This window comes from Salvelinus alpinus, chromosome 22 (genome assembly GCF_045679555.1).
Source record: "Salvelinus alpinus chromosome 22, SLU_Salpinus.1, whole genome shotgun sequence".
In the NCBI taxonomy this organism is placed as follows: domain Eukaryota; kingdom Metazoa; phylum Chordata; class Actinopteri; order Salmoniformes; family Salmonidae; genus Salvelinus; species Salvelinus alpinus.
In genome coordinates, this window is record NC_092107.1 from 20,650,348 (window position 1) to 20,721,793 (window position 71,446).

Genomic DNA, 71,446 nt, shown 5'->3' on the forward strand with positions numbered 1-71,446 from the left:
GTCCAGTGTGCGCTCTAACACTGAGTGAAACGCTCTTAATTTACAAACGTCCAGAGCGAATTTACGAATGCACCCTAAGCCAACCCGGTCTATTTTGCCACATAGTTGCGCACGTCAACCAACCTGTCTATAACGTCATCGAAATGTATTAATGAACATTGAAACTACCCCCCCAAAAATTATACAAAAATAAAACAAATGACCACAAAATTGAATAATACACTTTAATCAAATATCTTTTTCATCAAATGTTATACTGGAATGTTATGATTCCCTTTCTTTACAGTTAAATGTCCCATCTAGCCATCTTCAAAACCCATTATCCAACCAACCACATTGAAATTCCAGGAATACAAACAAAACATAAAAACAAAAATGAAACCACTACATGTTGTTCTTATGATGAAGTGGACTTTAAAGGAGAGCATTCGCCCATCATGGGAGTAAATGACTGACTGGAGTCATGAGAGGGAGGTGGTGTCACTGGCAGCAGAATCACCCTTGCAATAGGACCAAAGCATTCCTTCTATTGATGTTGGTTTGATGACTGAAGGCAGAAGACAGAACTGATATGGACCACAGTATACTGATCGGATCTCCCTTTTTAACAACAGAAGTTTGTAAATAGTATTGAGCTTTTAAAGAACTCCTATAGCCACAAATGCAGTGGTTAGCCTTGTGAATTGGCTGTTTTCATGGTTTGTCTTTGTCTGGTTTTCAATAACTATGCCTATGTTGGGAAGAGATGAACTTGAGATGAGTAGAATTTTGAAAAGGGGGAAAGAAAATGCCAAAAACCATTTACAGTGCTGATGTTTACTGCATTTCTTGGTATGTTTACAGAACACAAAAGGACAAGTTAAAACGCAATGAGAGAACAGGTTAATGTCAACTGCTAGAGGACTAGCTGGACAGATCTACGCAACCATATTGGATGCTTACTCTTTTCAATCTTAAGTGTCTTAATACCACAGTCAACACCTGAAGCTACATATTGAGATCAACCAATCTAATAATAAAAAATTAAAAACTGCCTTTAGTGGGTAAACAGGCGGCATTAAAATTGGTTTCTGGTGAACCTGTAGTTATGATTAAAAAACAAACATGAAAGACCACTTGAGTAGTCCTGCTTTCTTAAATCTGGTCCAATGTTTAATGTTCAATGTATAAAAGACTAAATGGCTCTGCTAGAGGATGCATGATTCTTTGGGGTTGGGGATGACTAATTTCTCAACCTCAAAAGTAGGGCGATGAACCAGCTGAATACTGACCAGCTCCTCAGCCACCAGGGTCATGTTCATTAGGCACCAAACGGAAGAAAACTGACTGAATCAGGGAGGGACTACCTGGACTTGTAGAATTAGAAAGGCTCACTTTAGTTTTCCGCAAACGAGAAAGGATACGTTCTTGTTGCAAAACGGTGGGATTTTTTCTCTCCCTGTCGTGCGTCCTAACGAACACGTCCCTGATGCTTGTTTGTAGCTAGTACCGTCCCCCCCACCACCACCACTTAATCAAGAGCACCACCCATCTCCCTCCTCTGCTGCCAATTTAGTCATGGTTTGACTTCCCGCCTCTCCTCGGGCAGACAACAGCATGTTTCACTGCCTGTTAAATTTAATTATATATATATATATACACACACACAGTAGATTTTTCTCTCCCATACAAACATAAATACACCAATACTGCGCTCCGCCGCCAGAGGGGCTTTTGAAGAGTTGAGTCCTGTTGATGTGTAGTCTCAAATGTTACACAGGCGGGCAAGTATTTATTTTGTCTTCTCCGGAGCTTTGACGTAGATTTTTTACAGGATCTCGTATTTGTCGACGAGGAACGAAGTTTCTAAAGAGAATTTTACTGGTGCGTCTCCTTCTACGTGAGTCACTTTGGCAACCTGAGGGAATAGGAGAAAAAGGCAATGTGATGAATGAAATTTTAGGACCACTATTGTTTTCACTATATATTTTACCTCTTGGGGATGTTATTCGAAAACATAATGTTAACTTTCACTGCTATGCGGATGACACACAGCTGTACATTTCAATGAAACATGGCGAAGCCCCAAAATTGCCCTCGCTAGAAGCCTGTGTTTCAGACATAAGGAAGTGGATGGCTGAAAACGTTCTACTTTTAAACTCGGACAAAACAGAGATGCTTGTTCTAGGTCCCAAGAAACAAAGAGATCTTCTGTTAAATCTGACAATTAATCTTGATGGTTGTAAAGTCGTCTCAAATAAAACTGTGAAGGACCTCGGCGTTACTCTTGACCCTGATCTCTCTTTTGACGAACATATCAAGACTGTTTCAAGGACAGCTTTTTTCCATCTACGTAACATTGCAAAAATCAGAAACTTTCTGTCCAAAAATGCAGAAAAATTAATCCATGCATTTGTTACTTCTAGGTTAGACTACTGCAATGCTCTACTTTCCGGCTACCCGGATAAAGCACTAAATAAACTTCAGTTAGTGCTAAATACGGCTGCTAGAATCCTGACTAGAACCAAGAATTTTGATCATATTACTCCAGTGCTAGCTTCCCTACACTGGCTTCCTGTTAAGGCAAGGGCTGATTTCAAGGTTTTACTGTTAACCTATAAAGCGTTACATGGGCTTGCTCCTACCTATCTTTCCGAGTTGGTCCTGCCGTACATACCTACACGTACGCTACGGTCACAAGACGCAGGCCTCCTAATTGTCCCTAGAATTTCTAAGCAAACAGCTGGAGGCAGGGCTTTCTCCTATAGATCTCCATTTTTATGGAACGGTCAGCCTACCCATGTGAGAGACGCAGACTCGGTCTCAACCTTTAAGTCTTTACTGAAGACTTATCTCTTCAGTAGGTCATATGATTGAGTGTAGTCTGGCCCAGGAGTGTGAAGGTGAACGGAAAGGCTCTGGAGCAACGAACTGCCCTTGCTGTCTCTGCCTGGCCGGTACCCCTCTCTCCACTGGGATTCTCTGCCTCTAACCCTATTACAGGGGCTGAGTCACTGGCTTACTGGTGCTCTTTCATGCCGTCCCTAGGAGGGGTGCGTCACTTGAGTGGGTTGAGTTACTGACGTGATCTTCCTGTCTGGGTTGGCGCCCCCCCTTGGTTTGTGCTGTGGTGGAGATCTTTGTGGGCTATACTCGGCCTTGTAAGTTGGTGGTTGAAGATATCCCTCTAGTGGTGCGGGGGCTGTGCTTTGGCAAAGTGGGTGGGGTTATATCCTTCCTGTTTGGCCCTGTCCGGGGGTATCATCGGATGGGGCCACAGTGTCTCCTGACCCCTCCTGTCTCAGCCTCCAGTATTTATGCTGCAGTAGTTTGTGTCGGGGGGCTAGGGTCAGTTGGTTATATCTGGAGTACTTCTCCTGTCTTATCCAGTGTCCTGTGTGAATTTAAGTATGCTCTCTCTAATTCTCTCCTTCTCTCTCTCGGAGGACCTGAGCCCTAGGACCATACGTCAGGACTACCGGGCATGATGACTCCTTGCTGTCCCCAGTCCACCTGGCCTTGCTGCTATTCCAGTTTCAACTGTTCTGCCTGCGGTTATGGAACCCCTACCTGTCCCAGACCTGCTGTTTTCAACTCTTAATGATCGGCTATGAAAAGCCAACTGACATTTATTCCTGATTACTATTTGACCATGCTTGTCACTTATGAACATTTTGAACATCTTGGCCATGTTCTGTTATAATCTCCACCCGGCACAGAAGCCAGAAGAGGACTGGCCACCCCTCATAGCCTGGTTCCTCTCTAGGTTTCTTCCTAGGTTTTGGCCTTTCTAGGGAGTTTTTCCTAGCCACCGTGCTTCTACACCTGCATTGCTTGCTGTTTGGGGTTTTAGGCTGGGTTTCTGTACAGCACTTCGAGATATTAGCTGATGTACGAAGGGCTATATAAAATAAACTTGATTTGATTTGAAATGCAGGGATAGCAATGTCAGCAAGAGCATTGTGTTCCATCAATGACTGTAGGCCTAAATGTGCATAGTTAGTAAGCGTCAATGTAAAAAGGGGGAACTTGCCTGTATGTCGCAGTAATTGCGTATGGATACGAAGGACACGTTGACAGGGAAGAAGTCGTTGGGTTGCCCGGCGATACTGAACTCCAGGCTGCCGCTTTTGTTTTTGGCATCTATGACGGGTAGGCTCCACTCTAGAACATTCCGTCTGCTGTCGTGCTTATACTCCCCATCCACATCTCCTACCACAGGTGCCCCAACTCCAGACCTACAACCAGGAAATACACCCATGTACTGTGAACAACGCAACCATCAACTTTGGGCTGTCTCTTTTGAGCTGTCTCTAACTCAATGATCGGCTATGAAAAGCCAACTGACATTTACACCTGAGGTGCTGACCTGTTGCACCCTCTACAACCACTGTGATTATTATTATCTGACCCTGCTGGTCATCTATGAACATTTGAACATCATAGCCATGTTCTGTTATAATCTCCACCCGGGAACAGCCAGAAGAGGACTGGCCACCCCTCAAGAGCCTGATTCCTCTCTAGGTTTCGGCCTTTCTAGGGAGTTTTTCCTAGCCACCGTGCTTCTACACCTGCATTGCTTGCCGTTTGGGGTTTTAGGCTGGGTTTCTGTACAGCACTTTGACATCGGCTGATGTAAAAAGGGCTTTATAAATACATGTGATTGATTGGTTTACCGGACACAAATGAAGCATAGTCTTAGACTAAAGAACACCTCAATGGAGGAACTATATTGCACATGCTTCTTAGTCCAGGGCTAGGCTTAAATCTGTCTCTGGGAAACCAAACAATAGAGAACCCAGCAGGGTTGTTATACAGTCGCAACACAATACAATAAAATACAATTAACATTTTATCACCCATGTACTCACGGTATAGGGATAGCAATAACTACATCGTTGAGTTCAAGGCTCTCCTCCTGCAGTTCATATTCAATGTTCACGTCGCAGCCAGTAGCACTCTCTGAAGGCCAGCAGTTTACTACAGACAAAACAAAGGTGCGATGACATTTAAAAATGTACTATAGTTAGCATAAAATAAATCATACTACAATAACTGCAGATCACAGATGGTGCCGGCAGGATGACAGGTTGAATGAGACTCACTGGTTAGAGGTATGAGGGCCTCATCTGTGCTTTGGAGTCTCCACTTCAGCACCCCCACATCGTTGTTGAGGGGGAAAGACTTCTCGGGGTTCTTCAGACCAATCACAGAGTCTGAAGTGAAGAGCTTCTTATCCACATTGGGATGTGTCTAAATACCAGGGGAGATGCAATCAATTTCAACACAGTGGACAAACATTATATATCTGATATGGGATGAATTGTTAAATAAATCTAATACATTGGGCCGTGTTCAGTAGGAGCACACAGGGAGAAACATTTTAAAATGGAATGGTGCTGGGGTTACTAGTCAAATAAGAACACTGGATTTTTCACAACCTTGTAACCTAATGAACACAACCCATGAGCCTTTACAAAAGGTCATGGGTCAGTCTGGATTGGAACAACTCACCTGCAGTTGTACTCCCTTCTTGTCGTAGTTGTTGACCATCAGGCGGATGCGGCCGACCTTGTCGTCGGTCACTCTCAGGGTGATCATGCCCAGGAGCTCCATGTTCTGTAGACCTCCGTCACGTCCACAGGTCAGACTGATCTTCTCCTCAACTCTCATGTGGACACTGAGGGAAAACATACATACACAGGTGTCATTAAGGTTAAGATTGAGGTTTTATCGTCACACACGGGAATTATGTCAATAGTAAAGCGCAGACATTGATTGCAAGATAAAGACCGATGCACAGCCTTGGCTTACTATCAAAAATGAACATTTGAAGAACAGGAACAATGTACCTCTCCACATTAACTGGTGGCGGTAGGACATTGGATGCAAGCGAAGGCATTTTCCCTGTGTTGGACATGATGGTTTCCCCCTCCCCCCTGAGCTTGTCCACAAAGTTGTCCACCTCTTTCCCCCTGGCGCCCAGCTTGAGGGCTTTGCTGGATCCGGTTGGCCTGTGGGAAACACATGATTGTCAGTACCAGCCTCTATCTGTGGCCCAGAGTTTTTCCTGGTCAGGTCACGTTCAGGGTGGGAAATTAACACCCGCCAAATGCGGGTAGAAGGGCAATAACGTATTTCACCGGCCACGTTGACGGATGGTTACACACAGCATTTGGTAACAGTTTTTTTCAATCCAAAGCCAAAATGTAGAAGGTCGAATTCACGAAAGGCTACTAAAGTGTGACTTTATTCTCATGTTTGTCTAGTTACATAGTTTTGTTCACATGCTAGGTTGTTTTCAATATTAGTTTGAGTTTGCTGCAACTGTCTGCTGCTAGTGCAGAGATTCTCAATCATCCCTGACAAACAGAGTGCCGTTGCCATAGTAATGGCCCACCCCTTAAAGGGGCAGCTGAACATTTGTCTCACCGAATGAATCAAATATTTCAGGTTACATTGTTTGAGCATGGAACACTCCAAAATCATTTTCATAAACTTTTAGTCACTCATAATTTAAATTGTGCTCCTCAATTTATTTATGTTCTCATAAATATACGTACTCCTTGTAAAAAAATGACACTGTTAAGAGGCCTGAACTAATAATAATAATAATAAATAAGTCGTATTACTTAGCATTTTGTACAGGGCAGGCACTTTGTTGATTCTTAAAATGTTTAATTGTAGAACTGTTTATCTGTTTTACTATTCTAACTAAAGGATTGATTTGAACATATATTGGATAAAAGACTTGGGTCACAAAAATGAAATTGAATGGAGCAATATACCACATTACTTCTTTCTAGTAATACATTTCTTGTTTTAGAAACATTACAAAGCATACTCATCCGTCATGTGATTTTTGGTGTAATTATGCCCAAAAAATATTTGGTCTGGTAAAAAAAGAAACTGAGTGGCTAGTAGATTCTCATCTACCTGCCAGTGGCTGTTGGACCAAAACCAAAAAGTTAATTTCCAACCCTGGTCATGTTATCAGGAAAAACTCTGGGGCCTATCTGCCAAACACAATTATACACACAATCAAATTCAACACCTAAATTCCATAATTTGCGTACCTGACTGAGACGGGAGCCATCTTGGGTTTCTCGGGTTCGATGATGGTGTCTGTGATGATCGACCCCGAGGACATGCTGCTCATCCCGGCGCTGCCAAACCCGCCGAAAGCCGGCACCTTCTTCCCAGAGCGCTCGGCATCTCGCCTGATCTGCTGCAGCTCTTTGGCCTTTCGCCGCATCTCTGCCTTGGCCTCTCGCTCCTGGGTCTGTGGGGCCGAGCAGAGGAGGAGGAACGTTCAAATCATGGCTACTATAAGCTAAAGCCACACACAAACGCCCTCTGGATGTTATGGGCACTTTAGCTACAAGTGTCTCACCTCTCTGACTGCCCGGAACACCTTCTCCTCATGAGAGTCCATCTCGGTGAAGGTGCGGATCTGGGCCAGGTTGACATTCTCCCTGTAGCCCAGGGCCACGATCTCATCGAAGGCGAATATCAGGTCGAAACAGTGGTCTGAGATCTCCCCTTCCTCCAGCACACGGCAGTACTCCGGGATCTGAAAAGAGAAAAAACACAATTGAACTCTTCAATATCAAACCAACAGTAATACGTTTATAGTGGGATATGATCCCATTTGAAGTTATTGGTGGGATGGATGAATTCTGAACTCGTAAGCAGCAGTGGGCTGTTATAGCATTGGGTAAACCCCTGTGCTGCTCCCAGCCTGTCGTGTGTGTGTGTGTGTGTGTGTGTGTGTGGGTCCTAAGTACTATGACCGCAAAATGAACAATTTCCATTGTCTCTGTGTAATGGATAAATAAAGATGTATTGGATCGGATCATACCACGCGCGAGAAGAGCCGTAGTGTCTCCAGGTCTTCCAGGATGTTGCTGTTCTTGGTGGTGACCAGCACCATGTAGAGCTTCTCCAACGGCTGGTAGACGTAGCGCACGCTCTCCGTCTCCACAAACGTGTGCTGCTTGCCCATGCCCATGAGCTTGGGGAAGGCGGCCAGAAGGCCCTCGACACGCGTTCGGGTCATCTCCACAAACTGCCGTGACACGATTGCTTTGCCTGCCTTGGTGCACACCGCCGCTGCCAAAAGCACCTGCAGGGAGGATAGAGAGAATCGCAAACATACGTTCATAAGTGGGATGTCTTCATTAATGATGACAGAGTGATAGACAGGGTCACCATAAGTGGTACAAATCTGTTGGCCAAGCAAGGTAGTTATGTGCCAATTTACTCAGATTCCGACACTACCAATACTTTTGTTTACACTGAACTGACTGGGTTCAGAAACCAATCATGGTTACATTAAGACACCGTGGAGCCGGCACGAGATATGGGTCGGAAAACGTGGGGTTAGGATATGTCACTGCTCTGGCTCCTAGCTAGCATGAGGACAAAAGGACAGTTGTCAGGGAAAAATTGCAGTATTTAAAATTTCTCAATGTATCAGTGTGGAAAGGTAGAATTTGGAGTACAGTGGCATATTCCATCCCTACATTGAGGTACGTTTTCCAACCAATATCTCACGCCAGCTCCATGGTGTCATAATGTAACCATGATTGTGTTCTGACCCCAAGTGCAGCTCAGTGTAAACATGTATAAAGATTGGGTCGGGAATATGCTGGCTACAATTTACTACAGGTGACAAAATAAAGTATTTTTCAGTCACTTACCATCCCAGAATATCAGGACCAAGGCAACGCATTGATCCAAGCGACTTCATTTACTAGATTACCGAGTGCAAATCAATGACAATGTCATACAGCCACGATCCATTGGTTGACATTTATTGATAACTAGCTAGCTAGTTAACTAGCCTAGCAAGGCCAAGTATTTAACGTTACCAGCAAACATAACTTAGCACAGTTAACAGACAGCCAACAGTAGCAGACAACCTGTACAATGCAAAGATCTATCTAGATTGTTAAATTGTAGCTAGCTACCTAGTTAGCTGGGTAAACGTACTTAACGTTAGTTAGCCAGCTAGCGTTAGCTAACACTAAGAACTAGCTGATATTTGTAGTACGTTAGCTAGTTAACGTTAACTTAACTACATAATGTCGTTACATTAAATAGTTGTTAAATAATAGTAGCATTAACGTTATATAGTTAACTTAGCTAATAAAGTTGACTGGCTTTGTGGTTGTCTGGCAAGTGAAGTTTGATTTGCTTTTCATTTAATTGTGCCAAGGGGCTAACGTTAGCACGCTAATGTTTGTTATGATCAAACTAAAGCAGAAAGGAGATAAAGCCTTGACATGTGACACTGTGCTCACCATTTTTAGTTTCTCTTTAGGAAAACGATCTTCAATCCCCGATGGTGTTTGCTCAGTCGAGTTCCAGTATATCGAAAGCGCCTTTAGAAAGAAAATATAGTTGAATAGCTAGTTAAGCTGTGTGTTGCTATTGCTTCAATATGGCAGCCGGGCAGAGCCACGTCTCCAACCAGATGAGTTGCTTCCTTGATAAACCACTAGCCCGTCAAAAGTTGCGCGCTGTGTGCTTGAACCATAGAGATAGATAGAGGACTCTTCTTTGAGATTTAGTTGACGGATCGCATCCAACTTTTAGGCGCATACACTGCCACCTACTGTACTGATGTGTGAGGCCATTCACGGCCTACCTACATTAATTAAATTATTTGATGTGGCAATACAAATTTGGGGGAAAGGAAAATTGCCCTACCAACTATTAGCACTATCTAAAAAACACCAACCCATTTCACTATTTAACCATATCTAGTCTTACTCCAGACCAATAGTCTGAGAGGACATAACACTACCACTCAACATCCCCTGCAGCTGTTCTGCAGCTGTAAATCCTTGTAATCCCAAGTACTTCTCTGCCACCACAACCTCGATTTTCTGTGACTTTCAATCGATGTCTGCAGTACAATTGACAACCATCGCTATAAAATGCCAAAAAGCCCACCTTAATGAAGCACATATTATTCCCATTGCTCTCTCTTTTGGTCTCTGCCTACTCACAGGGATGCTCTCAGGATCCCCCACCCTGTACCCATCTTCCTCTACGACTCTATTCACTGTTTCGGCATACAACACTTTCTGTAGTACTCTAACCATGGCAACTTCAATCTGCCTTTCTCTCACAGGACACCACTGATCTCCAGCCCCATGGGCACCCACAACTAACACACATAACTTTCTCCACCAATACCACACATTCCTTCGTCTCATGCTCGCCGGCACACTTCTCACACCTAGGCATCTCCCTCCTACACACTGCTGCAACATGCCCATAAACTGTATCAAACTGTATCAAAAACTCAGCATGACAGACAATGTCTTCTCCGCTTCCCCATGCTCTCCACTGGATCTATATCTCACCAAATGGCGGGCGTCACAGACATCGGGAATCTTCAATTTCAATTGATCCTCCTCAACACTTAATGTAACCCTCATTATCACTCCTTTCAACAGCATCCTCCTCTGAAGAGCAAATCAAGTCAAATGTTTGTCCCTAACTCCGTTTTCTGAGGCGCCCACTCCCTCTGGGCGGACGAAACACAATAAATCATCACGAGTCCACTCCAAGTTACCTTCACCAACCACTTCTCCACCCAACCTGACACCACATATGGATCAGCCAAAATGCAAGGATCCATTCTCTCTATAAATCTCACTCCCACTGGACCAGAATCAACCTTATCATCCTCGGGACGAAGCCAGAACTCCGCGGTTCTCACCGCAGATACTTTATCCTCTCTCTTGACAGGTTCCATCTCTGAACTACTGGAGCACATATCCCTTTTTTTTGCACTTGACGCCAACCTCCCACACCACACCACTTCCCTCTACACTTAACTCCTTAAAGCAGTCATCACTGCACCTGCCACCACAGTTAATTCAGCCATGCCTTTCTAAAGTCTTCGAAAGCCAAGTTAATAAGCAGATCACTGACCATTTCGATTCCCACCGTACCTTCTCCGCTGTGCAATCCGGTTTCCGAGCTGGTCACGGGTGCACCTCAGCCACGCTCAAGGTACTAAACGATATCATAAACGCCATCGATAAAAGATTGTACTGTGCAGCCGTCTTCATCGACCTGGCCAAGGCTTTCGACTCTGTCAATCACCGTATTCTTATCGGCAGACTCAACAGCCTTGGTTTCTCAAATGACTGCCTCGCCTGGTTCACCAACTACTTCTCAGATAGAGTGCAGTGTGTCAAATCGGAGGGGCTGTTGTCCGGACCTCTGGCAGTCTCTATGGGGCTACCACAGGGTTCAATTCTCGGGCCGACTCTTTTCTCTGTATATATATCAACGATGTTGCTCTTGCTGCGGGTGATTCCCTGATCCACCTCTACGCAGACGACACCATTCTGTATACATCTGGCCCTTCTTTGGACACTGTGTTAACAAACCTCCAAACGAGCTTCAATGCCATACAACACACCTTCTGTGGCTTCCAACTGCTCTTAAACGCTAGTAAAACTAAATGCATACTTTTCAACCGTTTGCTGCCCGCACCTGCCCGCCCGACTAGCATCACTACTCTGGACGGTTCTGACCTAGAATATGTGGGCAACTACAAATACCTAGGTGTTTGGCTAGACTGTAAACTCTCCTTCCAGACTCACTCTTTTGCACACCAGTATCTCTACTTGCACATCATCATCTGCTAAATTGTAATTCTTCACTACTATGGCCTATTTATTGCCTTTTGCACACACTAGATATAGACTTTATTTTTTTCCCTACTGTGTCATTGTCTTGTTTATTGTGTTATTGGCTTGTTTATTGTTTATTCCTTGTGTAACTGTGTTGTTGTCTGTGTCACACTGCTTTGCTTTATCTTGGTCATGTCGCAGTTGTAAATGAGAACTTGTTCTCAACTAACCTACCTGGTTAAATAAAGGTGAAATAAAAAATAATAAAAATAATAATAATTAAACATCTCCAATCCATAATTAAATCTAGAATCGGCTTCCTATTCGCAACAAAGCCTCATTCACTCACGCCGCCAAACATACCCTAGTAAAACTGACTATCCCACGATCCTCGACTTCGGCGATGTCATTTACGAAATAGCCTCCAACACTCTACTCAGCAAACTGGATGCAGTCTATCACAGTGCCATCCGTTTTGTCACCAAAGCCCCATATACCACCCACCACTGCGACCTGTATGCTCTAATCGGCTGGCCCTCGCTACATATTCGTCGCCAGACCCACTGGCTCCAGGTCATTTATAAGTCTTTGCTAGGTAAAGCTCCGCCTTATCTCAGCTCACTGGTCACGATAACAACACCCACCCGTAGCACGCGCTCCAGCAGGTATATCTCACTGGTCATCCCCAAAGCCAACACCTCTTTGGCCGCCTGTCCTTCCAGTTCTCTGCTGCCAAAGACCGGAACGAATTGCCAAAAATCGCTGAAGCTGGAGACTTATATTTCCCTCACTAACTTTAACCATCAGCTATCCGAGGAGCTAACCGATCGCTACAGCTGTACATAGCCCATCTGTAAATAGCCCATCCAATCTACCTACCTCATCCCCATATTGTTTTTATTTACTTTTCTGCACACCAGTATTTCTACTTGCACATCTATCCCTCCAGTGTTAATTTGCTAAATTGTAATTACTTGCTACTATGGCCTATTTATTGCCTTACCTCCTCACGCCATTTGCACACACTGTATATAGACTTCATTTTTTTCTATTGTTATTGACTGTACGCTTGTTTATTCCATGTGTAACTCTGTGTTGTTGTTTGTGTCGCACTGCTTTGCTTTATCTTGGCCAGGTCACAGTTGTAAATGAGAACTTGTTCTCAACTAGCCTACCTGGTTAAATAAAGGTGAAATACAATAAAATAAAAATCCTCTCTCTCGTCACATTCAATTTCCTCCTCAAGCTCTTCCAAAAGTTCTATGAGATCCTCCATTCCATACTCACTCAAAACATATTCCACTTTTCTCCTTTTCAACCATCTTCTCCTTCACCAGATCTTCTAGAAGGCTTGTGCAGTCCCCCATTCCATATTTGTTCATAACATGTTCACTTTCTTCCTCATTTTCTTGTCTGCCATCTATCCCTCCCTGCCTTAGTTAAAGGACTCATCTTTGTATCTGTGCCCTTATAGCATCTGTGATAGCATGGAAAGGGAATACCTAGTCAGTTGCATTCAACCGAAATGGGTCTTCCACATTTAACCCGACCACTCTGAATTGGAGAGGTGCGAGGGGCTGCCTTAATCGACGTCCAGGGCAGTGCTCCATTTTAAAGTAGTCAATGTTCTTCTTCTTTAGTGGCTGATTGCCCCCAATTTATAGGAATCCCTATTCAGTTGACTACTTTTAAATGGTGAAAGCCCTCAATGGCAAAGTCCATGCTAAAACGGGTAATATCCATGATGAGTCCTCTATCTATCTCTATGGCTTGAACAAGTTCTGGTACAGAGAAAAACAACTAGACGTTGGTTAGGTAGATACTCTGACATTTAGGAGAAGAGGATCAGGCTTGGCCCTTCATTTATAGCTCAATGACAAGGGTCTAGTAGCTAGAAGACAGTGGTCAGCTGCGCACATGTTACTTAAAAATTGTCAATGTACAAAAAATGCCATTGTTACTAAGTTAGCTCATTTTGCTAGTGAAATATACTTTAAATCGATAAAACACAATAATAAAATCAACAAATTGGGCTGTTTTCAAAAGGTTACTGTGTGACCAAGAACACATTTGCAAGTAGTTTTTTTAGATGTTCGTGAACGCAGCCAAAGCACACGGAAGTGAAATGACATTCTGTGGAGTGACGTCAGAAGGGCACCGGCAGTCAGCAGAATTTACCCTAGTTACAAATGCCCTTTTCGTCCCTGATTACAAGGAATTATCTATAGTCTCATGGGTTGAACGTCGGGAATAACTGTCACTGACAAAGACAATACTCGCTGATCATTACTGCAACACTGAGATGTCGGGAGAGACGAGTTCACAGGTGAGAGACTTGGCTAGTTAGCTAGCACTCTACATAGCATAACGTTCATACCTCATTGATAACATTTGGCGGAGTGAGGCATGCGCCATTTTTACAGCCAACCCGGACCGCGCTGATTGGTTTACTCACGCGCCCTCCTGTACATCGGAGCTCTACCATTGGAGGATACATCTCATATATCAAATAATTGACATTACAAATAACGTCTGCCTCGACAGTCACCATCAGCTGCTACACCCATTGAACATATAGATTATAAACTAATGTTATGTTTTAGTTTTCCCTTTCTAATGGCAGATTGACCGTTCCCGTAGTAAAAATGATGTGTGTTAATTCATTAAACTAGCCCTACGTAACAGCATAATATGATGTTGCTGTCTGTCAGAGCTTCTATGGCTGCTGTACAATGCCTACAACCAATGTTGCCTGTGTAGTAGCCCCGAGATTGCCGCACAGAAATATCAACCCACAGCGAGAACGAGATTGAACTTCACTCAATTTTCTAAAGAGCAGTGGTCGATCTCTAAGGCATTCATATTCGATCACAGTGGCGGATTTAGGTATAGGCGACATGGGCGGCCGCCCAGGGCGGCACGGGGGAAAAAATCGGAATGGTGACATTTGCGCGATCGGTTTTCTATCGCTCATTTACACGTCAATGATATCATGTCACCAAGTGGGACTGTGGGTCAATTAACCTTGTCGGAGTGGGCGCCCTGATTCTAGTTTGTGAGCTAGGCAGGCGACTGCCTGGAATCTATCAAATAGCGCACCTCTAACTTTGTACAGTACTAATACAATTAGTAAAATCAGTCACACTACGAAATGCTAACAAATAAACCACAATTCATTCATAATACTGTGAATATATAGTTTCACAGACATAAAGCCTTGTGTTCTATTTTTTTTCCTCCCGTCTGGGCTACTGGCGGTAGTTGTACACGATTCAGCTGCCCCTGCGCGACAGGTTGGCGAACTGTTGCCATTTTGAACCATTTCACATGACTGAAGGTACAAACGCTGCCTTCCCGGAGGACCCAGAGAGTAAATCATGTGCACTATAGGTTTACTGGTGGCCAATCGGATGGCTCAGATCACCTTGTCCTGCATTAATGTAGCAGGCACAATAAATCTACAGCCAAATTGATGCTGAGATTTCAAAACGTTTAAAACCATGACTAGAGAGACTGTCAACGAATACAGCAAAGAGCTGCTGTTTTTATGAGTGAGTTCATGTTTAAGTTCTTAGCACTGACAACACTTTGTATTCAATACTTTTATAAGCAATTTCCACTCAGCGCTGCAACAAGCACTGCATCAGTAATGAATGATTAGGAAAGTGGATCTATAGGCTTGCATTGTTGTTATTATTAGCGGCTTGGGTCTTTTTTAATATCGAGGAATAAATCACTTTCTCTGTTCATGGAAGTAGCAACATGAATTTGTGCATGAAGCAGAAATAATGTGGTGCAACTCGAGTTTCGCCATCAGCTGGTAGACGGTGTCCCTTTTTGGTCAGTGTCAGTGGAGGAAAGGGAGAGCATAGGGCTGTTGAGGCTGACCCTCAGTCTACCACTCTCGCCCTCCATTGAGACTGGAGGTCGACTGATTATGATTTTTCAACGCCGATACCGATACCTATTATTGGAGGACCAAAAAAAGCCGATACCGATTAATCGGCCGATTTATATATATTTGTAATAATGACAATTACAACAATACTGAATGAACAATGAACACTTTTATTTTAACTTAATTTAATACATAAATAAAATCTATTTAGTGTCAAATAAATAATGAAACATGTTCAATTTGGTTTAAATAATGAAAAAACACAGTGTTGGAGAAGAAAGTAAAAGTGCAATATGTGCCATGTAAAAAAAAAGCTAACATTTAAGTTCCTTGCTCATGTAACAGTATAGCTTCCGTCCCTCTCCTCGCCCCTACCTGGGCTCGAACCAGGGACCCTCTGCACACATCGACAACAGCCACCCTCAAAGCGTCGTTACCCATCGCTCCACAAATCCGTGGCCCTTGCAGAGCAAGGGGAACAACTACTTCAAGGTCTCAGAACGAGTGAGGTCACCAATTGAAACGCTATTAGCGCGCACCCCGGTAACTAGCTAGCCATTTTACATCGGTTACACTCAGAACATGAGAACATATGAAAGCTGGTGGTTCCTTTTAACATGAGTCTTCAATATTCCCAGTTAAGAAGTTTTAGGTTGTAGTTATTATAGGAATTATGACGCGTCGACTATTTCTCTCTATACCATTTGTATTTTATATACCTTTGACTATTGGATGTTCTTATAGGCACTTTAGTATTGCCAGCCTAATCTCGGGAGTTGATAGGCTTGAAGTCATAAACAGCGCTGTGCTTCAAGCATTGCTAAGAGTTGCTGGCAAACGCAGTAAAGTGCTGTTTGAATGAATGCTTACGAGCCTGCTGCTGCCTACCACCGCTCAGTCAGACTGCTCTATCAAATATCAAATCATAGACTTAATTATAATAAACAGACAGAAATACGAGTCTTTGGTCATTAATATGGTCAAATCCGGAAACTATCATTTTGAAAACAACGTTTATTCTTTCAGTGAAATACGGAACCGTTCCGTATCTTATCAAACGGGTGGCATCCATAAGTCTAAATGTTGCTGTTACATTGCACAACCTTCAATGTTATGTCATAAATATGTAAAATTCTGGCAAATTAATTACGGTCTTTGTTAGGAAGAAATGGTCTTCACACAGTTCGCAACGAGCCAGGCTGCCAAAACTGCTGCATCTTGCACTGAACGCAAGAGAAGTGACACAATTTCCCTAGTTAATATTGCCTGCTAACATGCAATTATTTTAACTAAATATGCAGGTTTAAAAAAATATATACTTCTGTGTATTTATTTTAAGGAAAGCATTGATGTTTATGGTTAGGTACATTTGTGCAACGATTGTTCTTTTTTGCAAATGTGCTTTTGATTCGATGATAAATTAACAGGCACTGCTTTGATTATATGCAACGCAGGACAAGCTAGTAATAGTATCAACCATGTGTAGTTAATTAGTGATTATTTTTATTTTACCAGGCAAGTCAGTTAAGAACAAATTCTTATTTTCAATGATGGCCTAGATGGGTTAACTGCAGATTTGTACCTTGTCAGCTCAGGGATTCGAACTTGCAACCTTTTGGTTACTAGTCCAACGCTCTAACCACTAGGCTACGCTGCCGCCCCCATGTTAAGATTGATTGTTTTTTATAAGATAAGTTTAATGCTAGCTAGCAACTTACCTTGGCTCCTTGCAGCCACAAGGTCCTTTTGATGCTGCACTCGCGTAACGGGTGGTCAGCCTGCCACACAGTCTCTTCGTGGATTACAATGTAATCGGCCATAATCGGTGTCCAAAAAGGCAGATTACCAATTGTTATGAAAACTTGAAATCGGCCCTAATTAATCGGCCACGCCGATCGGTCGACCACTAGTTGAGACTGACCATCAGATGCTCACTCAGTTGTGCCTCACAAGTAATACAACAACGGATCTATTACCGGTGTGATCATATAGCCTACCTCAAATTTTGAAGTATAATTTTAAGAAATGGCCTGAACAACAATGCATTAGCAGGGAAATTTAAACACAGCCAATATGCAGTGAAAATGTATTGTGCCATATAGCTTACTGCACAAACCTCATTGCTACAGAACTGTTTTTAATTGGTTAATGTTGCACAGGCGTATGTTTTTTACTCAGAAAGTGATCTTGAATCAGAAAAGGTTGTTGACCACTGTTCAAGAGTTTTCCCTGTTAACCCTATCAATGTTTCCCTTCACTGTGGCAATTGGGATTGAATCAACGCAATGTTAGCCACTTTCAATGCAACATACCGAAACAAAACGAACTATGCAAGAGATTTTGTTGTAGGCAGAATGCATAGGATTCTATTAAATTGACAAACACTACTCAGCCCAAATTCTACACAGACCGGTATGGCATAAACAATTAGAGCTGCAGTAGGCCTATATGCAAATAGACCGTTGCCATATATGGATCTGTGCCATTTACTTTGAACTGGACTGTGTTTACAGCATGAGCGGTTCTGAGTAGATGCCTTGTTTTGAGATCAAAGCGAGAGCTGCGTGTAGCCACGTGTGCACATTTTGTTCATATCCTTTGCTAGTTAGTGAGTTATTAGCCCAGTTATAGATCATTTGTAGTCAGCAATAGGGGAGTGATTGCTTCCTACAAAAGCACAGACATCTTTGAAAAGCGAGTCAGGTAGGGAGCTTTTTTTTTACTTAAAGGGGCAGTGTTGTATTTTGAGACAGGCTTGAATAAGCTAAGTAGCCAATAGGCAGAGGGTAGCTTAATTTGTCTGATCCCCTGTAATAATGGTATGGGAATAATAATGCATTTTATTTTGTAAAGTGGTTTCTTGCATCAAACAATACAACATTTTCAGTCACCTCCTTGTCTGAAGGGCAAGTGGATAAACAGGTTAATATCAAGCCCTGCATGTTTTCTTTTAAAGTCTCATGGAATGTAGGCCTACACTGAACATCACACATTGCTACTGTAGGCTGAATGATAGAACAGCTATTTCCATGTGAAAATGTTATGGGATGCATTTTCTCCATTGTTTTTGATAGTAGGCCACTCTGGCAGGCCTACATTATGATCAAATAGCCACAGTAGCCTACATGGCCACTGTTAAACTGTAACTTAAGGCAAGTACAGCCTCAGTGTTCACAGTAAACGTGTGCTGGAAGTTGCACAGAATTTTCACAACAAGAAGACCTAAAATTTGCTCAGTGCCTAATTTGTTTTTGAGGGAACTTTGCCTACAACATCCAGTGCGTCAACTCTTGCCTTGTCCTATAGAACCTAAAGGTTGTCAGCTTTTAATGGGATCAGATTTAAACAGAAAAATCGATCCTTTTTATATCGGTGCTTTCCGGATACAGTTGAAGTCGGAAGTTTACGTACACTTAGGTTGGAGTCATTCAAACTCGTTTTTCAATCCATTCCACAGATTATTTCACCTATAATTCACTGTATCACAATTCCAGTGGGTCAGAAGTTTACATACACTAAGTTGACTGTGCCTTTAAACAGCTTGGAAAATTCCAGGAAATGATGTCATGGCTTTAGAAGAGTCTGATAGGTTAATTGACATCATTTGAGTCAATTGGAGGTGTACCTGTGGATGTATTTCAAGGCCTACCTTCAAACTCAGTGCTTTTTTGCTTGACATCATGGGGAAATCAAAAAAAGAAATCAGCCAAGCGACGCACAATTGGCCTAGCGTCGTCCGGGTTAGGGAGGGTTTGGCCGGTAGGGTTATCGCGCACCAGAGACTCTTGTGGCGGGCCGGGCGCAGTGCGCGCTAACCAAGGTAGCCAGGTGCACGGTGTTTCCGCCGACACATTGGTGCGGCTGGCTTCCGGGTTGGAGGCGCGCTGTGTTAAGAAGCAGTGCGGCTTGGTTGGGTTGTGTTTCGGAGGACGCATGGCTTTCGACCTTCGTCTCTCCCGAGCCCGTACGGGAGTTGTAGCGATGAGACAAGATAGTAATTACTAACAATTGGATACCACGAAATTGGGGAGAAAAGGGGGTAAAAAAGAAGAAAGAAAAAAGATATCAGCCAAGACCTCAGAAAAAAATTTGTAGACCTCCACAAGTCTGGTTCATCCTTGGGAGCAATTTCCAAACACCTGAAGGTACCACGGTCATCTGTTCAAACAATAGTATGCAAGTATACACACCATGGGACCACGCAGCCGTCATACCGCTCAGGAAGGAGACGCGTTCTGTCTCCTAGAGATTAACGTACTTTGATGCGAAAAGTGCAAATCAATCCCAGAACAACAGCAAAGGACCTTATGAAGATGCTGGAGGAAACAGGTGCAAAAGTATCTATATCCATAGTAAAACAAGTCCTATATTGACATAACCTTAAAGGCTGCTCAGCAAGGAAGAAGTCACTGCTCCAAAACCGCCATAAAAAAGCCAGACTACGGTTTGAAACTGCACATGGGGACAAAGATCGAACTTTTTGGAGAAATGCCCTCTGGTCTGATGAAACAAAAAATAACTGTTTAGCCATAATGACCAAATCAAAAATCAAAGTTTATTTGTCACGTGCGCCGAATACAGCAGGTGTACCTTACAGTGAAATGCTTACTTACAAGCTCTAACCAACAGTGCAATTTCTAAGTTAAAAAAAGGTATTAGTTGAACAATAGATAAGTAAAGAAATAAAAACGACAGTAAAAAAGACAGTGAAAAAGAACAATAGCGTGGCTATATACAATAGCGAGGCTACAACAGTAGCGAGGCTATATACAGGCACCGGTTAGTCGGGCTGACTGAGGTAGTATGTACATGTAGGTATGGTTAAAGTGACTATGCATATATGATAAACAGAGAGTAGCAGTAGCGTAAAAGAGGGGTTGGCGGGTGGTGGGTTGCGGGACACAATGCAGATAGCCCGGGTAGACAATGTGTGAGGGCACCGGTTGGTCAGGCTAAATTAGGTAGTATGTACATGAATGTATAATTAAAGTGACAATGCATATATGATAAACAGATAGTAGCAGCAGCGTAAAAGCGGGGTTGGGGGGGGGCACACAATGCAAATAGTTTGGGTAGCCATTTGATGACCTGTTCGGGAGTCTTATGGCTTGGGGGTAAAAACTGTTGAGAAGCTTTTTTGTCCTAGACTTGGCACTCCGGTACTGCTTGCCATGCGGTAGTAGAGAGAACAGTCTATGACTGACCATCGTTATATTACGAGGAAAAAGGGGGAGGCTTGTAAGCCGAAGAACACCATCCCAACCGTGAAGCACGGGGGTGGCAGCATCATGTTGTGGGGGTGCTTTGCTGCAGGAGGGACTGGTGTACTTCACAAAATAGATGGCATCATGAGGGAGGAAAATTATGTGGATATATTGAAGCAACATCTCAAGACATCAGTCAGGAAGTTAAAGCTTGGTCGTAAATGGGTCTTCCAAATGGACAATGATCCCAAGCATACTTCCAAAGTTGTGGTGAAATGGCTTAAGGGCAACAAAGTCAAGGTATTGGAGTGGCCATCACAAAGCCCTGACCTCAATCCCATAGAACATTTTTGTGGGCAGAACTGAAAAAGTGTGTGCGAGCAAGGAGGCCTACAATTCTGACCCAGTTACACCAGCTCTGTCAGGAGGAATGGGCCAAAATTCACCCAACTTATTGTGGGAAGCTTGTGGAAGGCTACCCGAAACGTTTGACCCAAGTTAAACAATTTAAAGGCAATGCTACCAAATACTAATTGAGTGTATGTATACTTCTGACCCACTGGGAATGTGATGAAAGAACTAAAAGCTGAAATAAATAATTCTCTCTACTATTATTCTGACATTTCACATTCTTAAAATAAAGTGGTGATCCTAACTGACTTAAGACAGGGAATTTTTACTAGGATTAAATGTCAGGAATTGTGGAAAAACTGAGTTTAAATGTATTTGGCTAAGGTGTATGTAAACTTCCGACTTCAACTGTACATACATGTCTATTTCATGACCATTTGGAAAATGCCTATACAAATGATCTTACAAAAGCCCATCGCTACCCCTCCCTGCTCATAATAACTGACACAAAGAATCGACACGCTTGACTTATCAGCTAGGACCAGGGAAATGGGGGTGTAGGAAGTTGAGGCATGGTTCAGTATCTCTAGTGCTAGGCTATATGACTTGCCACTGCTCCCCACATAGACACAGCAGGCTTTCACAGCTCTACAGACGACACAAAGTGCTGCTCTGCGTGTAGAAGCTAAGGTTTACTGAGAACTATGGAGGGACCTTATAAGTACGTCAGGGTAAGAGGAAAGCAATTCAAACAGAGTTTATGTTTATTTTATGATATGAAGCAGTTATATGTGGCGTACAGTGGAAGGAGTTGGGACAATACGAAGGGATAACTGCCATGAACTGCAACTACATGTAGAAGTTTAAAAACTCTATTGGAAAAATGGCTGTTGCAATGTATTGCTTGTGTTTTTCCAACAGGAGGGTAATGGGAAAGTTAGCCGGGTCATAAGAATTGGAACCCGAAAGAGCCAGGTAAGATACCTTTGGTGGTTGAGCGGAACTAAATTGCATGTCATTTTAGATTTCGGGTAATGCCATTTTTCACTTTTAACAATTTTTCCTGGTGTCAGTGAAACTACTGTGGAGTTAAACTTTGGAATGACAAAACAGCTTTTGAATAGGGTAACGCAGAGCGTGGCAACTCTTTATCAGATAAGCTTCCCTTCTCTGTTCCCTCAGATACAGCAGTCAGGGATGTCTGCTCCTCCTGCAACAGAGATAGACCGTTTACTGCTCCAATACCGTCTAGCCTTTTAGTACAGCTTGTTGTGTTCACGTCCCAGTGATTTGATAACGCACGGCTGAACATTTGCTTCTTGAATAGCCTATGATATTCAGTGTTATCCAAGTAGTCAACTAGCTAGAAACCAACCATCCAAAATGCACGCACACAAGTTGTCATCCGAATTGAATTGATTTCTGTTAATTTATTGACCTCAGCTGGCTCGTATTCAGACGGACAGCGTTGCAGAGAAGCTTAAGGGACTGTACCCTGATGTCCACTTAGAAATAGGTGAGTCCAGATGAACGGCAATACACTCTTAGAAAAAAAGGTGCTATCTAGAACCTATAAGGGTTCTTCGGCTGTCCCCATAGGAGAACCCTTTGAAGAATCCTTTTTGCTTCCAGGTAGAACCCTTTGGTTCCGGGTAGAACCCTTTTGGGTTCCAAGTACAGAGGATTTTACTTGGTACCCTAAAGAGTTCTACTTGGAACCCAACATGGTTTTACCTGGAACCAAAAAGGGTTCTCCTATGTCGACAGCTGGGGATCAAACCTTTGGAACCCTTTTTTCCCGAAGAGTGTAGGAAAAAAAGTTTGTTTACAGTGTATATAGTTAACTGCCAAAATAATGGAAAGATTTGAGTAAATGAAGGACACAAAATACATTGAAAGCAGGTGCCTCCACACAGATGTATTTCCTGAGTTAATTAAGCAATTAACATCCCATCATGCTTAGGGCAGGCCATTATTTAGGCAATTATTTTGGCTACCATGGCTATTTCCCCATAGGATGGCAAGGGCATGAGTGGTCACTGCATGGTTTGATGAGCATGAAAATGATGTAAACCATATGCCATGGCCGTCTCACTCACCAGATCTCATCCCAATCTAAGAGTTATGGGAGATTCTGGAGCGGCACTTGAGACAGCGTTTTCCACCACCGTCAACAAAACCCCAAATGGTGGAATAATAGGTGTTGCATCCCTCCAATAGAGTTCCAGACACTTGTAGAATATATGCCAAGGTGCATTGAAGCTGTTCTGGCTCCTGCTGGCCCAACGCCCTATGAAGACATTTTATGTTAGTGTTTCCTTTATTTTGGCAGTTACATGTATGTTCTGTTACTTGTCGTGCTGTAATCTTCCTTTGACTATGGAGATGCATCACAATAAGATGTGTACAATACAGTAATTAAACGACTATATCACTTTGTATATGTCCTTGTCTTTTTGTGTCAGTTGGCATGACAACTACAGGGGACAAAATCCTTGACATAGCGTTATCAAAGGTAAATCTGTTTATAAACTAAAGCGTGCCTCATCAGAACTAAATTATTGGCCAAATTGTTAATTTTACTTGACTCAGTAGTGTGTGAAAAACACTAAGTTCAGAGCTAAAAATGTAATGGGGTTAACAGTTAGTAACCAATATGCTTTCTAAATGCAGATTGGAGAGAAGAGCCTTTTCACCAAAGAACTGGAGACTGCTCTGGAGAGGAACGAGTAAGTCTAATTTTGTCTTCTGGATCCACACAACCAACTCCTCATTTTCAAAGTTAAAGAAAAACTATAGAAAATGTTTCAAATGAATAAAAAAAGTTGTTGATGTATTGATTGCGGATGTCTTCACCTTTGATAGTCATCACAGCTGTAAATCATTTTTAATAAGATTCTACCAACTTTGCACAACTCTTAGGGCAACATTTATTCATAGTTTTTTGTCAAAATGGCTCAAGCTCAGTAAGTTTGGGTGGGAGTCATTGATGGACAGCAATATTCAAACCTTGTCTCTGATTTGCAAGCAAATTCAAGTCAGGACTGAGGCTCGACCACTCATGAACAATCGACACCTCTTGAAAAGCCGTTCACTAGGCACTGTACATTCAAACTGTAGGCTACATTACTATTAGCCTTAATGTGGAAAGCCACTACTGTCGAGGTACTTTCTTTATTACAATGTAATGGCATACATTTTGAGTAGCTTCAAAATGTCATTCATGTCTTCAAGACTTTGATTTGTGCAGGTGTTTAATGTCCAGTTTTTTTTTTACCTCAGTCTTTGCTCTGAAGTGTTGCAAAACAAATGACTCTGTTGTGCTGTGTCTCCTATAGAGTAGACTTGGTGGTCCACTCTTTGAAAGACTTGCCCACGACTCTGCCTCCTGGCTTTACCATAGGAGCAGTGCTAAAGTAAGTCGACACAATAGTGCCTCTGTAAGGATCCACAGGGAATCAAACGCACTGTCCTCATTCATCTGGGCCCCTTTTTTGTTGGTGTTCAAACCTACTGATTTGGTGTGAAACACTATCAGTTTTCCTCACATATTGTAATATATTTAAAGATCTTTCTTTCAATGTTTTTAGAGGTTCCTACACACAGATTTTATTACAAATATAGATTTGAAATGATGAACTAGCTAGCCTAGCTATGTGTATATACATTTAGTTTGAATACTCCAAGCGCGCCAGTGTGTGTACCTTTTTGAACATCTACTATTGAAGTAGGATTCTCTTCACCACTACTGTGGAATGAAGTAGCCTCCGATATTTTCATGGTAAATAGTTTTTTTCCCCTTCCTGTTCTTTTAAGGCGCGAGAACCCCCATGATGCAGTGGTCTTGCATCCCAAAAACATGGGGAAATCACTTGACACCCTGCCTGACAAGAGGTACGAAACAGTTGAATTTTATGACATTGTTTGAAGATTCTTTTCCTATCGGTTTTAAAGAAGGAGTGGCTTGACATTGATATCGATGGGTGTTTTTCATAGTGTGATAGGCACAAGTTCCCTACGCCGGGCTGCTCAGCTAAAGAAAAGATTCCCCCACCTGGAGTTTAAAGATATTGTATCCTTTCTCTCAGTGCTACGTTCACTCACTGCCACTCTCACAGTATAGCGAAGGATTAAAACAGGATCTTCATTTCAAATCTGATGCACATCATATCAGTAATGAGCACCATCTATAGAGGGTTGTGAGTTTGTTTCCTTAGTGCGTTTTTTCCCAGCGAGGAAACCTCAACACGAGGTTGAAGAAGCTGGATGAAAAGGACGACTTCTCGGCCATTATACTGGCTGCAGCTGGGCTCCGTCGCATGGGCTGGGATAGCCGAGTCAGCCAGGTACAGTTGAAGTCAAAAATGTACATACACCTTAGCCAAATACATTTCAACTCAGTTTTTCACAATTCCTGACATTTTAATCCTAGTAAAAATTCCCTGTCTTAGGTCAGTTAGGATCACCACTTTTTTTTAAGAATGTGAAATATCAGAATAATAGTAGAGAGAAGGATTTATTTTAGCTTTTATTTCTTTCATCACATTCCCAGTGGGTCAGTAGTTTACATACACTCAGTTAGTATTCTGTAGCATTGCCTTTAAATTGTTTAACTTGGGTCAAACGTTTCGGGTAGCCTTCCACAAGCTTCCAACAATAATTTGGGTGAATTTTGGCCCATTATTCCTGACAGAGCTGGTGTAACTGAGTCAGGTTTGTAGGCCTCCTTGCTCACACACGCTTTTTCAATTCTGCCCACAAATGTTCTACAGGATTGAGGTCAGGGCTTTGTGATGGCCACCCCAATACCTTGACTTTGTTGTCCTTAAGCCATTTTGCCACAACTTTGGAAGTATGCTTGGGGTCATTGTCCATTTGGAAGACCCATTTGCGACCAAGCTTTAACTTCCTGACTGATGTCTTGAGATGTTGCTTCAATATATCCACATAATTTTCCTCCCTCATGATGCCATCTATTTTGTGAAGTGCACCAGTCCCTCCTGCAGCAAAGCAGCCCCACAACATGATGCTGCCACCCCCATGCTTCACGGTTGGGATGGTGTTCTTCGGCTTGCAAGCATCCCCCTTTTTCCTCCAAACATAACAATGGTCATTATGGCCAAACACTTATATTTTTGTTTCATCAGACCAGAGGACATTTTTCCAAAAAGTATGATCTTTGTCCCCATATTCAGTTGCAAACCCTAGTCTGGCTTTTTTATGGCGGTTTTGGAGCAGTGGCTTCTTCCTTGCTGAGTGGCCTTTCAGGTTATGTCGATATAGGACTCGTTTTACTGTGGATATAGATACTTTTGTACCTGTTTCCTCCAGCATCTTCACAAGGTCCTTTGCTGTTGTTCTGGGATTGATTTGCACTTTTCGCACCAAAGTACATTAATCTCTAGGAGACAGAACGCGTCTCCTTCCTGAGCGGTATGATGGCTTCGTGGTCCCATGGTGTTTATACTTGCGTACTATTGTTTGTACAGTATGAACGTGGTACCTTCAGGCGTTTGGAAATTGCTACCACGGGTGATCCAGACTTGTGGAGGTCTACACCTCCAATTGACTCAAATGATGTCAATTAGCTTATCAGAAGCTTCTAAAGCCATTACATCATTTTCTGGAATTTTCCAAGCTGTTTAAAGGCACAGTCAACTTAGTGTATGTAAACTTCTGATCCACTGGAATTGTGATACAGTGAATTATAAGTGATATAATCTGTCTGTAAACAATTGTGGGAAAAATGACTTGTGTCATGCACAAAGTAGATGTCCTAACCGACTTACCAAAACTATAGTTTGTTATCAAGAAATGTGTGGAGTGGTTGAAAAACGAGTTTTAATGACTCAAACCTAAAGTGTATGTAAACTTTGGACTTCAACTGTAGCTACCTCCAACACTCCACATCACAACACCTTGTCCATACCATAGAGATAAATCATGATTCATCTTAATTAATCAAGATTCAATAGTATGTGGTTTTTAGACTATGTAAGCCTATATATAGCCTATAACTAGGGCACTGAGATTTTCCAAGTGGTCACATGTTCATGGAAAACATCCTGGCCCTACATAATGTATCCGCCTACCTAAAATATTGGGCAGTTACCTTTAATTTGTGTCTTTGCATTTGCAGATCCTGGGCCCTGAGGACTGTATGTATGCTGTTGGACAGGTAGGTAGATTTATTTTATGACGGAGAAATGGGCAACTTAACTCTTTAACTCTCATACCTGCGGTCCTTATTCCATTGTGTAATAACAAAAAAAACGCCTAACTGTAGTTAAAACGGAATATTTTACCCTGAGGGTCCATTGCTTGGCTGTGTTCCAGGGGGCTCTTGCCATCGAGGTGCGGGCCAGAGACAAGGACATCCTGGAGATGGTGTCTGTTCTGCACGACCCCAACACGGTCCTGCGCTGTATAGCAGAGCGAGCCTTCCTCAGACGACTGGCAAGTCTCACTCTGTCTCCTAGATGTTTTATTATAGTGTGTCCTGTGTATCTGTGAATTGTTGGCTGCTAGTGCATTGTCAATGCTTCTTAATATAAATACTCATAAAGGACCAGTTTCCCAGACACAGATTAGCCTAGTCCTGGACTAAAAAGCATGCTCAATGGAGAATCACCATTCAAAGGGCTTTTTAGTCTAGGACGAGGCTTAATCTATGTCTGGGAAACCGGCCATTTAAGGTACAATTGCAAGTGAAAGAAGAAGAATTGACATAAAAAAATAAAAGTAATGTTAGGCTTTATAACTATGTCACATAAACAGTACTTAAAGGGGCAATCCGGAGTTGAAACAATCACAAAGCGTTTACCCCACCTCTATTTTGGTAAAAAGCTGAGGGATGGGCCTGGAGAAATGTAACCACTCACAAATTTGTAGACAGAGCTATTAATGCAAGGACTGACCATCCACAATATAAAAATGATAGTTTTCAGCCTGTTTGGAGGCAATAGTGTTTTTTTATTTTTTTTTTATTTTTTTTTTACAGTACATCAGTACAACACTGGGGCCGAGCACCCTGCCATTCAGGACTTCTATACCAGGCGGTGTCATAGGAAGGCCCTAAAAATTCATGCATCCAGCCACCCAAGTCATAAACTGTTCATTCTGCTACCGCTCGGCAAACGGTACCAATGCACCGTGTGGAACCATCAGGACCCTGAACAGCTTCTACCCCCAAGCCAAAAGATTGCTAAATACACTGAACAGAAATATAAACACTATGTAAAGTGTTGGTCCCATGTGTCATGTGCTGAAATAAAAAATCGCAGACATTTTCCATACGCACAAAAAAGCTTATTTCTCTCCATTTTTTGGAACAAATTTGTTTACATCCCTGTTAGTGAGCATTTCTCCTTTGCCAAGATAATTCATCCACCTGACAGGTGTGGCATATCAAGAAGCGTATTAAACAGCAGGATCATTACACAGGTGCACCTTGTGCTGCGGACAATAAAAGGCCACTTTAAAATGTGCAGTTTTGACCTCGACAACGTGACACTTCCGTCTTCTTCACCTGCGGGATCGTCTGAGGATGATGGGAGGGGGAGTATTTCTGTCTGTAATAAAGCCCTTTTGTGGGGAAAAACTCATTCTGATTGGCTGGGCTTGACTCCTCAGTGGGTGGGCATGGCTGCCAAGTGGGTGGGCCTATGCCCTGCAAGGTCCACCCATGGCTGCACCCCTGCCCAGTCATGTAAAATACATGTATTAGGGCCTAATGAATTTATTTCAATTGACTGATATCCTTATATAAACTGTAACTCAGTAAAATCTTTGAAATTGTTGCATGTTACGTTTATATTTTTGTTCAGTATAGTTAGTCCAGGTAGCTATTGGTTAACTATTTAATTATCTGCAGCTTTTGCTACTGTTTATTATCTGTCCCTATGACTAATCACTTTATTCCCAGTTATACCGTATGTACATATCTACCTCAATTACTTCGTACCCCTGCACATCGACTCGGTACTTGTACCCCGTGTATATAGCCAAGTTATCATTACTCATTGTGTATTCATTATATCCTTTTATTATTACGTGTTTTTATTTCTCTATTTCCTTTTTTCTCTGCATTGCTGAGAAGGGCCCGTAATTAAGCATTTCACTGTTAGTCTTCACTTGTTGTTTACGAAGCATGTGAGAAATACCATTTGATTAGATTCATTTAGAAAATGGATGCAGCAACTGCAGATTACCCCCTTTTAACCAAATGTCTATATTTGCTTGCACGTCTCATTATATTTCACACTCCAGTGTAATCACTTTCGCTTCTTGTAGGAGGGGGGTTGCAGTGTACCAGTTGCTGTCCACACTGAAGTCAAGGACTCTCAGGTAAGGGCTTATGACATTTGCTAAAGTGTGTGCGTCGTTGCATATCCATGGTTACGTGCGTGCGTGCCGTTTGTAACTGCTGTGTTCTATTTACCAAAGCTCTACCTGACGGGAGCAGTCTACAGCCTGGATGGTTCAGACAGTCTCAAGGAGACCATGCAGACCAGCATTGCTTCAGACAATAAGGTCAGACTAATGATTTCTCACCCCCCCAGTCAACTCTTCCAATTAAACATATCAGCTCATCAAGGGGCTCCCTTCTCAGGGCATATTTCTTTGGTTTATTTAATCTGTCTTTCCTCTGTGGTAGGTGGAAGAGCAAGTGGATGAGCGGGTCCAGCGTGTTGGCGTAACAGCGAACAACATGCCAGGCCCGGCCCAGGATGCTTCTGAGAAGCTAGGTCTAGACTTGGCCAATCTACTGCTGAGTAAAGGGGCGAAGGAGATCCTTACCGTGGCCAGGCAACTTAACGATGCGCGATAAACTGACTCTGTGCCCCCCGCTGGGTCTGGAGGTGCAACCTGCTCTCACCGGTACTCATGATATAGAATAGCACTGTCAGCACCACCAGACGCGGGTTTGAATAGTATTTGTTTTCGTTCAGTTTGATTGAGCCTGCTTGGAGCGCCAGAACATTAACGCACAGGTAACTGCCAAAATAATGGAAACGCTTGAGTAAATGAAGAATGCAAAGTATATTAAGACGGGTGCTTCCACAGAGGTTTGGTTCCGGAGTTAATTAAGCAATTAGGATCCCATCATGCTTAGGGTCATGTCTAAAAATGCTGGACAGGCCATAGGATCACAATTCCCTCATTCACAGGGCATGAATGTTCACTCAATGGTTTGATGAGCCTGAAAACAGTGTAAGCCAAATGACATGGCTGTCTCAGTCACCAGATCTCAACCCAATTGAACACTTATGGGAGATTCTGAAGCGGAGCCTGAGACAGCGTTTTCCATCAACAAAACACCAAATGATGGAATTACTCATGGAATAATGGCGTTGCATCCTGCTAATAGAGGCGCATTGAAGCTGTTCTGGCTCGTGGTGGCCCAACACCGTATTGAGACACTTTGTGTTTGTGTTCCCTTTATTTTGGCAGTTACCTGTACACACATTGAGGGGCTCCATTCCTCAGTGGGGATTATGCTACCTCTGTCATCAACAGAGCTCTGATAATCTTGTTTGATGAATGATGTGTGTGTGACACATTAGCGTTGTCTGTTAAACAGACCCAGAACATGCAAGCTACAGTGACAAACTCTAGCGTAGGAGTACTATCAGACCAAGTCCAAGGCCACCTGTCTATAACACCAGAGCGTCTATTATTATTATTACTACGTGGCGTATGTATATTTTTCTATTTCACACGATCGATGTCAAGACAATAAGGAAAAAAACTGCATTTAAAATGCAGATGGTAAACAGAACACTGGATGCAGTACAAAAACTAAACTCAATGTTGGATACTTGTGGCATTTTCCTTTCACTGTGTTCACAAGTTTAATGTGTTGAGAGGATTTTTATTGCTTTCTCGTTTTGCTATACCAATTTTAAGAATATAAAGCAGCGTAAAATAACACCCAACAAATGTCATCTGCATACTTCAAAACGGCCTGTATTCATAAAGCGTCTCAGAGTAGGAGAGCTGACCAGGTACTCCCCGGCCATGTAATCTTATTCATTATGGCAAAACTGATCCTAGATCAGCACTCCTATTCTGAGAAGCTTTATGAATACTGGCACCGGTTTGGTATGATCCAGCCTACTCCTCAACAACTTCAGAATTCAGAAGTATTCCATAACCATACCACTAGATATGGCTCCAATGGTAACTATATGAGTTGTGTATTATGAAAGAAATAGAGAAAATCATTGAATGTAATGTCGTAAGCTACCTTTTAGATAGTTTGTGGGTTTTGTTAACAAACCTTATGCTGTCAGATACTATCTGTTTTGTGCCTTACTTTAGTTGTTCTGTCTATGTGGCTGCTGTGTGTACAGCTTTGCTTCCAACCTAATACAACCTTATTACCTTGAATTACACGTATGCCTTTTCCATTTTACCCCTAGAGCCTGCACAGGTTTTCCTGAGTGTCGCCCCATTGTGACCTCTCCAACTTATATTTAGCAGAATGCATTATGTAACATATGTTGCATTATGTAACAGTATGTGGTGTTATGTTGTTTGACTATCGATACTTCAAAGGTGATTGTGCCATATTTCTGTTTGGCAGCTTTCTGCTTTCCGCTGCAGTGCTCGGACGTTTTAAGAAGATGCTGGTCAAATGATACTTGCTATACCATCTATTTATTTATTATTGCAGCAATCATCATGACAGAATGTGGAAATGTAATGCAATCTGGAAGCGTCATGCTTTGCTTTGTCACTTTCATGAATTCTGTGTCATTAAAAAGGAGCCAGCCTCAAATAAAGCCACAAGTTACTCTCTAGCTTTTATTACTCTCTAGTATTTTATTTGATTCGTAGTTTATTATTCAACCAATGTTTGGTAGAGCACCAGTGTTTTCATTTTCTTCGTTCTTCTCGGTCTTATAGGGGCAATCTGCAGGTGCTTCATCCATTTGGGGATTTCTGAATTAATTAAATGTTCCCATTGATTCTTGAAGAATATATCTTAGAAATGCCTCATGAGCTTAGTTCAACTGTCGTACCTTTGTAAACACAGTAAATATAAACAAACATGCTCTAGCGGGGTGCGTATTTGGCGGCAGAGAAGTCAGGTGCAGGAGAGCAGAACTGGGTAATATTTTTATTTTATTTTTTTATTTTACCTTTATTTAACCAGGTAGGCTAGTTGAGAACAAGTTCTCATTTGCAACTGCGACCTGGCCAAGATAAAGCATAGCAGTGTGAACAGACAACAACACAGAGTTACACATGGAGTAAACAATAAACAAGTCAATAACATGGTAGAAAAAAAGAGAATCTATATACAATGTGTGCAAAAGGCATGAGGTAGGCAATAAATCGAATAATTACAATTTAGCAGATTAACACTGGAGTGATAAATCATCAGATGATCATGTGCAAGTAGAGATACATGTGTGCAAAAGAGCAGAAAAGTAAATAAATAAAAGCAGTATTGGGGGTGATGTAGGTAAATTGGGTGGGCTATATACCGATGGACTATGTACAGCTGCAGCGATTGGTTCGCTGCTCGGATAGCAGATGTTTAAAGTTGTTGAGGGAGATAAAAGTCTCCAACTTCAGAGATTTTTGCAATTCGTTCCAGTCGCAGGCAGCAGAGAACTGGAAGGAAAGGCGTCCAAATTAGGTTTTGGCTTTAGGGATGATCAGTGAGATACACCTGCTGGAGCGCGTGCTACGGGTGGGTGTAGCCATCGTGACCAGTGAACTGAGATAAGGCGGCACTTTACCTAGCATAGCCTTGTAGATGACCTGGAGCCAGTGGGTCTGACGACGAACATGTAGCGAGAGCCAGCCGACTAGGGCATACAGGTCGCAGTGGTGGGTCGTATAAGGTGCTTTAGTAACAAAACGGATGGCACTGTGATAAACTGCATCCAGTTTGCTGAGTAGAGTATTGGAAGCTATTTTGTAGATGACATCGCCGAAGTCGAGGATCAGTAGGATAGTCAGTTTTACTAGGGTAAGTTTGGCGGCGTGAGTGAAGGAGGCTTTGTTGCGAAATAGAAAGCCGACTCTAGATTTGATTTTGGATTGGAGATGTTTGATATGAGTCTGGAAGGAGAGTTTGCAGTCTAGCCAGACACCTAGGTACTTATAGATGTCCACATATTCTAGGTTGGAACCGTCCAGGGTGGTGATGCTAGTCGGGCGTGCGGGTGCAGGCAGCGAACGGTTGAAAAGCATGCATTTGGTTTTACTAGCGTTTAAGAGCAGTTGGAGGCCACGGAAGGAGTGTTGTATGGCATTGAAGCTCGTTTGGAGGTTAGATAGCACAGTGTCCAAGGAAGGGCCAGAAGTATACAGAATGGCGTCGTCTGCGTAGAGGTGGATCAGTGAATCGCCCGCAGCAAGAGCAACATCATTGATATATACAGAGAAAAGAGTCGGCCCGAGAATTGAACCCTGTGGTACCCCCATAGAGACTGCCAGAGGACCGGACAACATGCCCTCCGATTTGACACACTGAACTCTGTCTGCAAAGTAGTTGGTGAACCAGGCAAGGCAGTCATTAGAAAAACCGAGGCTACTGAGTCTGCCGATAAGAATATGGTGATTGACAGAGTCGAAAGCCTTGGCCAGGTCGATGAAGACGGCTGCACAGTACTGTCTTTTATCGATGGCGGTTATGATATCGTTTAGTACCTTGAGCGTGGCTGAGGTGCACTCGTGACCGGCTCGGAAACCGGATTGCACAGCGGAGAAGGTACGGTGGGATTCGAGATGGTCAGTGATCTGTTTGTTGACTTGGCTTTCGAAGACCTTAGATAGGCAGGGCAGGATGGATATAGGTCTGTAACAGTTTGGGTCCAGGGTGTCTCCCCCTTTGAAGAGGGGGATGACCGCGGCAGCTTTCCAATCCTTGGGGATCTCAGATGATACGAAGGAGAGGTTGAACAGGCTGGTAATAGGGGGTGCGACAATGGCGGCGGACAGTTTCAGAAATAGGGGGTCCAGATTGTCAAGCCCAGCTGATTTGTATGGGTCCAGGTTTTCCAGCTCTTTCAGAACATCTGCTATCTGGATTTGGGTAAAGGAGAAGCTGGGGAGGCTTGGGCGAGTAGCAGCGGGGGGGGCGGGGCTGTTGGCCAAGGTTGGAGTCGCCAGGAGGAAGGCATGGCCAGCCATTGAGAAATGCTTGTTGAAGTTTTCGATTATCACAGATTTATCGGTGGTGACCGTGTTACCTAGCCTCAGTGCAGTGGGCAGCTGGGAGGAGGTGCTCTTGTTCTCCATGGACTTTACAGTATCCCAGAACTTTTTGGAGTTAGAGCTACAGGATGCAAATTTCTGCTTGAAAAAGCTGGCCTTTGCTTTCCTGACTGACTGCGTGTATTGGTTCCTGACTTCCCTGAACAGTTGCATATCGCGGGGGCTCTTCGATGCTATTGCAGTTCGCCACAGGATGTTTTTGTGCTGGTCGAGGGCAGTCAGGTCTGGAGTGAACCAAGGGCTATATCTGTTCTTAGTTCTGCATTTTTTGAACGGAGCATGCTTGTCTAATATGGTGAGGAAGTAACTTTTAAAGAATGACCAGGCATCCTCAACTGATGGGATGAGGTCAATATCCTTCCAGGGTACCCGGGCCAGGTCGATTAGAAAGGCCTGCTCGCAGAAGTGTTTTAGGGAGCGTTTGACAGTGATGAGGGGTGGTCGTTTGACCGCGGACCCGTAGCGGATACAGGCAATGAGGCAGTGATCGCTGAGATCTTGATTGAAGACAGCAGAGGTGTATTTGGAGGGCAAGTTGGTCAGGAATGTCTATTAGGGTGCCCATGTTTACGGATTTAGGGTTGTACCTGGTGGGTTCCTTGATGATTTGTGTGAGATTGAGGGCATCTAGCTTAGATTGTAGGACTGCCGGGGTGTTAAGCATATCCCAGTTTAGGTCACCTAACAGAACAAACTCTGAAGCTAGATGGGGAGCGATCAATTCACAGATGGTGTCCAGGGCACAGCTGGGAGCTGAGGGGGGTCGGTAGCAGGCGGCAACAGTGAGAGACTTATTTCTGGAGAGATTAATTTTTAAAATTAGAAGTTCGAACTGTTTGGGCATAGACCTGGAAAGTATGACAGAACTTTGCAGGCTATCTCTGCAGTAGATTGCAACTCCTCCCCCTTTGGCAGTTCTATCTTGACGGAAAGTGTTATAGTTGGGTATGGAAATCTCAGAATTTTTGGTGGCCTTCCTAAGCCAGGATTCAGACACGGCAAGGACATCAGGGTTGGCAGAGTGTGCTAAAGCGGTGAGTAAGACAAACTTAGGGAGGAGGCTTCTGATGTTGACATGCATGAGGCCAAGGCTTTTTCGATCACAGAAGTCAACAAATGAGGGTGCCTGGGGACATGCAGGGCCTGGGTTTACCTCCACATCACCCGAGGAACAGAGGAGTAGTAGGATGAGGGTGCGGCTAAAGGCTATCAAAACTGGTCGCCTAGAACGTTGGGGACAAGGAATAAAAGGAGCAGATTTATGGGCGTGGTAGAATAGATTCTGGGCATAATGTGCAGACAGGGGTATGGTGGGGCACAGGTACAGCGGAGGCAAGCCCAGGCACTGGGTGATGATAAGAGAGGTTGTATCTCTGGACATGCTGGTCTCAATGGGTGAGGTCACCGCATGTGTGGGAGGTGGGACAAAGGAGGTATCAGAGGTACGGAGAGTGGAACTACGGGGTCCATTGCAAACCAAAACAATGATAACTAGCCTGAACAACAGTATACAAGGCATATTGATATTTGAGAGAGACATACAGTAAGGCATAAAGTGATTGCAGGTCTTGATTGGGAGAGCTAGCTAAAACAACAGGTGAGATAACAGCAGCTAGTCAGCTAACACAGCAACAGCAGGTAAAAATGGCGACGACTAGGCAGAGAGGGTCGGATTAACTACACACAGAGCCTGAGTTAAAACACAGAGCCGACAGATAAAACACAAATAAACAGAATGGAGTACCGTGAATTAATGGACAGTCCGGCAGGCATCAGCTATGTAGCCAAGTGATCATAGTGTCCAGGGGGCAACCGTAGATGGAGCAGGGAAGCCGGCACTAAGCTAGCACGCGGCGTTTAAAGTTAGTAGCCCGGGGGGTGGTCTGCTCAGACGGAGGGGGTCTGCTCAGACGGAGGCCGGTTGAGGGCACAGCGGATGGGGTATTCGTCTGCAGACCAGACGTGGTCGTGTCGACAGAGAATCCAAGCCGGATGGCGATGGCGAAAGAGAGGTTGTAATTGTAGAATTATGTTTGCTAACTGGTGCTAGCTTCGTGGCAGTGGCGCTAGCTGCGCTAGCTGCAAGCTAGCTGTGAGGATCAGAAGTAGTGGCTCAGGGATTACGGCAGGAATCCGGCGTTGTTGTTGAGAGACAGTCCGATGCTGGTAAATTGGTGAGTAATATCCAGGCTAATAACAGGGCTGGTGTCTGTGCAGAAGGTAAAAGCTGCTAGCAGCGCCTAAAAATGACTAAATAGCTTGTAGCTGATTAGCTGGTTAGCTACTGGGGGTTCTTGTGTTCCAAAGTGTTCCAAAGTTAAAAAATAATAGCGATTCCGTATCACATTGGGTGAGGTAGGTTACCGGAAGGTATAATCGAATTAAAAATCGAAAAGAGATAGAATTCTTTTTTTAAAATATATACAAGAAATACGAAAAATACAAACGTACACGAGAGGACTAAACAAACACGTCTACACTGCTACGCCATCTTGGAATGTTATTGCGTAATAAATAACCGGAGATTTATTAAGCAAAACCAACGGCAACCAGAACAACAAGATAAATGGGCACAAAATAACCCGTCGTGCGCTCACAGGGAACGTGCACAAGCACTACAATAAACAATCCCACACAAAGACATGGGGGGAACAGAGGGTTAAATACACAACAAGTAAATGAGGGAAATTGAAACCAGGTGTGAGGAAAACAAGACAAAACAAATGGAAAATGAAAAGTGGATCGATGATGGCTAGAAGACCGCCGAGCGCCGCTCGAACAAGGAGAGGACCCGACTTCGGCGGAAGTCGTGACACGACTGAATATGGTTAAAATTATAATTGTATTATCATGGTTGGTCAGTCCTTGCATCCATAGCTCTGTCTATGGATTTGAGTGCTTTTTACTGAAACAGGTGGGGCGAACACATAGTTATTGTTTCAACAGCTTTAAAGGGAAAGTTCAGTATTTTACAAATTAATGTTAGATGGTTGGTTCCTCACCCTGAAAGCGACATGGCCTAGCAGAAACTAATCCATGTTTCAGTTTTCTTTAAATAGCCACTACAAATTTCAGCTAAATTAGACCTCCGAAGTGGGAATTCCACAGAAGTGGTCAGGGCTACCACAGCAGGTTCATCCCCTCTGTCCATCAGACAATGGAAATGGTTGTTCATATTGGCAGTTTGAAGTGACTCAAATCATATATAGCTCAGGACCTTAGACTGGTGCAAAGGTTAACCTTCCAACATTGCTTACATCTGCTATGACAGGCTCATTGTCCACCCTCCCTCCCAGAAGCCTGGAAGAGATGAGAGCCAAGCCTATGGGTTCATATCCTCAACCCTGCAGCACACACACATACACACCAATTGATTCATGGACTGCTGAATGTAATTTTTTTTATCTTGCTTTGTTTGCTCTTCTCAGTATTATGTCTATCTCTGATAAGCTACCCAGGAAAGGGTTGAAAACAGCCCATATTAATATATGTAGCCTTAGAAATAAGGTTCATGAAATCAATAACTTGCTAACATCAGATAACATGAATATATTAGCCAATTCTGAGACTCACTTAGATCATTCATTTGATGATACAGCAGTAGCAATACAGGGATATAACATCTATAGAAGAGATAGAAATGCTTATGGGGGAGGTGTTGCTGTATATATTCAGAGCCGTGTCCCTGTAATGCTTAGAGATTATCTTATGTCAAGTGTTATTGAAGAGTTGTGGTCGCAGGTTCACTTGGCACATTGAAGCCTTTTCTTTGGGATTGTTGCTATAGGCCACCAAGTGCTAAAAGTCAGTATCTAAATAATGCGTGTGAAATGCTTGATAGTGTATGTGATGTAAACAGAGAGGTCTACTTTCTTGGGGACCTGAATATTGACTGGTTTTCATCAAGCTGTCCACTGAAGAGGAAGCTTCTCACTGTAACCAGTGCCTGTAATCTAGTTTAGGTTATTAATCAACCTACCAGGGTGTTTACAAACACTACAGGCACAAGAACATCGATCACATTTTACTAATACTGTAGAATACTGTAGTACTGTTTGTTCTAAAGCTATATCCATACCCATTGGATGCAGTGATCACAATATTGTGGCTATATCCAGGAAAGACAAAGTTCCAGGAGCTGAGCCTAAAATAGTGTGTAAGAGATCATACAAAAGATTTTGCTGTGACTCTTGTGTGGATAATGTAAAAAATATTTGTTGGTCTGATGTGATTAATGAGGAGCATCCAGACGCTGCACTTGATGAATTTATGAAATTGCTTCTTCCAATTATTGATAAACATGCACCTGTTAAGAAACTGACTGTTAGAACTGTTAAGACTCCATGGATTGATGAGGAATTGAAAAACTGTATGATTGAAAGAGATGGGGGAAAAGGAGTGGCTAATAAGTCTGGCTGCACATCTGACTGGCTTACTTAATGCAAATTGAGAAATGATGTGACTAAACTCACCAAAAAGAAGAAGAAACGTTATTACGAAGCCAAGATCAATGATATAAAGAATGATGGAAAAAAACTTTGGAGTAATTTAAATTAAATTAGGGGCAGAAAGACAAATTAAACTCCATCTTTCATCCAATCAGATGGCTTATTCATCACAAAACCATTTGATGTTGCCAATTATTTTAATTATTATTTCATTGACAAAGTGGGCAAACTTAGGAAGGAAATGCCCACGACAAACATTGAGCAATTATATTCATGCATAAAGAAAAGCATTGCAAGTTGAATTTTGTAAAGTTAGTGTGGGAGAGGTGGATTTTTTGTTTGTTATCGATCAATAATGACAAACCTCCTGGCATCGACACCTTAGATGGAAAAATACTGAGGATGGTAGCTAACTCTATAGCCACTCCTATCTGTAGTATCTTTAATCTTAGCCTAGAGGAAAGTCTGGAGGGAAGCCAAATTCATTCCACTACCCAAAAGTGGTAAAGCGGCTTTTACTGGTTCTAACAGCAGACCTATAAGCTTTCTGCCAGCTCTTAGGAATCTGTTGGAAAAATCTGTTGGGGTAACTAACTAAATCAGTTAGTTACCCCAACACGCTGTGTGGTCAGAAACGTGCTTTTTGTCACACCCTGATCTGGTTCACCTGTCCTTGTGATTGTCTCCACCCCCTCCAGGTGTCGCTTATTATCCCCGGTGTATATATCTAATAATCCCCAGTTTACAATTGGCTCATTCATCCCCCTCCTCTCCCCTGTAACTATTCCCCAGGTCGTTGCTGCAAATGAGAACGTGTTCTCAGTCAACTTACCTGGTAAAATAATGGTAAAAAAATAAAAAATAAAAAAATAAAAATATCCTTCTGTTTCCTGTCTCTCTGTGCCAGTTCGTCTTGTTTGCCAAGTCAACCAGCGGTTTTCCTTGCTCCTATTTTTCCTAGTCTCTCTTTGCTTCTAGTCCTCCTTGTTTCAACCCTTTCCAGTTCTAACTCCGAACCCGCCTGCCTGACCCCTCTGCCTGTTCTGACTACCAGCCTGCCTATCCCCTTGTATTGTTTTGGACTCGGATCTGGTTTCTGACCCCTGCCTGGCCTGACCTCAAGACCGCCTATTGTCTAGTACTGTTTGGACTCTGACCTGGTTTATGAACTCTCGCCTGTCCCCAACCTGCCTTTGCCTACTCCCTTAGTTATAATAAATAAATATCTGCCTCCTGTGTCTGCATTTGAGTCTCGCTTTATGCCCTTATAGCTTTCCCCATCCTTATGAGCACTTCCACAGTTTACCCTCCTGCTGAACTTTTCTTTCTGCAGACTGAATCCCTGTATGGCTGTTTAATTGTGCGTGCAACTAAACAACCATAGTCAATGTCAGTTCTCACTGGACATAATTCTCAGTAACCTGAACCAGGAGTGGTCAACCAAATGTGTGTGTGTGAATGTGGACATCTTCTTACAATAAACTCCCCTTAACCTGGACATCCACCTTATCTTTGTTCTGACCGGACATTCTGTAGCGGTTGCTACCGGCCTTAAGCCAGCACTTAAGGTTTATTTATTATATTCATGGTCCTTCGATTCTCTACAACCCTACCCCTATTTTTAAATTTATATATACTATTTAGCAGATGCTTTATCCAAAGCAACTTACAGTCATGTGTATGTGAATTTTTCCTTGTGGGAGCCCCCAGCAGGAATTGAACCATACAAGCATACTGAAGCATCGCCATGACGTTCTAATGGGAATTAATGTGGTATTAGTGAATATATTACAGCCTTCATTACATTGTAGACAATATACCTACCAGGCAGCAGTACCAGAAGGAATATGGATATGAGAGCCACCAGATGTCTACAAAGCCCTCTCACATTTCCATTATCAGATTTTGCGCCAGTGTTTGCAACTGGCAAACACTAAGGCCTGCATCATCTTTTTCTTCAGGATCAGCTCGAAATGTAGGCTATGCCTATGCTTCTACTCTCTGGTATTTTTAAACTCTATTTGACCTGTAGACATTCAAACAGAGTGGGTGCACAGGAAATGACACGGGGAAATTACTATGATTGATAAGATTGTGCGGTATATTATAGCCCTTTTATGAACTCCCAAACGTAATATTTAGTTTGTGCAATATCTTTTTTTTTTATGTGTAGCCAAGGTCAGAGGAAAAATATGTTAGGTTGTATGTTCAGTGAAATATTGCTTTAAGTACCAAGTGCATTTTGTAATGCTATTAGTACATTTCTTTCGATCAGTTGATTATTCATCTAAATGGTTTATCAGAAATGGAACAGGAATGTTTTTCCCCTAATGAATCTGTACCCTATCCCATGTTGTTCCTATTGCGTTTACTGTCAGGAACTGCTATACACAGTCAATTATTCATAGTTGATCATTTAACAATTGGGTAACAGCGCAGCTTGTTCTTTTTTCAAATAAAAATATTTGGTCTATCTTAATACCTGGCCATTTGGTAACACTCTATTTTGCATGGGTATATGTCCTGAATAATTATGGGCAGAAAATAACTAACCATAGAAATGAAATGACCATATACTGTATAAGTTAATTTATCAAGATATTTGACCAGAAGTCCCTACAAGAATAGTAAACAAACAAAAATTTGACCAATTTTTTGTGCGGACAAGGTCAAATGCTATTTCTAGAGGGTTTAAGGGTTAGGGTTAGAGTTAGTGTTAGGGTTAGAATTACGTTAAGGGTTAGGGTTAGGAGCTAGGGTTAGTTTTAGGGTTAGGAGCTAGGTTTAGGGTTAAAGATTAGGTTTTTGGGATAAGGTTAGGGTTAAGGTTCGGGTTAGAGTAAGAGTATGGGTTAGGGTTAGGTTTAGGGGTTAGGGAAAATAGGAATTTGAATGGGACTGAATTGTGTGTCCCCACAAGGTTAGCTGAACAAGACTGTGTATGTGTGTTTGTGTGTGTGTTTTCCTACCTTATCAGGAACCCAATGTCCTAACAGTTCACCCAAATGTTCTGACAGTCAGGACTTTTTTCATGTCCTGGATTTGTTTGAATGTTATTTTAAGCTTAAGGGTTAGGTTTTGGGGTGGGGTTAGGGTTTTGGTGGTTAAGGTTAGAGTTAGGGAAAATAGGATTTTTAATGGTCAAACATTTTTACCCAGAAAAAATAAAACAAAGCTGTGTGTGTGTGTACAAGTGTACATGTACAAGTATTAGCACATGCTATTTAATTACCAGAAAATCTACTAAGTTTAAATACCGAGAAAAATTGCGAAACAGGCCGTTCATAAATTCTTTGCTTAATCATGTTGCTCAATTAATTATCGACACAGAGTGCGAACTCAAGACCCACAGAAGACACCCGGAGTAGGCTATAGCGTTGTCGAATCATACAAACTTTGTAACCGCAGTCAAACAAAGGTCAAATTACCAAAGTTGCTCAACTTGCTAGATAACCTCCAACGAATAACAGAATATCTCCTATTCGAGTTGCTGATTACACAGAGAGCAGATCAGCTCATGAATAGCGGGGAGATGAATAGAGGACATTTTTTTAAATATCAAGGTACAGTAGCTTAACCGGGACCAACTCTGTAAAAACAAAATCGATATCTATGCTCAAACCGTTTGTTGATCGATCATACATTCTCTACGGAAGCTCTCACATGTGCAGCAATACGAGACAGCGCAGAGGACAGCGCAGAGAAGCCAGTGGAATGTTATAGCGGTATTTTGACATGCGTAGGCGAGAGACGTGCTTTGATAATGCAACCTATGGATTACCGAATACAGTTAGTAATTTGGGGTTTCAGTGGGATATGAACGATAGGAAAAATAGCCTAGGCTCTATACAAGGCTATATAAAGATACTACCTGAGTCAGTAGATAAATAATGCAATAATGTAGACTAAAACAAGTGTATGCTAAATGTTTCCTTTTCAGTGATACGTAGATGAGCAAACGAATAAATGAGCTACCACTTCCACTTGTCCAGCCAGAGATCAATTAACCAAATATACAGCCAGAGATTCAGTAAAGCAAAAGCACATTGATTATCAGACAAGTCACAGGGTCGGGAGTAGCCTAGGACAGGCTACTTACTACACGAGTGAAGCGCAAAATCCACTTGTAGGCCTATAATATGCTAGCAAAATGTTTTTGATCAGCTAATATATGACCAAACTAAATAAAGATGACCATTAGCACTTCCCCAGCCTAATTATTGCCAAATATCCAAACGGAGATTCAGTGAAAACCAAAAATCTGACATTGATTGATTTATCTATAAGAGTCAACCACGCTTGTCGAAAAGCAGCGCGATGGCGCTGTCCCAATCAAAACCGTGCTGAAATGATAATAGGTGACCAAACACATAGGCCTATATAAACAATAATTAGGCAAAAGGCTCCCATGCGACAACATGTTTGGATAATGTGCCGTTTTATTTTTTGCCAATCTGCTGCTGCGTATGTTGTGTAATTGCATTAGTGCGACATTGGGGGAAAATGTTGTATTTTCCTGGGTTTTGTCATTAAATATTTTCGGGAAATGTATGGACCCGGAAGTAGTCCCGGAACAGTCCCGGGATCCTGGTGTTAACCCCTAGCACATACCACTATTGCTGTAATTCTGTTTCCCATGTAAATATAAATCAGTGAACACACAAATTGTACTCCATAGCTACATGTACTTTACTAACCTATTACACAGTAATTACACACAGAATGTAATGTTACAATAGTTCTGGTATAAACTGCAGCCGGGCATTCTTTGCTGTTCCAAATGTTCTTTTAAAACAACAATAACAGTATTATGTCAGGGTGAAACTCTTTCTATTTCAATTCTAAAAACGGGCTTAACATTACATTCTTAGAAAAAAAGGAGCTATCTAGAACCAAAAAGGGTTATTGGGCTGTTCATATAGGAGAACCCTTTGAAGAACCCCTTTTGTTCCAGGTAGAACCCATTTGGTTCCAGGTAGAACCCTTCTGGGTTCCATGTAAAAACCTTTCCACAGAGGGTTCTACCTGGAACCCAAAAGAGTTCTACCTGGAACCAAAAAGGGTTCCCCTATGGGAATAGCTGGAGAACCCTTTTGGAACCCTTGTTTCTAATAGTGTACTGCAAATGATTGGAATCGTTATCCCTTTCATGACAAATATAATCAATTGCTTTACAGCACTTTTTCAAATAAAACAGTATCAGTCAGGGGCTTCTGAATGTTCACCATTTTGTAAAATTCAGGATGATGCGGTCATTTGGTTCTGGGATGTAACAGCCAATACCTGTGACAACAAGGTCCAAATAGGTCATTTTGTGTTTTACAGTAGATGCACAATTTGTGTGACAAATAGATTGTTGTAAATAACACTTGATTTTGCCCTTAATTCTGTAGAAAGAGAGAGAAATATTCTAAATCATGACTCACCCACATCAGGTCTGATCACAGGTCCATTCGTCCCAGTCTGAACAAGGAGCTCCCAATAAGTGTGCTCAGCATTGTCCCCGGCTACACCATTCACACTCTCCAGGAAAGGACCATAGTTTGGGTCCTCTGTGTAGGTAAACCTGGAAGAACAATGCTCACTGACTACTGACACAATATAAAATAACTGACACCCTTTATCCATTGCAACAGCAAGAAAACCACCATTACTTTTTCACATTGGAAACCGGAAAATCCTGTATCACTCAATGCCATGCAAAAATTGACACACAGAACTACAGAACATTATCTGTAAATTAGAATAGAAAACGATTTCTCAAACTGTAACGTCTGTATTGCATATATGATCTATTCTAGAAATCAATCAGACAATGGAATCTACATTTCTACTCACTTGAAGTCTGCATTGGTCTGCTGCAGTCTCCTCATGGCACCGAGTAGGATCCCTCTGAACACAACGTCAGCACTGTAGGTCTCATTGGGTGCATTGGAGATGCTGTTGACTATCGTCAACTTGATAGGGTTTGGTCCATATGCCTCTGTAATAAAATTGTAATTTAAAATCTCAACTATACTTTATAAGTTATAAAGATAACGTTACAAAGAGGTAAAGTAAGTAAATATATTCCACATTACTTTCAGTCAGGATCCCAGGAACCAGCAACAGCAGAGCTGCGGAGAGAAAAGATGCCGTGGTCATCATACTCATCCTGTATTCAGTTGGAAGATCAGTTGGAAGTGTAGGCCTACAGTACTGCATTCACTCACTGCTTCTTATACACTATTCCTAGACTTGTAGCCACTCATTTATAGTCTGGTTACAGTCTGTTTAGCTGTCATTCCACTCCTTGCCACTCATTGTCATGCTGAACATATGACGCAGAGTACAAGGAGTGGAATGTTAACAGACTGGTACCCAGGCTAACTCTTTTAGGGACCTTTTGGAATTTATGGAACGGTGTACACAGAGGAATTTGGGGGGGATGTGTCATGCTCTTTCAATTTAAGTCCGGTGGAGGTTTAGTATTTTTTAATTCAGTACAGGGGAAGGTCATGCAATTTATAATAGACAGTCTCCACTGATAAATAGGTGAGCTTTTCGAGCTGCGTAGGCCCAGTGGCTGGGAGCGCAGCCTGCAGGTTGACGTTTTCATCATGAATTATGTTCTAGAAGCAGCTTTGCAGAGTTTAGCTAATGAATGATAGGCTAATGTGCATACGCTTCTAAGTTAAAGCTACACATATTTAGCCTGTCTGTCTTCACCGTTCTTAAGCCCAATTACGCACTTGGCCTCCCCGCTGCCTCTCTGCTATTCCTCTTAGGTCTTGTGCAGTCCCAGGAAAAGCTCAACTGCAATAGCTTGTTGAACACTTACACTATAATGACCAGAAGTATGTGGACACCTGCTTGTCGAACATCGCATTCCAAAATCATGGGCATTCATTTGGAGTTGGTCCTCCAACATTCTCCACTCTTCTGGGAAGGTTTTCCACTCGATGTTGGAACATTGCTGCGGGGACTTGCTTCCATTTAGCCACAAGACCATTAGTGAGGACAGGCACTGATGTTGGGCGATTAGGCCTGGCTCATAGTTGGCTTTCCAATTACTCCCAAAGGTGTTTAATGGTGTTGAGGTCAGGGTTCTATGCAGGCCAGTCAAGTTCTTCCACACTGATCTGGACTTTGCTTTGTGCACGGGGGCATTGTCATGCTGAAACAGGAAAGGGGCCTTCCCCAAACTGTTGCCACAAAGTTGGAAGCACAGAATCGTCTAGAATTTCATTGAATGCTGTAGCGTTAAGATTTCCCTTCACTGAGGGGCCTAGCCCGAACCATGAAAAACAGCCCCAGACCATTATTCCTCTTCCACCAAACTCTACAGTTGGCACTACAAATTAGGGCAGTTAGTGTTCTCTTGGCATCTGCCAAACCCAGATTTGTCCGTCGGACTGCCAGATGGTGAAGCGTGATTCCAATGGCGACGAGCTTTACATCACTCCAGCTGACTCCAGCCGAACCATGAAAAACAGCCCCAGACCATTATTCCTCTTCCACCAAACTCTACAGTTGGCACTACAAATTAGGGCAGTTAGTGTTCTCTTGGCATCTGCCAAACCCAGATTTGTCCGTCGGACTGCCAGATGGTGAAGCGTGATTCCAATGGCGACGAGCTTTACATCACTCCAGCTGACTCTTGGCATTGCGCATGGTGATCTTAGGCTTGTGTGTGGCTACTCGGCCATTGAAACCCATTTCATGAAGCTCCCGACAAACAGTTATTGTGCTGACGTTGCTTCCAGAGGCAATTTGGAACTCGGTAGTGAGTGTTGCAACTGCAGACCAGACGATTTTTACGCGCTATGCACTCCAGCACTTGGCGGTCCTGTTCTGTGAGCTTGTGTGGCCTACCACTTCGCGGCTGAGCCGTGGCTGCTCCTATACATTTCCACTTCACAATAACAGCACTTAAGTTGACCAGGGTGGCTCTAGCGGGGCAGAAACTTGATGAACTGACTTGTTGGAAATATGGCATCCTATGACAGTGCCACGTTGAAAGTCCCTGAGCTCTTCAGTAAGGCCATTCTACTGCCAATGTTTGTCTATGGAGATTGCATGGCTGTGTGCTCGATTTTATACACCTGTCAGCAACGGGTGTGACTGAAATAGACTAATCCACTCATTTGAAGGAGTATCCACATACTTTTCTATATATATTGTGTATTTTGAGCATTGTCTTTAGAAATTGCATATTCAAGGAGAGATGCAAGCATAGTATGGCTTTCTGAATGTCAAATAGGTCTACAGCATCCAAAATAATTGGTGAGGAGTTTGAAAGGAGAGAGAGAGCATGCAATGGTTTGATCACATTGGCTGGTGATGATAAATTGATGATAAGATCAACCATTCGAAAAATGGAGATCGCAAACCACTTGAGCAAAGATGCATGCAGATGCAATGATTAACTTTTACATGCTGACACAAAGATGTGCAGGCCACATGGCGTTTGTTCTTGAATTGCTATATTTATCACTTCAAATCAAATCAAAGTTTACTTGTCACGTGCGCCGAATACAACAGGTGTAGACCTTACAGTGAAATGCTTACTTACAGGCTCTAACCAATAGTGCAAAAAAAGTATTAGGTGAACAATAGGTAAGTAAAGAAATAAAAACAACAGTAAAAAGACAGTGAAAAATAACAATAGCATCTGTTTGGGGTGGGTCTAGGGTTTCTGGGATAATGGTGTTGATGTGAGCCATTATCAGCCTTCCAAAGCACTTCATGGCTACGGACATGAGTGTTACGGGTCTGTAGTCATTTAGGAAGGTTGCCTTTATGTTCTAGGGCACAGGGACTATGGTGGTCTGTTTGAAACATGTTGGTATTACAGGCTCAATCAGGGACATGTTGGTTGGTCAGCACATGCCCGGAGCACACGTCCTGGTAATCCGTCTGGCCCCGCAGCCTTGTGTATGTTGACCTGTTTAATGGTCAACATAAAGGTTTAAAGTGTCACTTTCATTACAGTTAATGTACATTTCAGTACTACTTGTCGTTAATACAATGTCTACAGACCACCATGAAAGCACTGATTGGTCTGGAAACACTGTATAGGCTAGCGTGAGGTAGAATGCATTGATTCGTTGATTGATAGGCCTACATGTGTAGGCTACTGAAGATCAATTAACGATAACCTGTCCTGTCATCTAGTGTGGATGCTCACCACCAGTGTATTATATACTCTAATCCCACTGGGCACACACTGGTTGAATACATGTTGAACCAATGTGGAATAGAGCCCCACAGTGGAGGTGTCATAATACCCATTAAACCTAGCAGTCAAACAAGGGAAATGGTTCCAATCGTTTTTTCACCATTCATTTATCTCCTATGGGATTTTAGAAACACTTAAAATAAGGGCTGTGTTTCATGTAGGCTTACCCTGGCGTGATGTAAATCTCTCAGACAAGGTGGGTTTTATCAATATATTCGGCTCTATTTAATCTCAGATTCTGAAAATGCCAATTAGCATCAAAGTAGACATCATGCAAGACTACAAATCACTGTAAGCTCCTCCACGTCATCTCTAGCTGACACCTTTGGGCAAAAAATGGAATCAGCTCACAGCTGATTCTGACATGTATTGACTCAGGGTTGTGAATACTTATGTAAATTTGATATTTCTGTAAAAACATGTTTTCACTTTGTCAATATGGGGTAGATGGGTGTGTAGACGGGTGAGAGAAAAAAAATCGATTTAATCCATTTTGAAATCAGGCTGTAACACAACAAAATGTGGAATAAGTGAAGGGGTATGAATACTTTCTGAATTCAATGTAGTGAAATGAATTGAATGTAGGCCTAATATCATTGTACCTTGTACATACTTTATAGCATTTGTTAAAAAACCTTAAGACGTCAGATAACGTCGTTTTGTGCCTTACCTTAGTTTCTGTCAGCTTTGCTTACAACCTAGCCTCATCGTCAACTAGGCTTCCCTAAAAACGGGAAGCCTGGGGAAGTTCCATGGCAGAAATCAGATAAAGAGAGAACGGTGCAATTGCGGCCCGCTATTCGGGACATTCCTGCATGTGGGTGTTCCTGCATGTTTGTTCCTGCATGTGGGCATACTTCTATTGGTCCATTTTAAGCTAGGACTCCGGAAGAACAGGTGGTAGGCAGTAAGTGGCGGTAATGCTCCATGACGTTGGATGCCAACCACTGATAAACTCCACAGAAGAAGAGGCAGTGTGACAACACTAGCTAGCTAGGACAATAGTAGACCGTGTCCTTCGCCCCCTCCTGTCGGGCACTGTTATCCTGCAGTTCTGTTAACGACAGTGATGGCAGATGTTCAGCAGGTGTTAGCGAAGGACACTAGCTAACTAGGACTCCAGTACACAGCAGGTGGGATGGGTAGCTAGCTAGCACACAGGTAGACAGTGTACTTCGCCCCCGCCTGTCGGGCACTGTTTTCCCGCAGCTCTGTTAACGATTTCAAGGGCAGGTGTTCGGCAGGTGGTAGCGAAAGACGACAGAGTGCTAACTAACTAGCTAGCTAGGACTCCGGTAGGCTAGACACATACAGAAGACACATACAGTATACAGAAGATAGCCCAAGTCCATATTATGGCAAGAACAGCTCAAATAAGCAAAGAGAAATGACAGTCCATTATTACTTTAAGACATGAAGGTCAGTCAATACGGAACATTTTGAGAACTTTGAAAGTTTCTTCAAATGCAGTCGCAAAAACCATCAAGTGCTATGATGAAACTGGCTCTCATGAGGACCGCCACATGAATGGAAGACCCAGAGTTACCTCTGCTGCAGAGGATAAGTTCATTAGAGTTACCAGCCTCAGAAAATGAAGCCCAAATAAATGCCTCACAGAGTTCAAGTAACAGACACATCTCAACATCAACTGTTCAGAGGAGACCGTGTGAATCAGGCATTCACGGTCGAATTGCTGCAACAAAACCACTACTAAAGGATACCAATAATAAGAAGAGACTTGCTTGGGCCAAGAAACACGAGCAATGGACATTAGATCAGTGGAAATTTGTCCTATGGTCTGGAGTCCAAATTGGAGATTTTTGGTGAACGGATGATCTCTGCATGTGTATTTCCCACCGTAAAGCATGGAGGAGGATGTGTTATGGTGTGGGGGTGCTTTGCTGGTGACACTGTGATTTATTTAAAATTCAAGGCACACTTAACTAGCATGGCTACCACAGAATTCTGCAGCGATACGCCATCCCATCTGGTTTGGGCTTAGTGGGACTATCATAAGTTTTTCAACAGGACAATGACCCAATACACCTCCAGGCAGTGTAAAGGCTATTTTACCAAGAAGGAGAGTGATGGAGTGCTGCATCAGATGACCTGGCCTCCACAATCCCCCGGCCTCAAACAAATTGAGATGGTTTGGGATGAGTCGGACCAAAGAGTGAAGGAAAAGCAGCCAACAAGTGCTCAGCATGTGAGAACTCCTTCAAGACGTTGGAAAAGCATTCCAGATGAAGCTGGTTGAGAGAATGCCAAGAGTGTGCAAAGCTGTCATAGAGGCAAACGGTTGCTATTTGAAGAATCTCAAATCTCAAATATATTTTGATTTGTTTAACACTTTTTAGTTACTACATGATTCCATATGTGTTATGTCATAGTTTTTATGTCTTTACTATTATTCTACAATGTAGAACATAGTAAAAATAAAGGAAAACCCTTGAATAAGTAGGTGTTTTAAAACTTTTGACCGGTACCATTTTAATTTTAATAATGAGAATCTCCACTTTCTAATTATGTAAGGTTAGGCAGTGTATTCCGTTGTCATCAAATGCTAGCCACAAAATACATTTTGCCCATGGAACGCTGAGCTCCCCCCATTGTTTTCCTATGGAGAGGCATGCTGGTATATTTCAAAAAATATCTCGCAATGTGTACATTTAGATTTTTTCAAGTCGGACACCATGAGAATCTCCTCTTTCTAATTATGTAAGGCTGGGCAGTGTATTCCGTTGTCATCAAACGGTAGACCAAAAATAGAAGTTCCTACTTCCTCGTTATGCAGACATAAGCAGACATAAGCACACTTGGCACCATTGAGGTGCGGATGTTTACTTTCTACACATGACATATTTATAATTATATCAAATATATGCAACGGAATTTTCCACCAACAGGTTTCTGTGCCAATGCACCACACAACCAATAAACAAAACCTTTTCAACACCACAATAAATATTATATGTCAATCCTGACAAACAGGAAACACATCCCTCTCTACCTTGTAGGCATTACCCAGTATCGGAGGCTTTGCTTGACAATCTCTGAATGTCATTAAACTTTGTGGTGTTTTGTAACAGATGTCTCTTTCATTTTGTCCATTTGTGCCTCTGCACAGTTTGGATTGATTGATTTATTGATTTTATTTGTCAGTAAAAAAATACATACACTGCCTTCGGAAGGTATTCAGACCCCTTGACTTTTTCCACATTTTGTTGCATTACAGCCTTGTTCTAAATGGATTAAATTAAATTAAATCCTCAGCAATCTACACACAATACCCCATAATGACAAAGTGAAAACAGGTTTCTAGAAATTGTTGAAAATTTCAGTAAATACCTTATTTACATAAGTATTCATACCCTTTGCTATGAGACTCAAAATTGAGCTCAGGTGCATCCTGTTTCCATTGATCATCCTACAACTTTATTGGAGTCCACCTGTGGTAAATTCAATTGATTGGGCATTATTTGGAAAGGCACACACCTGTCTATATAAGGTCCCACAGTTGACAGTGCATGTCAGAGCAAAAACCAAGCCATGAGGTTGAAGGAATTGTCTGTAGAGCTCTGAGACAGGATTGTGTAAAGGCTCATAAAAGGTATTTAATGTATGTCTCATCAGGCTCAGGTAGCGTCAGTTTCAAAGCTCTAATAAAATCCAGACATATTAATATGCTTTAGAATGACACTTCCGGGTTGGGCAGGAAATGCTGGGTTACCTGGGAGAAGTGATTCTCAGGATGGAACATTTGTAAAATACTGGTAAAATATTCAACCCTAGTCTGTAGCTTATTCTTTTAGATGTTTGTGGCTGCTGGTGAACCATGATGTGCAGGCATAATCAAAGAGACACTGGACTAGCGCACTTGTCTTTAGGGTGTCTATAGGTTTCCATCCAATTGGCGACAGATTTTCATGCGCATATTCAAAAATCTGTTGAGGTGGACAACATGACCGGGAATATTTTAATTTACCAGACATTAGAGAACTTTAACGGACATCCATATCAGTGGCCGTCGGTGCCGTTTAAGATGAGGGAGGAAGACTATTTTTCTTCATAAGCATGGCCTTATTTCTATTACAGCATATTGGATGACTGTCATTCATATTCCATTCAACCAGTTCAATGTAACATCAATAGCTTTAGGCTACTACATGATCCTCAAATTTTCCCTTTACCCATCATAAGGTTGTTACAACCTAGAATATGCATGAAAGTTTACAACGTAGGTGCACACAGGTCGAGAGAAATTTGAGGTGACCATTACACATGGGCAGACAGTGACACATTCAATACTGCATTGCACACTCTTGCCTGAATCTAGCTGATCTAGGGTGTAATCATTAGTCCAACAGTTGCAAACGAGTCTTCTATTGGACAAATTCAGGCATGTTTATCCTAGTTTAATTTTGTTTGCTTCCGTATAAGAAACATTTTTCAACAGAATCGTCGGAATGAATACACCCCTGATCACACGTAAACACAGTTCACTTTCATTGCAGCCATGAAGCCACAGGGCTCTTCTCGCAGGCTCTATTGCCCTATGCGAACTGTAGGTAGTGATTTTTGACCTGGTTACATGTACAGTACATTGAACAACACAGTGCACTTTTGTAATTTTTGGTTATTTCTGTGTAACAAAAAACCTATGAAGAAGTTGGCTCTTTTACAATGGGAAAGAATGTTGTTTTCCCTGATTTGTGAGTGTGGTTGAGGGGAATTCCTCCTTATGACATGAATAACAATGGGGCTTCTATTACAGTATTATGTTTTTGTGAATATTTTGAACAAAAGGAAAACAAGGAAGGTTGATAGTCATTGACTCAACTTTTCAAAGATTTCTGATTTATTGTTATCCATTCTCACATTCCTTTATGTTGTCTGAAACTGAAGGTTTAATGTATCCATTGTTCACAGGCCTTAGCCTTTTCGGGGCCATAAGAGAGTTTTGGTTCGGGGCCCCAACCCCACTTCGGGACCTTAGCTGTTGGGTTAGTCACTGCAAAACATTTTTTACTTTGGTAGAGCTCTTTGAAAAAAAGGTGCTATCTAGAATATTAAAGCTCAGACACACTGGTAGGAGTGACAAATGTTTGCCTGCCTCTGAATAGTGTCGGCAGTTAATCTCTTTTATGTTTACACAGCAAAGACCTTGAAGTCGTCCCCCACTCAGCCTTGTTAAAACACTTCAAACCAGAATGTGGCAGTAGGTCTAGCGTTGTTTGGCAATGCATGTCCATGTGTGTGGCACAGATTCCTATGTTAGCTAGGAAGCTCTAGCTGCGCTAAGGTTGTTAATTTGTAGAAAGCGCTTGTTGATACTAGCCAGATGGCCACAGCTAGATAACTACCTAGCAAGATGATGAAGAAACAATTTAATTCACTCTCCATAATCCCATACGGCCAGTGCCAGTCCATAGCCAAATGATTAGCTAGCTAGCTAATGTCAGCATATTCGCTAGCTAGCACAACATACTTTTGTATATATTCTGTATGTGGACACCCCTTCAAATTAGTAGATTTGGCTATTTCAGCCACACCTATTGCTGACAGGTGTATAAAATCGATCACACAGCCATGCTGGCAGTAAAATGGCCTTACTGAAGAGCTCAGTGACTTTCAACATGGCACCGTCATAGTATGCCACCTTTCCAACAAGGCAGTTTGTCAAATTTCTGCCCTGATAGAGCTGCCCCGGTCACACATTGGTGCCGCTGGCTTCCGGGTTAAGCAAGAATTGTGTCAAGAAGCAGTGCGGCTTGGCAGGGTTGTATTTCGAGAGGACGCGTGCCTCTTCAACTTTGCCTCTCCCGAGTTTGTATGGGAGTTGCAGTGATGGGACAAGACTGAAACTACCAATTGGAGGTCACGAAATTGGGAGAAAAAGGGGTAAAAAAATACAAAAATAATAATAAAAACACACATCCCTCCCCAAAGCAATAAAATATAATTCCCACATAAATGCATACACATAAAGAATAGCCAGACACAATACATAAAACCATCACGAGCTAACAATACAATAGGCCTAGCTAACCAACATGACATGAGTAGAGCAATATAATACTATGTACAGATAGACATATACTGTAGTTATCAGAACCCTCCTCGCCTGCCACTACTTTGGCAGCTTAGGGGTGCCCTGTCTCATGACTTTGACTTCAAACTTTCAAACTTTGTTGTCACTGATCGGTTCAGTTTTGACGACGAGTCCAACATGCCATTTGTTTCTGTGGACCTGAGTGTCCTTCAGTAAGAAGACATCTTGCAGGTTAGGTTTGTCGACTTTCCATTTTCTAGATGACTGGAGTGTCACAAGGTATTCTTCTCAGCGTTGATGAAGCTGGGTGTAGACGGACTCAATCACCTCTGTGTACTGCTGTTGTACTCATGCAGGAGAACATGCCGGCCCAGCTTTTACTCTCTGCGCTGCCTCCTCTGGTCTGGCGAGAGGTGATGTTCCAGGGTCTGATGACGTCCAGTCCAACATGAATGAACAGTGAATCTGAGGTAAGTCTATCCGCAGGTAAGTCTGACATCTTTTGCTCTTCCAGTTTTCTGTGGAGTTTCCTGCAGGTCACACACTTATAGACCACACTTGATACCAACCTTTTACTTCCAACAATCCACAATCCAGCTGACCGGACTGCACCTTCAGTGAAGTGATGACCCTGGTGTGCAACTTGCTCGTGGTAGTATCTTCTCAACAGAGTGGCAATGTGGTGGTTCTTGGGGATGATGAGGCGGTGTTTCTCTTCCCACATCATATCAGCTGCAGATGTGCGGCCTCCGATTCTCATCAACCCGTCTTCATCAATGATTGGGTTCAGCTTCTTGAGCGGACTGTGTTTGGCGAGGCACTTCATTTCTTCTTCGAAGACTTCTTGCTGTATGCATCTAATGATGGTGGTTTTGGCTTGTGCAAGATGGTTCCTCTTGCACTTGTCACTGCCCTGGAGAAGGATTTGGCCAGCTGTATGAGCTTTGCTGTTGCTCAGGTGAGCGACTTCCAGCTGGAAAATCGTTCAATCCTGTGAGCCAAGCTGGCCTCCAGTAGCTTTGGTAGTGAAGGTTGTGACTTGCTGCCGGATTTCTGTATCTGTGTCTGGTACAACAAGTTCAAAGGTCTTTGACTGAGTAGACATTTCTGTCTCTGTTCTTGTCAGGAAGGCTGGACCCAAGAACCAGTAAGTGAGCTTGAGGCAAGCTGCTGGCACAGGCCTACTTCCATACTGACGTGGTGCCACTGTTCTGGGTGTGTGGACTTTCTTATACATGTAACTCTGTTTGACACATAGATGTAGAATCTTCTAGATGCGTTGTGAATATATCACAGCACAATATTGCTATCTGTGTAGAACTTCACTGCATAAATCTCAATCTCCATTTCATTTTTGTTTAGGTCTGCCATCTCAACCGCTAAAGCCAGCGACACAAAGCTCTAGGCATGGATCAGTGTGAGCAGGTTGTGGAGCAAGTTTGGGTTTTCTCATGATGAACCCAACGTGACTTTGTCCCTCGAAGTCGACCACTCTGAGGTATGATACAGCTGATATGGCCATAGTGGCTGCATCTGAGAAAGCGCAAAGTTCTCTCTGCTGCGTGAAGGACAAGGAGACAGGGACATAGGGTGGATGGTGAGTTGTTCGAGTTCCATCAATGCATCTTTCCACAGCTTCCACTGAGTTACTCTTCTGGGAGTGGTGTGTCCCAATAACATTGTTCATGTTCAGTAGAAAATTTGCTCGTTAGAGCCTTGCCTTGCATAGTGATAGGTGCTACAAACCCTAGGTGTGTCGTACAGAACACCTCTTCTTGTGAACAGCTTCTCTACTCAGAAGGTGAAGCAATCTGTTTCCAGATTCCAACTGAGTCCTAGACTTCGCGGCAGGTAGCCTAGTGGTTAGAGCGTTGGGCCAGTAACCGAAAGGTTGCTAGATTGAATCCCCACGCTGACAAGGTAAAAATCTGTCATTCTGCCCCTGAACAAGGCAGTTAACCCACTGTTCCCCAGTAGGCCGTCAATGTAATTAAGAATTTGTTCTTAACTGACTTGTCTAGTTAAATGAAAAAAATACTCCTAGATCCAGGTCCTTGAGGTCTTTTGCGCGATCCTCTGGGGGAAATGCTTCTATGACTTTGCTGCTGTTGGAGACTATCTTGTGCAGCCTCATGCTAGACTCTGCTAACATTTATCTTGTTCCTTTCAGGATGTCGATAGCTTCTTCATCGCTGGAGAATGAGGTAAGTCAACGTCTACGTAGAAGTTTCTCATGAGAAACTGTTTGGCATCTGTGCCATGCTCTTCACCCTCCTGGGCTGCTCATCTCAGGCCGTAGATGGCTACAGCTGGTGAGGGGCTGTTGCCGAACACATGCACCTTCATTCTGTGATATCTTTGAGGTCGTCTTCATACCACAGGAACCTTAGGTAGTCACGGTGGTCTTCGTGGGAAAAAGACACAGTAGAACATCTGTGACTTCAATGTTTTTTTCGGAATCGGATGAGGACTCCGAGGAGTGTGTTATTCAGGTCTGGTCCACTGAGGAGGACATCGTTGAGGGAGACAACCTCATGCTTGGCACTGGAGTCATATACTACTCGTATCTGACCTGGCTTCTGGAGATGATACACACTAAATATAGGTAAGTACCAGCGCTCTTGTTTTCCCTCCAATGGTGGTGCTTTTTCACCTTGAACGTTGTCATAAATCTTCTGCCTGAAGTCGCGGAATCGTTCTTAAATGTTTGGCTTTCTCTCCAGAGTAAGTCACAGCGAAGTGAGTCACTTCACTGCTTGTCATCTGTTGTTGTGGAGGTGACACTGAGTTGAACGGGAAGGTATGGGAGCTACACAGCTGTTCGACTCATCCATGAAGACTTCCCTGTCCATGATTTAGAGGAAGATGACATCTTTGACAGATGGGGCTGGCTTGTCATCGCCTTGTGTCCTTTCAAACACTTTACATCCGAGGTCGTCCATATCTGTGGTTGGGATGGCGGCCTCCATGCAGCTCTGAGGTCCCTGGCGCAGTGTTGTGTTATCCCATCTCTCCTTGATCTGGATGCTGTTAGCGCAGGGGCTAAGGAATGATGTGCGTCCATTGTGCAGCACGTTTTTTTGTTGTTGTAGCGCTCCGTCCAGATATAACTCACCGATGACCCAGCCTATGTCTAGACATTGTGTGTAGGGTGCATTGTCCGGTCCATTGTACTGTTCTCTGACTTTGCGCACTCCCAGTATCTCTTCAAAAGCAGCAGGAGGATTGCTGCGTCTAAGTCGAGTGCTGGAATCTTGTCTGCAACTGGCTTCAGATGAGGGTGATGAAGTGCAACTTCAGGTGAGGGGGATCTCTGATCTGTCTTCTGGCATCATGTCACATTCTGTGAGAGTGGGGAGAGTGAGCTGTCTTGCCGTTCATTAACTCGGCGATGTAGTTGCTTGCTCTCCTCCCAGATGTCTCCACAACTCCTGAACATGCATTCAGAGTGTATGGAGCGGAACCGCTTCTAAAATCAACGAGGCTGAAGAACTCAGTTCTTACTAAAGACTTTTTACTTTGTTCGTCTAAAAGAGTGTACATTCTAACTGCCTTGTCTCTGTGGCCTGCGGGATACACTTTGACTAAGCATATCTTGACGCATGATCTAGAGCTGACTGCATCTCCACAGATCTCAGTGCACTTCGAGGTTACTGCACGTGTTGCACTCTCCTTTTGCGGCAAGCCATGATTTTCTTTGGTAGCGAAGTTCTCCATCGGGCTGGCCCCAGATGTAGCGTGGGCGGATATCTATCACTGTTGCAATCTTTGCACTGCAACGCTTTTCCACAATATTTTGCGAGATGACTGGTTGAAACTGTAACACGTGGCTGTCCTCGAGATACGACTTACGCTCATCTAGTGTCTTGCTCCTGAAGCTGCAGCATCTTCTCAGCGGATGAGGCTTGTTGTGCAGAGGACAACTTTCTTCCCTGAGAGACTAGGCTAGACTCAGATGAGACTTCTGTGTTCCTTATGGACACCGGTGTTCTATGTTCTTTGTTATGTTTTGCGGGGAGAGTTGGAGCCGCCTGTGTTCAAGAAGGTGAAGCTTGGATCGCTGCCCATCTTCGCTTGCTTAGGATGAACTGTAGGACTGACAGGTCTCTGCTTGACTTTTTCACATCGGTGGTCTGGTTTTGTATTGTAGAGTCTGACTGTATCAAAGTTGACCGCTGCTAACTGGACCTTTGACGGTCTCAATGGCTTTGTGTTATGAGGCGGTTGAGCAGTGTACGTGGTTGCATGTGACTTGTGCATACTCACGGGTGCGTTGCGTTACGCTGAGAGGTGTGCCGTCTGGGTTTCTAACAAACAGCGTGTCTCTCTGTTTAAATAATCGGCAGCTACTTCGAAAACCTCAGCTTCAGCTATGGCTGCTGTGGCAGCTTTCTCCTACTTGAGAATATGTAAGTGTGCCTTTACCTCAGCTTTTCTTCTAGCTACTTCAGCTATAACCCTATGATGCTCTTTTATGCAGCCCTGTTCTCTTATCATGTCAGCTTCCCTTGTTGCATAGGAAGCCAGTGCACGTGCAGCCTCTGCTTTTGCAGGAGCCCTGGTGGCTGCAGCACTAGCTGATGACAGGTTAGAGTGGCTTGAATGTCTAAAACTAATGCGCTTCGATCTGTCTTCAGGACTAACTGATGTCAGATCAGATTTATTAGTCTCTAGAGCTTGAGCACCGTGACCTGGTCCCCAGAGTGTTGTATGTGCTGTCCTCTGAGTCTGAATGCTGAAGGATGTCTGTTACCTTGATCATCTTGTTGTTGCATAATGAGCTGGGTTAACTCTGTGGAGTCTGATGGCTAAAGAGGTTGGATTGAGACGTGTAGAAGGGATCCACTCTTCCTTTGGCTGGTCCCGTAAGTGTAGTCAGTCTTTTTATTGTTATGCCCTCACGATATGTGTATATTTGGTACTTTGCAATACAGCTGACAAGTCCCAATAAAGATCCCGGAGGCAGGATTACGGTTTTTAATCTTTAGTTACATATGACTTTTTGTAAAACTGTAAAGTACAGAATAAAGCAAATATTGTTTCAAAATGATCTGCACTGTCACGTTCCTGACCTGTTTTCTGTTGTTTTGTATGTGTGTGATGGTCAGGGCGTGAGTTTTGGGTGGGCATTCTATGTTGTGTGTTTCTATGTTGGTTTAGGGTTGCCTGGTATGGCTCTTAATTAGAGGCAGGTGTTTTGCGTTCCTCTAATTAAGAGTCATATTTAGGTAGGTTGTTTCACTGTGTTCGGTGTGGGTGGTTGTTACCTGTCTCTGTGTTTGTGTTCTGCACCAGATAGGTCTGTATCGGTTTTGCACGTTTGTTATTTTGTAAGTTGTTTGTAGTGTTCACTTGTTCTTATAATTAAACATGTTGAGCACTGGCTACGCTGCATTTTGGTCCTCTCCTTCACCACAGGAAGAAAACCTTTACATGCACACATTCACACAAATGCATACACGTAAAGAATAGCCTGACCCCATACACTAACTATAACAAGCTAACAGTACAATAGGCCTAGCTTGCCAACATAACATTGCAGAAAGGAGGAACATGTACCTCACTAGAAAATTGCCACAAAATGACTAAAACAGCAATACGCGTACTATGTATACATACAACATAATTACAACGGTATCATCTTGTAACATAAAGATACCTAGGCACGCACAGTAGCCAGATACAGTACATTATAAAGTAAAGGAAGTTAAGTTGCGTGTCAAAGATAGTTAACACCCAATGTATTTTCTATGGCAATTAGTTAGCGCCTATTAGTTTAGCATCATCGTGACCCTAAAGCCTAGGTAAAAACGTACGTATTCTATAAAGTATAACTTGAATTAATGAAAGCATGTAATAATGACTCAAAAACAAAAGGTGCCTACTTAAAGACGGATCTTTATCCAAAGCCTAGTAAGTAAGAAAGATGAAGCTCATCTGTATGTTGCCATTCTTCAGATTGATTGTACTGGGAATGCTCTCTGAACAGGAAGTAAGCTGATTTAAAGTACCCACGTTTGCCAGAGTAGCGCAACAGAGCACTAATACTATGTACAGATAAATGTATGTCTATCAAAACACGGACCAAAAACGCAATTTTTGAATGTTGACTTCATTGTATATTCCTCCAGCAGCAATTTTTGGGGTGTTGTTGATAGAATTCAAGCTATATTAGATCAAATCCAGACAGGAACTTATTTTAGCAGATGACCTGAATCACACATTCAATAAATTTGACAGACATAGCAATAAAAAAGGCAAATTCAAGGAGCCTCCAATGAGGCTGAAAAATGTCATATCTACAAATAATTTACAGGACACCTGGAGATTATGCACAACTACAAAAGACTACTCCTTTTTTTTCTCAAAGTAAAACAAACTATTCAAGAATTGACTTTTTTTCCTCCCAAAATGCACTCAACAATTTACTGGCTCAAAAGTTAAATCTGAGTTAGTAATTTCTTTCTTTAATTTAAATTTCTATCTTAAAATAAGCCCATAAAAAATCTTTACAAGTTTTAGAAGAAAATACATATTTCAAATTTAAGCAGGAATATGATCTTTAACTTTTGAAGAAAGCCAACGACAGGTTAAACTCAAATTAGGCATACTACTTAATACCAAAGAAACCTGGTAAACATTACACAACCCTCACAAAATACACTTGAAACCAGTTGTAATTTTTTAAGATAAAGATACAAGTTAGTTAATTAGAAACCACAACGGGATTAACAACAATTTTAAAAAACTTATGAAAATCTATAGAAATCATAATTAAACAACAGTTGGACTGATCATTCAGCCTCAATCGACAACCCTGAAAAAATTATCAACAGACCAAAAAAATCTGGTAAAATAGAGTTCACCCAAAAATAGACCGCGTTAAAACATTCACGCAGAGAAAAGCACCAGGAATGGCTGTTATAGCAGCAAAGGGGTACAACCCAAATTAATGCCCATGATTATGTAATGAGATATTCAACGAGCAGGTGTCCACATACTTTTGGTCATGTAGTGTATCACTCAATTCACTACTTCCTAGTTCCATGTATCAAAGTTATTTCAGTTATATTAAAATCTGTAGAGTCCCCTGCTGATTACAGACCCATAACTTCAATAATTTGCAACAACACAATAATATAAAAGCTTATGCAAAATAATTGCAAGAGTCTTAATAAATATCAAACAGGGTTCATTAAAAATAGACAAACAAATACAAGAACAATTTATAATAGAATACGCAAAAAAAGATATAGACTTAACAATAATGGCTGTTAATGCCAAAAAGGCTTTTGACTGTCTTGAATGGCCTTTTCGAATAAAAACGTTGAAAGCCTTGAACTTTCCAGCTGAAATAATACATTTAATACAAATGGTATATAAATATCCTCAAGCAAAAATATAAACAAATACGTTTTCTTAAGAAATTGCATTAGAAATGGCACAAGACAGGGATTGCCCCACTCCCTATCCTGTTTGCACTGACAATTTAACCGCTTAGAAAGAATTAGACAGAACCCAAACTTAACAGGTATCAGTATTTGTTTACCAAACTAAACGTAAAAATACACAATTTATTTGCTGACGATCTCCTGATATACCTGACCAATATTGAAAACTCAATTTTCACAAATATTTTCTGAAAACTCTAAAATTTCAGGATATAAAACTTGGAAAAACGGAAGTAATGGCAATAGGAAAATGAAAAATAATAACTCTTGATCTAAACAATCCTTTAAGTGGAACATTATAAAATGTAAAATACTTAGGATGCTTAAGTAACAACAAATAATAAAGAGAACTTTATCCCATTACTCAACAATATGAAAGCAGATCTATTTAAATGGAAGAATATTCCCAAAAATCTTACAGGTCGAATTTACCTCTTCAGAATGGCATGGCTCCCAAAGTTTTCATATTTATTCTCGGTAATACCAATTACCCCACTGAAGACATTCTTTAAAAATGTATACTCGGGCCATAAGACTTTATATGGGCAAATAAAACTCATAGAATAAAAATGAATGTTTTACATCTCTTTAAGTCTGAGGGTGGTTTTAACTTCCCAGACTTGGAATTGTACCAACTCGCCACCCAAGACTTTTACTTTTACTTTTACTTTGTGTGTGTGTGTGTGTGTGTGTGTGTGTGTGTGTGTGTGTGTGTGTGTGTGTGTGTGTGTGTGTGTGTGTGTGTGTGTGTGTGTGTGTGTGTGTGTGTGTGTGTGTGTGTGTGTGTGTGTGTGTGGTAAAAGGATATTTCTGAAATTATTGTGTGTACAGCAGTGAAGGCTCGTCAGAGGGGGAAGGGGAGCACCATCCTCAGTGAAATGTCATAAAAATGTAAATAGTGAAACCTTAAAGTTATCCTTTTTAGATGAAACTATACTACATATTCATATGTCCCCAAATAATTGCTTGATGAAAGGCTCCCTGTTAACCAAATTCTTGCATGCCCTGCTTTTGTTTAGCTGAACGATCGATGTTCTTCAGGTCACTGCACTCACCTTTCGACCAAGGCTGGCCTTACCTGCTTTTTGGAAAGTCAGGCTTGGTCGAAAGGTGAGTGCAGTGACCTGAAGAAAATCGATCGTTCAGCTACACAAAAGCAGGGAATGCAAGAATTTGCTTTTAGGAGGACACGACGAGAGGGAAAGTTCCATTAACAAGGACAACTACAAGGAGCTTGCAGAGGTAATTGCACGTTATGATGCTTTACTTGCTGAACATGTGGAACTTTCAACTGTCTTTTCTGGAATGTTGAAAACAATTCCGAATGATTTGATAGCTTCCATCGCCCCCATTAAAAGATATTGTGAAAGGCTATACCCATTCACTAACACAGTCCTAAACGGGATAGCACAAAATGAGATGCAGAGACGTGACTTCAACAAAAAGAAGGAAACTGTATTGGGTGTTCTTTCAACTCTCCCCAGGGCAGTACAAACAAAGGCCCGTGTTAGGGCTATCTAATAAAAAAAAAGTACCAGTTGGTACTAAATGCAAAACCAACAGCTTGAGCCGAACCTATAACAGGGAATCATGGTGCTGTGGAATTCGCCGTAACCACCGGCTCGTAATCATTCTGCCTCTCCTCTGCCCTTCAGTCATGTCCTTAAAGATTACGTTTCAACATTGCCTTGTCCCAAGAATTCTCACTTCTTAGAAAATACGAAATATTTTAGGGATTCACTCATGCCCCTTTTCATGATGGCGCTAACGTTAGCCACATGAGTGAATGCTAGCTAGCAACCAGCGCCCGGTTTCCCGATAGCAATGGAACTTAGCCTTACGAGTTTTTTAACAATGCATCTTTGCTACAATGGCTGATGGAGCATGCGTTTCCCAAACCACCACGCAGAGAGAACGGTGGCTAAGTGCGTCGGTTGGAAGATGTGGATCGAATAAAAAGGAGCACTGCTCTCAGATCAGCTTTCTCCATTCAAATATTTCCTTAACATTACAATTATTTCACAATACTGAAGACAGATCAGCTCCTAGTGAAAGAACCACCTACGGCTGCAAATTGAGGCAGCTTATTCTAAATCACCGATTTGGCACATAATTGCAAACATGTTCAACTAAACATTATGAAATATATTGAGACAAATGACTGACAGTAGCATAGAAGTCAATTGAATATGATTGAAAACACCTATAGCCTAATCTTTATTTTAACACAGTCATCTCAGTTTTCATTTGAAACATTTTTATATGTAGCTTGTTTTGTATAAATTGCAAAGACATTGGCAACTTCGTATTTGTAGTCAACTTTGTTCTAAAGTTAATGGCTGTCACAGGGTTTTCACTAGATAGCACAATCACAAATTCAAAATTGGCTACATCGTAAAAATGGATTAAAACAAATGTGCCATTTGCTCTTATTTGAAGGTTAGGGTTAGGCATAAGGTTAGTAGTGTGGTTAAGATTAGGGTTAAGGTCAAGTTTAAAATAACATTTTAAGAAGAGAAATTGTAGAAATAGGCATGGTTTATGGCTGTGGTAACTAGTGACGACCCTGTCGCAGATAAACAACTCAACCATGTGATTCCATGCATTTTTGCCTAAAATGACATACCCAAATCTAACTGCCTGTAGCTCAGACACTGAAACAAGGATATGCATATTCTTGGTACTATTTGAAAGGAAACACTTTGAAGTTTGTGGAAATGAAAGGAATGTAGGATAATATAGCACAATAGTTCTGGTAAAAGATAATACATAGAAGAAAAAAAAACGTTATTTTGTATATTTTTGTTCATACAATCTTTGAAATGCAAGAGAGGCCATAATGTATTATTCCAGCCCAGGTGCAACTTAGATTTTGGCCATTAGATTGCAGCAGTGTATGTGCCGCGTTTTAAACTGATCCAATGAACCATTGCATTTCTGTTCAAAATGTTGTATCAAGACTGCCCAAATGTGCCTAATTTGTTTATTAATAACTTTTCATGTTCAAAATTGGGCAGTCCTCAAACAATAGCATGGTATTATTTCACTGTAATAGCTACTGTAAATTGGACAGTGCAGTTAGATTAATAAGAATTTAAGCTTTCTGCCAATATCAGATATGTCCTGGGAAATGTTCTTGTTACATACAACCTCATGCTAATCGCATTAGCCTACGTTAGCTTAACTGTCCCGTGGAGGGGACACCGATCCCGAAGAAGTTTTAAATGTCTTATCTGTGATGTAATTTTTTGCACACACATAGCTTTCACACACAATGACTTTGGAGGTGTCATTTACAAAATAGCCTCCAACACTTACTTAGTAAATTGGATGTAGTCTATCACAGTGCGATCCATTTTGTCACCAAAGCCCCATATACTACCCACCACTGCGACCTGTATGCTCTCATTGGCTGGCCCTCGCTTCATATTCATCGCCAAACCCACTGGCTCCAGGTCATCTATGTCTTTGCTCGGTAAAGCCCCGCCTTATCTCAGCTCACTGGTCACCATAGCAGCACCCACCCGTAGCACGCGCTCCAGCAGGTATAGTTCACTGGTCACCCCCAAAGTCAATTCCTTCTTTGGCCGCCTTTCCTTCCAGTTCTCTGCTGCAAATGACTGGAACGAATTGCAAAAATCACTGAAGCTGGAGACTCATATCTCCCTCACTAACTTTAAGCACTAGCTGTCAGAGCAGCTCACAGATCACTGCACCTGTACATAGCACATCTGTAAATAGCCCATCAACTACCTCATTCTCATACTGTTATTTATTATTTTGCTCCTTTGCACGCCAGTATCTCTACTTGCACATTCATCTTCTGCACATCTATCACTCCAGTGTTTTAATTGCTAAATTGTAATTATTTCGCCACTACGGCCTATTTATTGCCTTACCTCTCTTATCTTACCTCATTTGCACACACTGTATAGACTTTTTTCCTATTGTGTTATTGACTGTATGTTTGTTTATTGACTGTATGTCTGTTTTGTGTCGCACTGCTTTGCTTTATCTTGGCAAGGTCGCAGTTGTAAATGAGAACTTGTTCTCAACTAGCCCACCTGATTAAATAAAGGTGAAATAAAAAAATATGTAGCCTACTTGGACACCAGGTCCTTGGACACCGTGTCCCCACATTTCCCAGTCTTCCACACGAATAGCCTGAAGCCACAGAGCTCTTCTCTATGGCTCTATGTCCCTATGTTGGAGCATTGCGAACCAGAGGTCGGGATTTATGACCTGGTTACGTACAGCATATTGAACAACCCAACGCACTTTTGTCATTTTTTTGTTATTTCTGTATAACAAAACATCTATGAAGAAGTTGGCTCTTACAATGGGGGTAAATGGGGAATAATAATAATAATAATTCCCCCAATTTTTGGTTGAGGGGAATTCCTTATGACATGAATACGGACTCTGAGAATAACAATGGAGCTTCTATTACAGTATTATGTTTTTGTGAATATTTTGAACAAAAGGACAACAAGGAAGGTTGATAGTCATTGACTCAACTTTTCAAAGATTTCAGATTTAATGTTATTCATTCTCACATTCCTTTATGTTGTCTGAAACTGAAGGTTTAATGTATCCTTTGTTCACAGGCCTTAGCCTTTTCAGGACCATAAGGAAGTTTTGGTTGGGGTCCCCACCCCACTTCGGGACCTTAGCTGTTGGGTTAGTCACTGCACAAGATTTTTATTTTGGTAGAGCTCTTTGAAAAAAAGGTGCGGTCTACAATATAAAAGCTCAGACACACTGGTAGGATTGTCAAATGTTTACCTGCCGACAAATGTTTGCACCTCTGAAAAGAGGAATTGGCACTCATTGGAAATGACAAGGAGTGGAATGTTAACTAAAGAGACTGGTACTCAGGCTACTATAGGCCGGTACAATCAGTAAACTATGAAAGTTGAATACAAGGTCATTGTGCGATAATCCAAGTTTACTTTTTAAAGTCCCCTGAAACAGTTGACGGATGGTGATACATACAAGATATGACACAAACTAAATGTTGAGTTTGGCAGTACAAAACGTACAGTACAAGCATGACGGCAAGAGAAATGAATGAAAATTACAATGAAAAATCAGATTATTTTCAGTCCAGCCAGCATGTTGCCTAGATAAAGAATATGCACTCACTAAAGGAGTGGTTACAAGTTTTAATATAAAAAGGAATGAGTGCATCACTGTACACTTCCAACTGAATACATGATGGGTTTAATCATGGCATTTTTTCTCTCTGCAGCTCTGCTGTTGCTGGTTCCTGGGATCCTGACTGAAAGTAATGTGGAATATATTTACATATTTGTAATGTTATCTTTATAACCTATACAGTGTAGTTAATTTTTAGTTACAATTTTATTACAGCGGAACATGGATCAAACCCCATCAATTTGACGATAGTCAACAGCATCTCCAATGCACCCAATGAGACCTACAGTGCTGACGTTGTGTTCAGAGGGATCCTAATCGGTGCCATGAGGAGACTGCAGCAGACCAATTCAGACTTCAAGTCAGTAGAAATGTAGATTCTATTGCTTGATTTCTAGAATAGCTCATTTATGCAATATCGATGATACAGTTTGAGCAATAGTTTCTATGCCAATTTACAGATAATGTTCTGTAGTTCTATGTGTCATTTATTGCATGGCAAGGTATGTCATTTTCATGTTTTCAATGTCTAAAGTAATGGTGGTATTCTTGCTTTTGGAATGGATAAGGTGTATTATAATTGGCAGATGGTGTGTCAAAGATTTTCTGTTATGTCAGTGATCATTGTTCTTCCAGGTTTACCTACACAGAGGACCCCAACTATGGTCCTTTCCTGGAGAGTGTGAATGGTGTAGCCGGGGACAATGCTGAGCACACTTATTGGGAGCTCCTTGTTCAGACTGGGAAGAGCGGACCTGTGATCAGACCTGACGTGGGTGAGTAATGATTTAGACTCTCGCTCTCTCACGCGCTCTAAAGGGGAAAAGCAAGCGTTATTTACAACAATCTATTTGTCACATTAATTGTGCACATACTGTAAACACAAAATGAGCACACTTATTGGGAGCTCCTTGTTCAGACTGTGAAGAATGGACCCGTGATCAGACCTGATGTGGGTGAGGAGTAGTAGTCTCACTCTCACAATGTTAAGACCGTGTTTAGAACTCTCACTCTCTCTCAGAGAGCAAAGCTATAGCATTAAGCGGAAAAGCTAGTGTTATTTACAATGTATTTGTCACATGGATTGTGCACATACTGTAAACACAAAATGACCTATTTGGACCTTGTTTTCACAGGTATTGGCTGTTACATCCCAGGACCAAATGACCGCATCATCCTGAATTTTACAAAATGGTGAACATTCAGAAGCGCCTGACTGATACTGTTTTATTTTAAAAAGTGCTGTTGTGCATTTTATTACATGTACCATAACAGGAAATAAGTATGGTAGTAATGGTCAATCTTAAGACTGTTTAGAATGAAAAATAGAGTTTCACCATGATATTGTTATATACCCAAACTACTGTAAAATAACATTCCATTTGTAATTACTGTGTAAAAGGTTAATAAAGGACAAGTAGCTATGGAGCACCACTTGTGCGGGGAAACAAAATGACTGCAACAGTGGTATCATTATACATGTACAGTGTACGTGTATACCTGTACGCGCGCACACAATCATTTCAGAAATGAACTGTATATATTATTTACACTCACGTGTGTGTGTGTGTGTGTGTGTGTGTGTGTGTGTGTGTGTGTGTGTGTGTGTGTGTGTGTGTGTGTGTGTGTGTGTGTGTGTGTGTGTGTGTGTGTGTGTGTGTGTGTGTGTGTGTGTGTATATATTTTCACTAAAAAAGTTGCTATCTAGAACCTAAAAGGGTTTTTCGTCTGTCCCCATAGTAGAACCCTTTTTGGTTCCATGTAGAAGCCTTTCTGCAGAGGGTTCTACATGGAAATGGAGCATGATTATTTGATAAAAGTTTGTTTTACAAAATGCACTTGGCAGTTTAAGGACTAGTAGTCCACTAAAGTTACAAGCTGAATTGCCTGTGACCTTGGCTGGTGGCTGGCAACACATACATAAAACACACATTTAAATATTATGTTTGACTGTTCAGTAAAGGGCTTAAAACATACCATACATGAGCTTAAATCAGTCTAATCAATCATTGACAGTGATTTCCCCATGTTATTTCCTGCACACCCACTCTATGGATTGTGCACCTTCTCTGTTGGAATGTCTACAGGTCTAATACAGTATAAAAATACCAAAGAGTAGAAGCATAGGCATACATTTCCAGCTGGTCCTGGAGACAAGATGTTTGATCAGGCCTCAGAGGTGGCATAACAAAAGCTTGCAAACACTGGTGCAATATCTGATAATGGAAACACAACAGGGATTTGTAGACAAGTGAAGCACACCATGGGGATACGACACCGACTGCTACTTCTCAAATACCTGGACCCACTGTGCTTTCTCTGCGCCATCACTGCCCCGCAGAAGAACTAGCCATGTCCAGCCGCCAGCGTCCAAGGACTACGAAATGTGTCTGGGTGACTACGACATGATGGGAGATTATGAAAAAGTGTTCTAGTGTTATAGATTGGGTTATCTCTACTGTTGCGGGACTTGTTCTGCTGCAAGGTCACATCACCAGTCTGGATAGACCAGACAGCCTAAAATAACAACCACACTCCAGACTGGTTGAAAACACCACCCCAGTCACCAGCCCCAACGGGACAGCCTTTTGACATAGCCGCGGGAAGTAGGTGTGCTAAAGGGGTGCTGCGGTACCCACTGAAAAATAATAGACATCTGTAGCACAGGCAAAAAAATAACAATCAGCATCTCTGCTTTGGCAAAAAAAAGTAGTTGTATAATTAAGAATCATATCTTGAAGGATACAATAGTTGGAATTGTAAGTTGTTGGCCTGTCCTTTTCTCTACAATCTTCATTCTAATGGAATCCATAAAGAACTAAACCTTGTGGTCAAACATTTATATCAATTTATGCAAAGTTATGGGCAAAGACTAAAAACTGGTCATCTAGATTTGTACCTGTAGACTTTCCATCACCACGAAAAGAAAAAAAAAAGCACAATACCGTAATTGGGTACATTCAGACATCAAGTGGTTTATGATGATGCGATGTGATGATGTGGCTTATTTGGTAGAGCATGGTGCTTGCAACGCTAGGGTTGTGGGTTCAATTCCCCCGTGGAAAAATGTATGCACTGGAAAAAAGTTGCTCTTTATACGAGTGTCTACTAAAATGTAAGAGGAATTAATAGACCATTTCACTTTTCACATAGAAATAAGTTGCATTTCCAAAGTATTTCAAGAAACTGGAAAAGATATCAAGCAAATACTTTTTTATTCCACAAGTATTATCAGATTAAATGTTTTGTACAGATAATTATCAGACTGAAGTTACAAATGATGGTAAACACTCAAAAAGAAATACATTTAGTTAAACAACTTTCACAAAAGTAGTGCACTGGGCCTTTACTAGTCCTGTATATAGAGGTCAAATTTGCAAAACGTATTATATGTTAAAAAAAATAATAATAATCTAAACGTATGATATGTTACAAATTCTAGCTAGGTGGCTAATGTTAGCTAGCTGGCTAACGTTAGCTAAGCTAGGGGTTAAGGTTAGGGTTAAGTTTAGGAGTTAGGTTAAATGGGTATTCATACACATATGACAATATAGTAGATTGGATAATACTTTAATGTTAGATAGTGTGTTGGTCTTTTTTATAAACTGGGTGGTTCGGGCCCCGAATGCTGATTGGCTGACAGCTGTTTGCCAAAACATTTATTTCTACTGCTGTAATGACATTGGTAACCAGTTTATAATAGCAATAAGGCACCTCAGGGGTTTGTGGTATATGGCCAATATACCACGGCTAAGGGCTGTATCCAGGCACTCCACGTTGCCTCTTGCCGAAGAACAATCTTTGGTCATATACCACACCCAGTCGGACCTTACTGCTTAAGTATACACTTGAGAAGGAATTTGAACTCTAGTAACCTCAAGCTTCACCCAAAGTGAATACCGCATTCCACAATATTGCCTGCATCTAGCTTACCTAGGGTGTACTCATTAATCCAACAGTTGCAAATGAGAGTTTCTATTGGACAAATTAATGTATGTGTATCCCCGTTTCGTTCCGTTTGCTTCCTTCTAAGAAATGTTTTTCAACAGAGTTGGAGGAATGAATACACCCCTGATCACACTCAAACACAACTCACTTTCATATTGGGGTGTGCCGAGAAGTCGGACAAAACGAGTATCGTAACGGATATGGGCAATTTTCTGGATACGATGATGATCCGAGTATTTTTTGAAATATCTGTGATCGGAAGAAAAAGTATTTTCGGGTGCCAGCAAACATATTTGTCATGCCAGTCAGTCACAGAGTTTCTAAACCATACTGTACTGTCTTTGAGTCGTTGATGTGCGGTCTAAATAACTGCTGCTCTGATTGGATAGAGTGAAGCTGTATTTTACCATCCACTCGCTTCATAATTTCACCCGTTCACATTTCCGCTCATGTTTTCGGTCTGATCATTTAGGTTGCTGCTGCCTGCTACTATGATAAATCACATGGCGAGGATGTTTGCTATCAATGTGCATAGTATCTAACAAGTGGGTAAAGGTAGGGAAAACACATGAAACTAATGCGCATTCTGACTGAACCACGTTAGAAAGGATTACCTACACATACTGACCAGCTCATGTTATAGACAGAAGCATGCTACATGGCAGATCAATCCGAACGCATCTCTTGGCATGTCCATCCCACTCATTATCTCAGCCAATCATGGCTAGCGGGAAGGTTTCTGGCTTTTTCCATGACTTAACCAACTAGGTGTTAAGCGGAGCGACACAGGGGAACAGGGAGTACAGGAGGGGACTGAGCACGCACCCCTGAGAGCAGACCCA

At 42.1% G+C, this 71,446-nt stretch overlaps 4 protein-coding genes across 7 annotated transcripts; 2 read left to right on the plus strand and 2 right to left on the minus strand.

Moving 5' to 3' along the window:
- Positions 1-210: 210 nt before the first annotated feature.
- Positions 211-9,508, minus strand: LOC139549217 (coatomer subunit delta-like). Its single transcript, XM_071359439.1, has 10 exons — positions 9,285-9,508; positions 7,841-8,104; positions 7,373-7,552; positions 7,056-7,261; positions 5,832-5,993; positions 5,494-5,659; positions 5,085-5,232; positions 4,851-4,959; positions 4,013-4,217; positions 211-1,897 (listed from the first exon to the last, which is right to left on the minus strand). The coding sequence occupies exons 1-10, from the start codon at positions 9,285-9,287 to the stop codon at positions 1,808-1,810; spliced, it is 1,533 nt and encodes a 510-aa protein (XP_071215540.1). The 5' UTR covers positions 9,288-9,508; the 3' UTR covers positions 211-1,807.
- Positions 9,509-13,762: 4,254 nt separating this feature from the next.
- LOC139549218 (porphobilinogen deaminase-like) lies at positions 13,763-31,897 on the plus strand. 3 transcript variants are annotated; one of them, XM_071359442.1, is made up of 14 exons: positions 13,763-13,965; positions 22,014-22,067; positions 22,536-22,608; positions 23,558-23,607; positions 23,766-23,821; positions 24,431-24,508; positions 24,909-24,986; positions 25,089-25,164; positions 25,325-25,438; positions 27,232-27,270; positions 27,429-27,548; positions 29,385-29,438; positions 29,538-29,624; positions 29,749-31,897. In XM_071359442.1, exons 1-14 carry the CDS (start codon positions 13,942-13,944, stop codon positions 29,920-29,922), a joined length of 1,077 nt encoding a protein of 358 aa, XP_071215543.1. In that variant the 5' UTR covers positions 13,763-13,941; the 3' UTR covers positions 29,923-31,897. The 3 variants fall into 3 exon arrangements, with proteins under 3 accessions (XP_071215543.1, XP_071215541.1, XP_071215544.1); XM_071359440.1 differs by lacking the exon at positions 13,763-13,965 and adding an exon at positions 21,628-21,823; XM_071359443.1 differs by lacking the exon at positions 13,763-13,965 and adding an exon at positions 21,638-21,813.
- Positions 31,898-43,447: 11,550 nt separating this feature from the next.
- On the minus strand, positions 43,448-45,012 carry LOC139549219 (transcobalamin-1-like). Of its 2 annotated transcripts, none has more exons than XM_071359444.1 (4): positions 44,857-45,012; positions 44,615-44,759; positions 44,203-44,342; positions 43,448-44,059 (listed from the first exon to the last, which is right to left on the minus strand). In XM_071359444.1, exons 1-4 carry the CDS (start codon positions 44,978-44,980, stop codon positions 43,998-44,000), a joined length of 471 nt encoding a protein of 156 aa, XP_071215545.1. In that variant the 5' UTR covers positions 44,981-45,012; the 3' UTR covers positions 43,448-43,997. The 2 variants fall into 2 exon arrangements, with proteins under 2 accessions (XP_071215545.1, XP_071215546.1); XM_071359445.1 differs by having other exon boundaries at positions 44,207-44,342; positions 44,857-45,000.
- Positions 45,013-66,639: 21,627 nt separating this feature from the next.
- LOC139549220 (transcobalamin-1-like) lies at positions 66,640-68,112 on the plus strand. Its single transcript, XM_071359446.1, has 4 exons — positions 66,640-66,786; positions 66,873-67,017; positions 67,293-67,432; positions 67,793-68,112. Exons 1-4 carry the CDS (start codon positions 66,714-66,716, stop codon positions 67,852-67,854), a joined length of 420 nt encoding a protein of 139 aa, XP_071215547.1. The 5' UTR covers positions 66,640-66,713; the 3' UTR covers positions 67,855-68,112.
- The last annotated feature ends 3,334 nt before the right edge of the window (positions 68,113-71,446 follow it).

Excerpts from the sequence above, each read along its gene's own strand:
- LOC139549217 (XM_071359439.1), bottom strand. Across the intron at positions 7,553-7,840 it reads TACGGCTCTTCTCGCGCGTG|ATCCCGGAGTACTGCCGTGT; the intron begins GTATGATCCGAT and ends TTCTCTTTTCAG. Across the intron at positions 4,960-5,084 it reads GGCCCTCATACCTCTAACCA|TAAACTGCTGGCCTTCAGAG; the intron begins GTGAGTCTCATT and ends TTTTGTCTGTAG.
- LOC139549218 (XM_071359440.1), top strand. The coding sequence starts at position 21,797 with ATGGAGGGACCTTATAAGTACGTCAGG. Across the intron at positions 23,608-23,765 it reads TTGACATAGCGTTATCAAAG|ATTGGAGAGAAGAGCCTTTT; the intron begins GTAAATCTGTTT and ends TTCTAAATGCAG. Across the intron at positions 29,439-29,537 it reads CTGAAGTCAAGGACTCTCAG|CTCTACCTGACGGGAGCAGT; the intron begins GTAAGGGCTTAT and ends TATTTACCAAAG.
- LOC139549219 (XM_071359444.1), bottom strand. The coding sequence starts at position 44,980 with ATGCAGTACTGTAGGCCTACACTTCCAACTGATCTTCCAACTGAATAC. Across the intron at positions 44,760-44,856 it reads TCCTGGGATCCTGACTGAAA|AGGCATATGGACCAAACCCT; the intron begins GTAATGTGGAAT and ends ATTTTATTACAG. Across the intron at positions 44,060-44,202 it reads TGTGATCAGACCTGATGTGG|GTATTGGCTGTTACATCCCA; the intron begins GTGAGTCATGAT and ends TTGTTGTCACAG.
- LOC139549220 (XM_071359446.1), top strand. The coding sequence starts at position 66,714 with ATGATGGGTTTAATCATGGCATTTTTTCTCTCTGCAGCTCTGCTGTTG. Across the intron at positions 67,018-67,292 it reads CAGACCAATTCAGACTTCAA|GTTTACCTACACAGAGGACC; the intron begins GTCAGTAGAAAT and ends TTGTTCTTCCAG. Across the intron at positions 67,433-67,792 it reads TGTGATCAGACCTGACGTGG|GTATTGGCTGTTACATCCCA; the intron begins GTGAGTAATGAT and ends TTGTTTTCACAG.